The sequence below is a fragment of the Phragmites australis genome, chromosome 18, assembly GCF_958298935.1.
Source record: "Phragmites australis chromosome 18, lpPhrAust1.1, whole genome shotgun sequence".
Lineage (NCBI taxonomy): Eukaryota > Viridiplantae > Streptophyta > Magnoliopsida > Poales > Poaceae > Phragmites > Phragmites australis.
The window spans coordinates 24,697,538-24,769,266 of NC_084938.1; the positions used below are offsets into that span (position 1 = coordinate 24,697,538).

Sequence of the window (71,729 nt, forward strand, 5' to 3'; positions counted from 1 at the left end):
AAGACATCTAAGTCACCAAAATACTTAAAATGACCATTCGAGATAATTAAGCATAAGATTATAGAGTGATTAATGCTAATAGGCCTAGAGAGAGTTGTTGCTAGGTGTTACTGTCTAGAGAGTTGATCAAGAAATGATTCTACCGTATACCTAGAGGTACGTCGATATCTTGAAGTCTTGGTGACTCATCGACACAGTGAGTCTTGGTGGCTTATTCTTGTTAACCCTCTGCCTTGTATGGAGTGACAACAAGAAGTTTGTATGGGGACACGGAGACCCTGGTCTTAGTGGCTCAAGCTCCAAAATGAAGACGCTAGCAAGTGACCGAAAGAGAGGTTTGGTGTGAGCCTTACCTTTATGGTTTGGTGGCTCAAGAGATGTGACTAGAAAATTCTTAACGACTGAAAGCATATTATTTATGGAGCTCTAATATGGACTAGGGGTGTCATTCACGCCATTGATACCACATAATAAAAAATTCTTTGTGTCGAGTTTGCTCTCTCTGCCTTATTTACGTTTTCGCATTTACATATTTATAATTTACCTTCTTAGAGTAGGTTGTAAACTTTTTAAACGGTAGAGTAGATATACTAGATAAAATTAGAGCATATTTAGATAGAAATTGATATAAGTTTATATTGTGATGTTTTTGAAACTAAATAGTTCTAATATTTTAATTTACCTCTCTTAAAACATCACTGATCCCTACAACAAGAAAACATGGGATTTTTTAAGCCTCACCCCCCGACATAAATAGAAGAACCAATAAGCATCCTTATATTGGCCAACAATTGATATAAAGAAGGTAACGTATAGGAAACTTAGAAGTTACGGTGATAAAGTTTTGAATTTACAACACTACTGCAACTGCAAGAAATATTTACAATAACCTTTCAACAGTAAACCTGAAAGGAGAAATATTAACAATACCGTTTGCAAGAAATATTTACAATCCTTATATTCAGCTCACGAAGCAGCTAAACTTGAAAGGAGAATCGATAAAAAAAAAAACTGAAAAGACGACATACACATGGCAGCCGAAAACAAGAAGCCCAAGACACGCACAAAGCTGGCCCACGATGTGAAACCAGTCAACCCAAAAGAATCAGCCTAATGCGGATCATCTTAGGGCTTCAATGCATTTTATTCTGGCTCCGTCCATCTTCATTGCTTCGGTCATGCGTGACGGCGCGACGGGAGGGGAAGGAGATGCCAGAAGGACCTGGACAGGCTTGTTGTGTATTTTCTATATTTTTAGAGCTCTTTCTGTAAAATATGGTTGTATTATGCTAAAATATTAATATAATCCCTACCCCTTCTCTCTTAAAAAAAGAATCAGCCTAAGGGGAGCCTGAATCATAAAGCAAATTCAACGGCAGAAAATCTGACTGAAATCTCGAATTAAAATAGCTATCTACTGTATAGCAGCTGCGTTAGAGAAAAGAACTTTGAGTACTTGGCAAGGGATGGGCCGAGCATTGGGTCCGGCTTCCGGTTGGGCTAATAGCCAAACCAGCCCACACGAATCAATCAGTTCGAACTCGACCAACACGCCGGGCCGAGGCCCCACGCACGCACGGGAATTTTTATTTTTTTAAATTTTTTTTACAAATATATATCTATTTTAAAAAATTCTAATTTAGACTCTATCACTGTTATAAGGACGATATGTAGCATATTTAAAAATAAAAATATTACGTTCTAATACTCTCAAAATTTAAAATAGTATCGAAATTATCATGATTTTTTTTTAAAATTATGTGGTATATAGAATGTTATCATCTAACTCTCATAAAGTTTTAGACAAAAATACCATTTGTATGATGAGAAAAACAGACAAATTTTAAGGATAAAATTTACCTTTTTTCTCATTGCACAAGTAATTATTTAGATTGAAATTTTTTATAGAGCTAGATGATAGCATTGTCTATATCATATAATTTTTTATAATTATTTTGATAATATTTTGAATTTTGAGAACATTGAAATATAATATTTTTTGATTTTTAAACCTGTCACCTGCTGATATGAGTCTAGATTTGTAATTTTTTAAAATAAGTGAATATATAATTATTTGATTTAAAAATATAAAAATAAAAAAGATCCGCACGTACGCACGCTCGCACGAATCGCGAGGCTTTGCTCCAGCATTTCCCTTGGGGAGCCACCGGGTTTAGCACAAAACCGTGTTCCAGCGTAAAGCCCACCCACGAATTTCTAAACCCCGCGTGCTGCTTCTTCCTCCGCAAGCCACCTCGCTGCTCGCCGCCGGCCACGATGGGGAGCAGGGCGGCCGCGGCGCTGCTACGCAGGGGCAGGGACCAGGCCTCTACTCTGATGATGATCCCTCGCCTGCTCACGAGGAGCGCTCCGGCACCCGCTGTTCCTAGGGTTGGATCCGGCTCCTGCGGCGGCGGATGCCTCCTCCCGTCGCGGCTGGGTTCGACGGGGGCCTTTTCATCCGCTGCACGATTCGCGTCCTTCCACGCCTTCCGCTCACTCGCCCCCAAGGTGCGGGTCTCTCTGCTTTCCTCCCTCCCCTCTCCTTGAGCGGTTCCCTTTCCCGTGTTGATGCCGTCATTTTCGAGTAAGTGCCGATCCTTCCATGATGGGATCGTTTTTGTGAAATGACTCGGCTGCGGCCACTCTGTGAGTAGTTATTCGGCTCCTAGTGGGACGGATTTGTGTCTTGGGCTAACACATGATCATTTTGGGGTGAGAGGTTTATCTGATTGACATAGTGAATTAGCTGTGATGAAGCTTGGCCATGCCTGTGGTCAGACTTTTAGATCGGTAGGAATAGCATATGTGATTAACTTCTGCATGGGGGAATTTTTTGTGAAGAGAAAATGGCGCCTCAATTTGCACTAAATACTCGAAAGATGAAAATGTTGATGAATTTTCTACGCCAATGTGTAGGATGCAATTTTGTTTCATATATGAAATTCACACTTTGTCTGTAGAATCCATTTCTTAAACTTTTAAGGAATATGGTATGCAGTCTAATATAGCATTCATCAGGCTACCTTGGCTTGTTGAATGGAATTATCAAAATTTACCGCTGATTCAAGTGTTTCTTTAATTTTAGACCTTATTGGGCCAATGCACAAGGAAAATGTCAACTTCCGCGGCAGCACTGAATTCAACTGTGGCCAATGGAACAGCAAATTCAGGATTGAAGTTGCTCATTACGAAAGGGCCTCAAGCACAGAAGGCTGTCGGGATATGGCTCTTTGGGTGTGCTGCCTGGGTGTTCAGCTTGGTCATACTCGGAGGAATTACTCGGCTCACACGTTCTGGGCTGTCAATGACTGACTGGAAGTTCACCGGGGAAATACCTCCGATGTCAGAAGAGGCGTGGCTGCTGGAATTTGAGAAATACAAGCAGTCGCCTGAGTACAAGAGGTAAGGATGCAATTGTTGCCATTGGTTTATGCATTGCCATACTGTGGTCTGCTCTTGCTGACATCCAGTGGTGAAACTAGGCAATGATCTGTTGCATGATGCAACCACTTATTTTTCTAGCACATTCAATGTTCATGGTCTCAAATGATTCTAATATCTCAATGAAACAGCAATCTCACAACTTTAGTGCTACTGAACTTGTACTGCACTTCGCCCTAGTTCTTAATAACCCCCCCCCCCCCCCCTATTGATTGAATAATCTGTGAACAAATATTTACAACAGTAATTCTATAAAAATGGATCATACATTTGATGGACCACTGGAAATGGATGATAAGACACATTCTTACTAGCTAATGTTTCTCAAGGATCGCTTAACTGTCATAATATATGGTATTAGAACTGATTTTATAATCTTAACATCATCGTTTTGTGAACAATTTTTTATAATCTTAACACTATGTGCCTTTCATGGAGAGATTCTGTTTTGGATATCATATTTCTGCTAATGCGATATCAGCATTCCATGAACATATCTAGGGTGAACAAAGGAATGAGTCTTGAAGATTTCAAATTTATATACTGGATGGAGTATGCACATAGAATGTGGGGAAGAGCTTTGGGCTTTGTATTTGCGGTTCCTTTTGCATACTTTGTTGCAAAAGGTTATGTTACCCGCCAACTTGGGCTCAGACTGTCGGCTCTTTTTGCACTTGGTGGTGGGCAAGGACTGGTTGGCTGGTGGATGGTGAAAAGTGGTCTTGAGGTATTTCTACAATGTCTTTCATGTTTAACTACTTGGTTTGTTGCTTGGAGCTTCACCAGTTTTTTTTTTTTTAAAAAAAATTTAGGAACCAACATCTGAGTATGTTCAACCCAGGGTTAGCCCTTACAGGTTGGCAACTCATCTGACATCTGCATTTGTTATATACTGCGGTATATTGTGGACTGCTTTGTCAGTAGTGATGCCAAATCCTCCGACTGGATCAATGAATTGGGTAAATGGTGCAGCAAAAATTAGAAAGTTGGCAATTCCTGTCAGTGCTGTGGTAGGCATTACTGCCATATCTGGTGCATTTGTTGCAGGCAATGATGCAGTATGTCTTACATTCTCTTTCTTTCCTATCATGAAAACTATGCATAGCTATGCATTTTGCCCTATTCATCTAATTATTTCTGATTGCTATAACCAGGGGCATGCTTACAATTCATTCCCAAAGATGGGTGACACTTGGATTCCAGAAGATGTTTTTAGTATGGAGCCTTTCATACGCAATTTTTTTGAGAATACATCTACCGTGCAGGTAATTTTTTCCCCTAGTGATAAGTTCGTGTTCTCATAAACAAAAAGGAGTCCAGCTCCAAAAAAATCATGTTTTATTGAATGTTTCATTCCTAAATCTTAATGGGTTTGCAGATTGATTCCCTTAGCTTCTTAATCTTTAAACCATCCATTCCGGCTAGAACTGTAAATATCACCAAAGTTTGCAGCTTAGAATATGCTTTTGTTCATGCAAAGAACTTACTGAAGCATGTCAAAGTTTTTCATCCAGTCTTGTGAATTAACAAGCTCTTTTGATTCTTGTAGCTCAATCACCGAATTCTTGCAACAACCACTTTATTGTCTGTGGGTGGATTATGGTTGGCTGCAAGGAAAATAGACATGCATCCAGCTGTCAAATCTCTGATCGGGAGTACGCTTGGGATGGCTGCCCTTCAGGTAATGAATTCAGCTCTTTGGGTTTATTTGATATTGATATTTCACTACCGATGCACTTCTTGCACATAACTGACGTAAAAAGTTACCACTGTGCATAACCTAATCTGTTTACCAGATGCAGTTAATGCATCACATGAACGAGTACATTTTCTGAGGCACACGAAAGAGTACAATTAACACCTTATGAACTATTCAGTGGGCGACTTTGGATCTATACTACTATACAATATCTCAATAATGTTACATGTTCTTATTCAGGTTACGTTGGGAATATCTACACTCTTGATGTATGTTCCTACCTCTTTGGGCTCAGCTCACCAAGCTGGAGCATTGACTCTGTTGTCTTTGATGATCCTTCTCACTCACACTCTAAGAAGGCCATCACCATCTCTTCTTAAATCACTTGCAACTGCTGTGAAATCATCCTGATATTTCGCCATGAAATTTTCCATCAGACAATGGTCGGCTGAAATTCCTTCCCCTTCTAACTTGCATTGGTGCCTTTGTTTCTTTGCACTACCTAACTACCAAAGCCTTGGCACGCCTTGCCCAGAAGTATTCTATTCTTGTACACGCCATACTCCAAGTTTCCTGGTGCTAAATATTACAAACCTTTTCTGGACATTTTGGATGTGCTGCATTTTTGGCACCTTTGTTCAGAGCTGTGTGCTCTGATAGTTGACATCTATTGAAGCTGCTTGGTATGCAATGAAAAATTGTACACAGGACTTGGTTCATTCTGTTCTTATCTACCAGCCCAAGGTTCTTTGCTCAAATGATTCATGACTCATGAGCCAAGAGTTTTGGTGGTCCACCCCAAGAGAATTCTCAACATGTGTGGGCTCATTACGTTTCCATTCCGAAGGCCTTGCAATCATGTACTGTTTTATGAACATGGTATCGCCGTCCTATTGTGCTTGGACAAGTGTTCTGTAAAAACTTAGCATGTTACCCGGCCATCGGTTTGCTCCGGGACCACTCGAATAAATCCGCAATTTTTCTCGTTGGAGGTAATCTGTGAAGTGGGACTGTTTGGATCGGAGGATTACCAAGAAATATTGAGGATTTGCTGTACTTTGAGCGAAGTTTTATGTGGGATTACTATGTTTTGTAAGTTTCGCAATACATCCGGTTGTAATGTTTATTCATTTTGTCTGGGGTACTGTTTTCGTAAGCAATGCGTTGGGCGTGGCCGCGTTGGCGATTACGGTGAAGGCAGAGGAGTTAAGCAGCAAAGCAGGATTGCGAACGGAACGGGAGTGTGTCAGGTTGAGATACAGGAGGATCGTCACCGTTCGAACCATGGACGGACCACAGACATCATCCTCCTGGTACGAATGATGCCCACCCTACTGCCAGATGGCGATCACCTCTCATGCGGTGCCATTGTTCGAGACGGTGCACACGTATCCTAAGGGTGAAGGTCAGCCAGAAGACGACGAAGATCTATATCTGTCTGTCTATTCTTTGACTGACAGATGACCCGTCAACAATATCGCAAAATTTTATACGGGCTAGCACACTGTCATATGTAGATTTTTGAATGAATGGTCAGTTCATTTCTTGAGTTTTGGCAATATATTCGCAAGTGACGGTACAAATTTTCTGTAGGGGTTTTAGGTCGGGGCTATTTATTAAACATGGATAAATTCTTCTTCGCGAAAGATAGAAAGAATAAGGTGAAATTCATGAAATATGGTCGAAACTTCTAGGTACATTAGGGCAAAGAAGATTATACATCCGGGTTTTTCATGCCTCTCCCTGAATGCGCAGGGCTTTATTTATGATTATAGAGATTATGCTGCTTGCCGAAAAAATTCATATATTCCAAATAACTCAATATTTCTTAGTAGTATGACATATAGGGGTACAAGTGGGTACCTAGGTAGTTTAGGTTACCACTTAGTTCATGAGCTGTATGATCAACGGGAATAGCTGCAACTTACCTGGAGTTTTCACCTGCGGTTTTGTGAACGTTTATTTGACCAAAACGCCTAAAGCTGGCATGTCACGCAGCCCATGCGCCGATTGGGGAGGGAGTGTTGAATTTTTGGATTTAGGTGCTAGAGTTCGTAGAGAAGGAAATGGAGAACTTTTTGGATTTATTTTACATTTTAGACCTTCAGCTTTTATGTATTACAACGTTACACAACTCAACAGGGAGGATGTCATGGGGGTGAAATGATGCCAGAAATGCTCTCACGTGGGCTTTGCATTGCGTAGGTAGGTGCCACATTTGCTCTGGATTTCTGCCGCTTGCTGAGCTATTCATTTCGTAATTCATTTGTGATAGCTCAGGGATAGATAGAGCAAAAACATAGAAATGAAAATACATTTTTTTTTGTTTTGCTACACAAAAGTTGCTCGATTAGTTATATTTCTCTAAAATTAGAAGATTGATCGCGATCAACTTTACAAAACCTCTTTAGCCTCCCTCCTCACGAGGGATTGTCACGTCAATCAAATTGTTCGACTGAAGGGCGGAGGACCCTCAAGCTCCAAGGGCTCTTTTGATTAACAGGATTGGGTTAATTCAACAAATGTATTAAACGGTAGCTCGAAAATGCACAATAGGCGTTTCTAAAATTGCCGGTGGTGATCTTTCTACCATTACTTCGCCCCACTATTCTATTTAGTCTTTCTCCTACTTAAGCTTTCTCTTCTCTCCTATCCCACTCCATAATATTTGTTCTGCCGGCATATCCTCCGGGCGGAGTCGGTTCCCTCTTCCAATGCCACGTCTTATCGATTTATTCATGAACAAAACTACATAATGTTGGACATAATGTAATCAATGGCAACAAGTTTTTCATAATTTAAATACACAGCATAACTTAATTTCGAAATTAAGATGTGATTAAGGACTAATTAGTAATTTAGCCTTTGATTGGGAGACTAAATATAAAATAATTAGGTCCCAGATCAGATTAGCGTCATATAAAGAGAGGGTTGGTCTTCTAATTGCTAATCATGCCATTAAGTGCCGAGCCAAAACCCTAGTAGCCCCTCTCTCTCTAAATCCAATCCGGAGAGCGCTTTTGACTGCCTGAAGGCCGGCCAAAGGGTCGGATGACTACAAGGGATTTTGAGGTGCTGATCGGAGGGGATTTCCATCAAATCAAGGATGACGCCTCCAAATACAGGTTCTAAACCCCAATTTCCGCACTAATTAGTGATTGTGTTCATGTGATTAGTGGAGATTGTGCAACTCAGATTAGTTATTAGGTAACACATAATACCCTTTCTTCTTAGCAGAAACACCACAGGATACCTAGGCTCATGAATTCGTGACAGTAAAAATCATATGGTAGTTCGTTCGGATCCTGTTTATTTAGGCCGCAGGTCGTGCACAACGGTCACCCGTTAGCCTCGCCCTCTCATCCAGCCCAGTCCGGCGTATTTCTCTCTCTATATATATCTATCTCTCTCTATATATATGAAGTATATTTTCTACTCTCGGAGTGTGTACTCTCACATACATATCTTATAATATAAGGAGTATCTCATGTGATAAATGATATATATATAGAGTATATGAGTATATAAGATCATCCAAGTGGTACTTATATTTTTTTAGTGGTTTGTACTTATTATTTTGAGTATATTATATTTTATGTACAAATATGAAGGTATTATCAAAATCTATTAAAATATAGACTTCTTTTCAATTTTTCATGTAATTCATATTAGAGTATCTTAGAATGAGTATATAAGTATACTCATAGTTAAACATGGCTAAATGGGCCGTTCGTGCCGGCCCGGCATGGGCCTGACTCGGCACGGCCCGGCTACGACACGGCCCAAACGGCCCATCTACAGTAACGGTTCGTGCCGTGCTGGCCCGCGTGCCTTCCTCTCGGCCCACGGCACGGCCCGTCGGTGACCGTGCCGTGCCGGGCCGGCCCGGGCACGATTTCGGCCCGACGGGCCGAAATAGATAAAAAAATATAAAAAAATGAAAAAAAAAATATAAAAATAGATAAAAATATAAAAAATAGATAAAAAAATATTTAAAAATAGCTAAAAAATTAAAAATATAAATAAAAAAATAGAAAATAGTGCCGGGCCGTGCCGGCCCGGGCTGGGCCGTGCCCGTGCCGCGCGCTCGGCCCAGGCACGGCCCGTGGCGTTGTGCCGTGCTGGCCCGGCCCGTCGGTAATCGGGCCGTGCCTACAGTGCCGTGCCTCGGGCCGGCCCAGTAGGCACGGCCCATTTGGACGTCTTTACTCATAGTGATAAAAGAGTATACACAATTTATTTATATGGTATATTATAATAGAAAATATGTACTTATGAGATTACAGACTAGTATATATATATATATATATATATATATATATATATATATATATATATATATATATATATATATATATATATATATATATATATGACACATCGCACACGACGCATACAACAACCACCACCGAGGTGTGGAGGGTCGCCTCCCCGCAACCATCCTATCCTTGCTGCTCCGATCAGGTAATCGAGTGGATGCATGCGCTCTCGTGATGTTCGTGTTGCGTTCTTGCATGCATGCAGGCGAGGATTGAAAGGCTTGGCTGATTCTTGGAGCTGAAAGCCGGCCTGAAATGTTCGTGAATGTGTTGTCAGCGCCGCGCATGGATCGGCGGGAGGGCAGGACGAAGCGCGCGCGGGAGGACGGGGCGGCGGTGGGGAGCGGGAGGCAAACGGCGGACACGGCGGAGGTGGCGTTCGAGGAGGAGGCGGCGCTGGCGGACGGCGGAGGCGGCGGGGAGGAGGCGCTGTGGCAGCGGCCGCCCGGGGTGTTCGAGTTCCCGTGGCAGAAGTGCCGCGGCGGGCTCGGCGTCGTGACCGGCGGCGGCGGGTGGGAGCTCCGGGACGTGTTCTTCCGCTCTTTCGTGGACGGCCGCGCGGCGGCGATCGGGTTGCCCGGGGACCGCCTCTCCCCGCCGCCGAGCAAGCGGACGCTGTTCGACGACGTGGACTCCTGGCTCGCCGCCGCCGGCGACGGCGAGGTGGACCCGCTCTGGCTTTCCGTGCTCGAGGGGCCCAACCCTGCCGCATGACGCCAACGCCGAGTCGCCAGGTGCCGTGGGGCCCATCTGGCGGCGTCACAGGGGTCCGCGTCAGCAGCGCTGGGAAGCATGGTTGCCTGGGGGACAGAGATATGTTGAAATTGGTGGAAAAGTTTTAATGTTTTGTGCTCTTGGGTCGCTCCTGGGCTGCCTGTTTTGAGCCCTGGTCGGGTTTTAGCCCAGGCCCACCATGGGTGCGTTTTAAGCGGCGTCTAGGGTTGGAAGAGAGATAGGGCTGGCTGGCTGCGATGTATTCGAGGGCGGAGAGGCCGGCGGCGGCGAGAGCAATCCTCTGCCGAGATCTCTGGTGGCTCGGCTGGTCTTCAGGAGCGCCGGGGTCTCGGTTTGTTGGGCGGCCGCAAGTATCTCGCCGAGGAGATATGCATCGGTCCTTCGCACTGAAGATAAGGCAGCTATATCTTTCCCTTCCTTTCTCTGTGTGCAGAACACGAATCTGAAAATTTTCCTCTTCCCATGTGAACTCTCTCTGGATTTGCATCGGGAAGATTAGAGCCCGAGTTCCTCGGGTGATATCTTTGGTGCGGTATTTTGGGAGAGAAAGGGTTGGTGGCCGGAGCTGTAGCGTCTAGGCTCGACCGTATTGCGGTGGCTGTACGGTGAAGGGCTTTGTATCTCCGATCTCCTCTCACCGCCCGCGACGGTGGGTGATAGGTTTTCTGGGTCAGTGGCTTCCAAGCCGTGCCTAGCCCACTTTCATTTTGATTTCAATCAATTTTCGTTGTGAGTACTCCTCCACTCCTCTGATAGCATGCTCTGTGATGATGGAATGGGTTTAGATTGGGCTATTAGATGAGTACAATAGCTGGAAAACTTGTGGTCTGGATACTGATATGGTGTTTCTGCTATTGCAAACCTTTGGACATGATTCTGTTGTTGCCTGAAATGAACATAGCTGGATACATGTGAATGGACACGGTTGTATACTGAATACAATCTGATACGCATATATATTTTGCATTTCTGTCATTTGTTCTGACGATGCAATGGGCAATTCTATTCTGTATAGTCTAGACCTGTCATCCTCCTGTGTGATTTCATACTTCTGGGTGGCTAAATAGTTCTATTTGGCTAGTGAATCATGTCCATCAATTCAGATCAGTCATTGTCCAGAACTTTTTCAATTTAGTTGTCCAAGTTCTTTGGCTAGTTGAGATCTCATTAATAGCCCAATCTATGATAATATTAGAAGAACAATTTGGGAGCAAGACTTCAAAGTCTTGGAGCCAATTATTGCATAAATCTGAGAGCAATACTATCTATTTCACTTCTTTGCAGCAATTACTTGTTGGGTTTCACTCTCATATGCCTTATTTTGGTATCCAGCTTTTACACCAGAGTGAGATGTTTGCTACAATTATTTTTACCTTTATCAGTAGCTTTTCATTGTGTATGAATTGCTATCTTGCTCGGTATCATATATATATATATATATGGGATAAGACTTATGCTCATCCTTTGGTACTATTCTTTACATCAAGATATACTAGAAACAGAAAAGAATGGATACAATTTCAGTTCAAGGAGACATAATCGTTTTTGTTGTTTCCTCGCTTTCTGTAAAACATTTTCAATTTTCAAATTTAGTTTCGTAGGGTTTAATTTACAGAAAAGAATGGATCCAATTTCAAATTTTTGTTGGGGTTTAATTTACAGTCCCCAATGACGACGAAGAAGGTTCTAAGCACGTTTGATGAAATTACCTCTTCTTCAGTTTTGGAAATTCTTAGCGGATAACCAGGAAACTCAGTCTACAGAAATCATGTGCATGAAGCATAGGAAAAAAATCTAGCTATATTTGTTGGCAAGAGCTTCACGCAGCGCAGCTGTGCAGGCAAGCTGGATCGAGATGTGTGCTTGGCTCAGTCGGATGAGTAACCGTTCTGTCACCTTTTTTTTAATAACGGGCTCAGTTTTAGCTGATTATAAGGAACTGTTCTGACCTACCACCGTGACTGGTAAAAATTCGCTTGAAACTCAGACTTTCAAATTCGGTTCCATCGACAAATTTTCACCGGCATAGGATAGGGGATTCGTTTCCTTCGGCTCAATCACATTGAATGTAGTACAAACAAGGCGCAAATGAGTTGGATTTGAGTGTGACAGGTATATATCTAGGTATGTAATCTATATCTACATCTATAATCATCAATACTAATATTAATATAAAAAGCATCGATTATAGATAATTCGAAGGATCACCACCGTACAACTTTGTTAGGTACCCCACCCGACGAGCCCTACGCTGTCACGTGTCAATCGGCGAGCGACCAAGACAAGGCTTCTGCGGCCAGTCCTCTGGTTGAAAACAAAACCCCGTGACCACCCCTGGTCGCAAGACATAATAGATACTTATATAACTAGTCAAATTATATTTAATATCACTTACTCAAGCGTTTTCCTTCCTAAGTCACTATCTTTCGGTGAGTAAGATTATGGGCAGTTGTGGTAGTGCAGTGACCGGTCTTGTAGCATTTAATGCTACAGGATGACCTTGTAGACGAGCGTGATGGAGCTTGGTGATGAGACGGGCATGCAAGGTGATCAGAGCAGGGCGTGCATGCCTATCCTTCATCACGATGAGTTAGGAATAGTTAACTTCGTCAGGTATAGGTCTACCACAGAGTTTGGCATGATCTGTTTGTATGTGTGCATTTTCTCCTGTTATATAAAGGGGAGGTTCCGACTTGTAGGACACAAAAAACACATTATGTAACAAGTTCATCTAATCATTAAGAAAATACATATGACGTAGGGCTATTATCCCACGGGAGGCCTGAAACTGGATAAAATCTTTGTGTTTTTGAGTCCATTAGATTCTACCTCAAGAAACGTAGATCAACGCGTCCATCGATAGTTATACCTCGGATTCATTATCAGAGATTATCTCTCGACAGTTGACGCGCTAGGTAGGGGGCGTTTTTCGTATTTTCTTCACATTTGAAGACTATGGTTGGACTACCCATGTTTGGATCCATGATGGCTGTAGAGTCCCATTTTGAGCACCCCGACCGTCGCTAGGTTTTTATCATGGGGTACGATCCAGACAAGCCCGGTGAGGCTCTAAGCATGGGACATCGAGGTGGAGTTTGAGGATTCCGAGACTAAATGAGAAGTTTGTATGGCAGCCCATGCAACGAGGGCAAGGGGAGGGGGCTAACAGAGATGCCCATGTTGTAGGAACCGAAGGTGAGCCCTAGGCCGTAGGCCAAGAGGGAAACCAGCCCGGCAACAAGTATGGAGGTGGTTCTATATTGGCCTATTAACTGCAACGCCACCCGAAGGAGTGCCCGCCTGAGGTCGAGATCTTGGTGGTGGCATCTTCAAGGCCGTCATGCCACATGCGAAACATGAGCGCCGGGGCTCCCCTCTCACGATGTCTCACCACTCCGCGGTCAACGGCTCAACTACGAGGCCATGACCCTTGCATAGAACCTGCAAACTGCGCGAGTACTTGAGAGTTCACCGGTAGCGTCATGGCTGCGCGATATTACCATCTTGGTAGAGACAATCCAGCACCAGACCGTGGCAATCACCAACCCATCCACCACAAGGAGTAGTTGAGGTGGTGGTCGGCAGGGTTCACAATGGACTCCACGGCAGGAGGGAACGTGTTCTCCCTTAGTAGCAGGGAGTACGAGGAGACCCGCACCATGTTGAGACAGTCTACCCGTTGACATGCGCGACTCGCTTAGCCATCGCGACCTTCGCAATGTAATCCGTGGCCAGAGGGCTACCGAAATTAGGAGGAACACGCCCAACGAGAGTAGAAAAAGGGCAAGTGGCCCCGTCACTCGCCTTCCCTTCGCAGGGAGACGTCGGACTCCTCAGTCCCCTCACTAGGACCGCGAGACCATCGACTCTCTCCTCGGTCGCGTGAAGCTACCCATCAACGTGCAATTCCCCATTACGGAACGGGGTGCAATGCTTTTTCCTCCAGGCTGCGGGAGGTACGCTGGCCAGATAAGTTCTGATCGGTTCCATCCAAAAAGTACGACGACTCAACCAACCCGAAGGAGTTTTTGTAGATCTACACTACCATGGTACAAGCCACGGGTGGTGATGCGAAGGTCATGGCGAACTATTTCCTGATCACCCTGACCAGTTCACCTCGGTCCTGGTTCATGAACCTCCTCTACGGGCCAATTCATGCATGGCAGACTTATCGATCAATTCGTCGCTAACTTCTTGAGAACCTACACCCAACCAGGGGTCGAAGATGACCTGTACCAAGTCAGTCAGTGACAGGGTGAGTCGCTACGAGACTACATTCGGTGTTTCACTGACTGTTGGAATACTGTTCCAAAGATCACGGCCTTGAATTCTGCATGGACCGGGCTTGGCACATGTTCGAGGATCGGGCAAAAGCTTAGGTTTGGTGCGACCTTGAATTTTGTTTTACTTCAATTTTTAGGGTAAGGTGAGCTTGGATTTTGCCACACTAAAGCTGGCTTGGGCTGAGTCAGAAGAAAAAACTGATGGATCAATTTGCAGATGCATTTTAAGAAGTCACGTACGACTTATAGTCTAAAATAATTTATTTGATAGAGAGTCAGGTGTGGGGTTATTTATCATCTAGGATTTTGAGGCAAGACATGGTTGAGAGTTTGTATATTGGGAAAAAAATTTGTGAATTCTTAAAGAAAAAAGATCAAAGGAAAAAATCCCCAAATTTGCGAAAAGAAATTCTAGATCACTTATTATAGCGGGGCCAAATTGTAACCGTTTAGATTCGTACCGTTGCGCTTATAACTATATTTCAATGTATGCATTAGATTCATATATAAATCACCACTATATTTTATGCATTAGAGTTAAAAAAAATATAGTTGCGCTTTCAAAACTAGCCGCATTATGGCAATCAAGCTAGTTCAGAGAACTGAGATGAGCACTAGCCCCAATGGCTAAATTCTCAGTTTTAGCGCATTTGGCCAGTCAAGGTGTGTGATACCGTTAAATGTTCCTTTACAAATTTAGTTGGTGTACTTTTTAAAAAAATAATTAAAATATTTATCTCTACTATATAAAACACGAGTTAATTCCCGTCACCTTTTTCACTACTCTCGTCTCATCTAATAAAACTTTCTAAAATTCGAATAATTTATCCACTTTTATCATCTATCGCCGTCTTTCAATCTCACTACCTTGTTACCGGCTACAAATACGAGACTCGTTTTACTAATAAAAATAAATAAATAAATAGAAGAAAAATTAGTAGATAATCTCCTCTCTTTTAATCACAACTGAAATCAAATTATGACATCGCTTCTGACGTATTTATTCAACATCGTTGCACATCTACATCTCCCTACCTTAATTTATACTTAAAATTACCACATCTAATATTTATATTTTCATTACAAAATGCATAGACACTTAGCTAGTAAAATAAAAAATGGAAGTATGTAGCCTGTATGTGTCTTCACGCGACACGCAAGCCACACACACTCCTAAATGGTAAGTGTAAATAAACTAGAACTAGTAAGGTGGCTCATACTAATAGTATGTCTAGTATCACTGTAATATTTTATTACAATAATATTTAGTTTATTGTATTTTACATGAATTTTTTATTTAGGCATTTGATTTTATAGAATTTAATTTTTGAAGATTATATTTGATATGGATCCTTCTTTTTTTCTATTCTAACATCAATTTTAATTATTATTTATTTTATTTTATTTGGACTCTCCATTTAGATATTTTGCTTCTGTATAAAATTGAACTGCTGTTTTTTTTCATAATTTTAATTCTGAATTTAGCTATCTATAATCCTATCTGATATGTACTCTTTGTTTAATCTAGACGATTAGATGTTCCTAATAAATAGTGATATTTTTTTTAATTAATATGATAATTTTGTAACCTTAAGGACGAACCTGATGACTCTTTTCCTTTAAATATTAATATAATAGATTAATCCGACCGTGACACAAAGAAAAGGCTCGCAAAGGGACATTTTTAAATAATATTATTTTATTAGAAAGTTATAAAAATAATAGTGTCGGCAAGTCTCTTGTCGTTGGCAATGGATCAGAGATCTGTCAGCACGCGAGGAGTGAGTTTAGGGTCTGTCGATATTTCATGTATCGATATGTATTATATTCCTCAGATAATATTCAAAGAAAAAATTATAATTTTTTTATATAATCTTGGATAAATATGATATTTATATAAAATTGTATCTCTCGATAAGATCTATAACTTTATAGTTAAATTTTTTTATATTTGAATCGGTTTAGATGTAAAATAAGGTAGTCAGAAGTTATAGATATAGTTTTTCAGATCTAAAATTTATAACCACTTTTTAAACATCTGAACGGATTCAAATATAAAAATATTTAACTATAAAGTTATATATCTTATCTAAAACTAATTTTCATATAAAGATCTCCATACAAGATCAATAAAATTTTTATAAGAATTATCTACGGGCATAAGAACTGTCGGCGCCGATATGCGTCTTGTCACACTGCCACGTAGCGTGTGGCTAAGTATATATTCTTACAATTTTTCAAAAAAATACTATGATTGAAAAAAGATTCTCGCAAAGGTGGCTCCTTTCTTCCCGTTCCCCCGCATCGGCGACGCCACCGAAGAAACCACCTCCCCCCCCCCCCCCCCCACACCTCAATCGGTCAGTCCCCCACCTCCGAAACCCTAGCAATGGAGCCCAAATCCACCACCCCTCCGCCTCCCCCAGTCCTGGGAGCGCCCGTCGCGTACCCTCCGGCTGCCGCGTACCCCGGCCCCGGCGCCGTCGCCTATCCGGCGGCCGCGCTCTACCCCTCTCCGCCGCCCCCTCCCCCAGCCGCCGCGCACCAGCAGCAGGGCGCCGCGACGCAGCAGCAGCTGCAGATGTTCTGGGCGGAGCAGTACCGCGAGATTGAAGCAACCACCGACTTCAAGAACCACAACCTGCCCCTCGCCCGCATCAAGAAGATCATGAAGGCCGACGAGGACGTCCGCATGATCGCCGCCGAGGCGCCCGTCGTCTTCGCCCGGGCCTGCGAGATGTTCATCCTCGAGCTCACCCACCGCGGCTGGGCGCACGCTGAGGAGAACAAGCGCCGCACGCTCCAGAAGTCCGACATCGCCGCTGCCGTCGCGCGCACCGAGGTCTTCGACTTCCTCGTCGACATCGTGCCCCGCGACGAGGCCAAGGACGCCGAGGCCGCCATCGGCGTCGGTGCGGGGATCCCCCACCCTGCCGCCGGCATGCCCGCCACCGATCCCATGGCGTACTACTACGTCCAGCCGCAGTAACCCATTTCCATCTCTCTTACTAGCTTCGAGCCTTTCGACTTTTAGTAAATTATTGAGAGTGTGCTGTTGTTCCCCTTGTTATGTTGTTGCCGCCGAATAACTTGGCGTGATGATCATCTGATGTGCCTCCTCTTTATTATACTCGATTTCAGATATGAAAGAGGTGGTTGTAATTGAGAGAGGGAAGCCGTATGATGGTGATGATTCTGCGTAACAGATACTCCTGCCACAATTATTAATTATGTGGTACTCCTCTGATTATTGTTATGCGCGATCTTGTCCAGCTTCGTTTGTAGTTTCCATTTTCACTGTGCTTGTTTGAGCTATGTTTGTACTTTCCATTTTCTATGTGTTGTTCAGTCATTTGGTTGTTTGTTTGCTATCCTGTTTGTCCTTGAAATTGTTTCAAGCAAGTGTTGTTTGCCAAGTATCCAGAATATGGATGTATTGTTCCTGCGTATGGACAAATGACCCCTCCATTTGTGATAGCTGATGTTATTGAAGTTTCCTGGCATTTCCTGTTGATTTATAGGTGTTGCTTAGTGTTCATGTTTATTCTCTTCAAGTTTTTACCTTTCTGATTCTTCAGCATCTGGGGTGAAATGGGTTATTTCTGATCTGAGCAAACGATTATTGCTCCCTGATAATTATTTGGATAATTCCTCCTTGTCTAGCCACTTTGTAAAACATTTTCATGTAGGATATTCCAAGCGCTGCATATCCAAGGTTTCCTTTGGCTCGACATCCAGTGAACTGCAATACTGGACTTGGTGTGTGTTGAAATGGGTAGATCATTTTTTTGCTTAACTTGGCTTTATAATTTCTGGGCATCTTAAGCGAAGTATATTTGCTGCAAACACACGCATTGGAGCTTTATGGAGTAATCATGATTTGACATGGTATCTCTCGCACTTTCAGATATGGAAATCTAATTTGACTGTACATTGAATCTGTTTGAACGATTACCAGAGCACTGAAATTGTAATTCCAAAATTCTTGTTACAGGTAAACTCGTGTTTGCCTTTAATTCAGGTAAGCGGATGTTGCTGCTCCATAATTTTGATGTGTATGATGGAGTAATAGCTTGCAGCAGATTTTGATGTACTACTAATGGAGCATGACAAAAATATCTGGATGTCATCAATTTCTGCTTCTAAAAGAAAACTGTAATCACGTGGGAGGAGGCACTGGGTGCTCAGGGCTCATCGAAACCTGAATTTTGGTGAAATCTGAATAACAGAGCAATTTTGCAAGGAAGTTCACTAATGGTAGTTGAAGAACTAAACAAAACTTTTCCTTCTGAAAATACATATAACTTTTCATGCTAAAGCCCAACAAGGACCTCGAGCATTATGTCAGAATATCAATGGAAGCTGCAGCTACCGTCAAGAATACAAAGAATGCGCCCTTAAAACATTTCAGGGCAGGGGAAAATCAACGATGTTAATCCTGTTGCATCTCACTCAGTTTATCCTAGCATTGGAGCACAAGCCGTGATCTGTCCTATGCAGCGACGAACACTAGCATTCCACCTTCTTCCGCTTTCTCAGAATCAGCTCAAGAAACCGGCGACCCTGCAAAGCAAGCAGAACTACGTCGTGAACAATATTTCGATCATGGAACGTTCAATTCCATCATGACAAGTAAAAATTTATTTCTCTCTAATTGTGTTTTTCTTTTGCATCCTTGTTTGCAGTGGAAAGGAAATTATCATGAGTTTCCCTTTAAGATTTGATGAAAACTTGATCCAAAGGAAGTTTAAAGGAAGATACAAACCACAAGAAATCGAGTAGATTCTGAACTCACGCAAAACATAGCCTCCATCCTAGGCGCAGAGGATGAACTTGCCGGAGGGCAATGCGGCGGCAGCGACGGCGAGCAGGCAGGCGGTGACGATGTTCTGGTGGCACCACTGGAGCGGCCGCCACGCCCCTGCTCCCTCGACACTGGCGCACTTGGCCCTCGTCACCCCGTACTGCGGCTCCTTGGACAGGTCGAACGCGGCGCCCTTCATGCGGAGCTCCTGCACAACGCGCGCGAGAGCCCGCGCTTCGCCGCGGTCCCGGCGCAGGCGCGCCGAGGCCCGCCAGTAGGCACACACCCGGAGCTGGACGGCCGCGGCGAGCGCGAGGGAGGCAGCCAGCGACAGCGACGACGGCGCCCACCACCTCCTGCAGGTGGCGCTCGTGGGCGCCTCCGAGCCGGCGGCGGTGGCCACGGACGCCGCGAAGAGGAGCGCCAGGGAGAGGCCGTGGAAGGCAAGGAAGGCCGCGCAGAGGAAGAAGGCGTCCCGGCGGGCCGCGTCCATGCGCGCCTCCAGCGCGCACGCGCGGCGCCCCAGGCGGGACTCCTCCCGCTGCCACAGCTTCAGCAGGAGCAGGTGCCCCGCGCTCGCCGCGATCTCCCCCAGCGGGTGACCCCCACCTGCCTCCGCCTTGTCAAGAAACGGCGTCGCCACCGCATCTCCTCCGACGGCTTCGCCCCCGTCGACGGAGACCGGGATCTCCACGATGTGTGCGTCGTTCTTGCCCCGCTCCGCCATCACAAGGCCTCTTCTTCTCGGACTGCTTTCTTGGTTTCTTGTCCAAGAACGGATCTTTGGTGGAGGAAACCGGGAAAGAGACGATCTTTTTGGGAAAGATCTGAGTTGATTGTGAGATTGGAGTCGGGAAAGGGAAGCAGAGACGGAAGGAGGGGAGTGGAAGTGTGATGATCCGCGTGGGTTGGGTTCTCGGCGCGCGGCTTAAGGCAATAGGGATTGCGCTGCGTCCAACGGTCGAGTGATCGAGCGCTCTGCAGATGCAAGCAACGGTCAGATTTTGGGTGGGCATTGTATTTTCGTAGTATGGCAGGGGGCTTTTCGACTAATTACGGCGGATTTGATGCTTTCAGATCTTATGAAGCCCATTTTGCAGGCTTTGTGTCTATCTCCGGCCCACGAGGCCTTATTATTGCAGGCCTAAAATAAGCTGGGCCATTTACCCTCTTCACCGCCGACCTGAGAGCAAGCACAGCGTATGGCATGGAAATCCATGCTACGAATCTCACGTCAGAACCGATGCTAAGCTCTTAGAGCAGTTTTTTTTAAAATAAGAGAATCTATGTTAAATAGCAGTTTTTAGTTTTTAATTTTTTGAATGAAATCTGTGGGAGTGATTCTCTGAAAGAAATTAGAAGCTGTGAAATTGAAAAAAACAGCTTCCTCTGATTCACTTTCCGCACAGAATCACTTCCTCCATATAATTTATTCTAGAGAATTACTTTCAGTTATAAAATCACTTTTTCAAAAAATCACTTTAAAAAAATTTAAATTAGTACTCTAACAAACAGTTCCTAAAAGATATATGGATACAGGGAATTGTTTTTCTGACATATATGCCACGTTGGGGAGCGTCGATGCCCAAAGGGCAAGGGTTTCAAGCATCGGTGAAAACTCACCCTGTGGGTGGCCTGAGGCCCGAGGACCTAAGGTCTTCCGTAGCGTGTGTTCGAAGTGAAGCTTTAAGCGAAGAGAGTTTAGGAACCAGTGCACACACTGCAGTCAGTAATGTCCACACCAAAAAAAGCTGGAGCGGCGTAACTAGGCGTGCTGATTCTAATTAATTAAAAAAATCAATTATTTGTCAGCTAAGAGGACGTATGGGAGAAATCGGTGAGGTCAAGGATAGTTACGGGAAAACGAAACAATACTTTATTTTCACACAGGTCTCACATTTATAGGTAGCACCAAAATCTAACACCGTAAGAAAACATTACGTCAAGCTTCACTATAATATGACAGTATATATTTTTTTAAGCTTCACTCGCTAAGAAAACAAATTAAAATATGTCTTAATTTATATATATGAGTGACTAACATAATTGTTGATTTGGTATGTCGAATTTTAGATTGTTTAAATTTGGTTTGAGCATTTTGATTATTGACTAACCGGAGTTAGAGTTAGAAATGTGTTTGCTTGTCTCATGGTGTATATGTGACAGATACAAATTGGCGATCGACAGCGGGTGATCGGGGCATGAAATGGAGGTGAAGACGATATGTTTACGAAGTCAAACGAAAGAGATGTCGGTACATGTGACAAGACAGCCCGATGGATCGGGAGCGGGAGAGACTTGTCAGTGGTCAGGATCACAAGACGGAGTACACGTGTTGACATCAGAGCGTTGGCTTAAGGAGTAAGCAAGTGACGAGTTATGTTTTGAGAAACGTGCAGAGGGTTTCACGGTTGGGTCTCAAAACCGTGGGAGGACTGGAGGAGTATGTGGCATAATTACGAAGCTTGCATCGTGACGAAGCTAAGTCGTGAAGGCGCTGCGGCCGTTCGATGAACAAAGCAAGAAATAGACCAAAATACCCTTGGTGGTAGGTAGAAGTATATTACAAGATATGAGTATCTTGGTAACAAACTAGAAAACTTATGGGTCAAGTTTTTAGGCCTATAAATAGAGAGGTAGGGTTATGAGAGAATTTAAACCAGCCACTTGAGCCTCTTATGCCATCCATCTGAAAGCCCAGTGCTAGTATTTTAGAGTAGATGAGGATGAGTGCTTAGCTTATGTAATAATTGAGAGTTTTTTAGAGAGAAATTTTTGTAATCCGCTTAAAATAGAACTGATCTCTTTGAGTAATGAGTTTACGTTTTTACATATGCTTGAATTCCCCTCATTCTAGTCTCTTTTTTTGTTCCCTTGTAAGTTTGCAAGTTTTCCTTTTTTGGTTGTGATTTTCTTGTTGATTTTCAGTTTTGCCTTTGAGCTGCGATTTTTCAACCATAGAAAGTTATTTTTCTTATTGCTAGAAACATAAACGTTCATATACTCATATATTTGAGAGGATCTTAAATCTTCTTATTTTTAGACTATCAACTTGGAGAGTTGCTTCTTTCGGTGACTGTCTTTTTGTTTTGTTCTTCATTCAAGTTTCAAGCTTTTGTGCCCAAAGACACATGTAATGATATTGAATAGAGCATATGATTCATATTTCATCTGTGGAGTCATGTTGCCCTGGAACTTTCTTTCTCACTTTCTCTCTAAAGTTTATGCTTGAGTTTGTGCGTTTTTTAGAGCATTGGGTGAACAAGGAGTAGACCATCTATTTCGCAAGAAATCTGTAAGGCGCTTATTCACCTCCTCTAGTCGTTGTTTTCGGTCCTACAATTAGTATTAGGGCTGGTTTGATCACTTATTGACCTTAACCGGTCCTACAAGTTGGAAAATTTCGTTCTTTGATGATCGAGATTTTCGTACTGGAAGGTGCGTATGGAGGCTTCTCGCCTAAGGCAAGGAAGTGCAATATAGGAGATTGTGGACTCTAACTATATGATTCTTGTTGATCATTCTTCTCTGGCCTAGATTGAACAATATGAGGCCAACAACAAGGCTCGCGATATATTGTTCACTAGCCTGAGTCATAATGAATTCGACAGAGTTCAGCGCCTCCGTACTACTCGCGAGATCTTGTCGACTCTTAGTGTCTTTCATGAGGACACTAACTAGATCAAGGCCAGACGCCAGAGCACGTACAACTAGGAATATCAGATGTTTGTACAAAAACTTGGAGAGTCTTTGGATGCTATGTTTGCTCGTTTTGATATAATTGTTAGCAACCTTAGATCCACTTGTGGTTTGCCCTATTCTGATAATGAGAGAGCGATCAAGCTTCTTTATACTCTTAAATGTACCATATGTGTCGGTGAATCAGGAACTAGGGGTCCTCGAGTCCCGAGGCCAGATCAGCAATTTGCCACGTGGCGCCCTCCCGCGGGGATCATCTCTGCGAGGTACAAGAAGACTAAGTCCCGGGAGGGGGTGCTCGGGGCCATGAATAGTGGTCCCCGAGTTCCCGATGATCCGAGAAGACTGAGTGCCGGGAAGAAAGTGCTCGGGGCCATGAACAGTGACGCCCCGAGCACTCAAGTCCCCCGACGACCAGAAAAACCGAGTACCGGGAAGGGGGTGCTCGGGGCTGCGAACAGCGGCCCCCGAGCGCCCGAGTACCCCGAGGACCCAATGGAGTTAGTTCCGGGAGAGAGTGCTCGGGGCCGTGAACAGCGGTCCCCAAGCACTCGGTTCCCCGAGGACCTGAACAGTCAGTCCGGGAGAGAGTGCTCGGGGCCGCGAATAGTGGCCCCCGAGCACTCGGTTTCCCGAGGACCAAGAAAGGGCATATCCGGGAGAGAGTGCTCGGGGATGTGAACAGTGACCCTCGAGCACTTGGTTCCCTAACGGCCTAAGAAGTCCTTCGCCGGTGGCCCCCACAGAGGTCCAACGGTGAGGTGTCAGCCAGTGAAAGGCCCGATGCCGCATTTAAGAGGGCGCGTGGCCTGTCACTTCCAACTGCTCCAGCCACGTTCGGTGTCAGTCCCTACCACATTCTGGCAGGAGGGCGTGGGGACATTTAATGCACGGGTCCCATCCCGCGTCATCCGGCGCGCCTCGGGATAGCATCGCGAGGCCCAAGGCGCCCTGCCTGCCGCCCTGCTGTGTCAATCGTACAATACCGGGGGGCACGGTCACTTCGCTCAGCAGCCCACGATGGTTGCTTTTCCATTTATGGCACCTTGGAACTCGTGCCCTCCGTTTAGGGGCATGCTACCGCCGGTGAGTATTTAAGAGGAGCTGGTGGACACGGAAAAGAGGCCGAATCGAGACACATCTGAAGTCCGAACGAAGATCGAAGACAGAAGAACACCCCAGTACAAGCACAGAAGCTGAGATCACCGAAGAACAAGGAGCCCGAAGTTCTAGGATAGACAAACATTCTTGTAACCAGCAACATCCCTGAGAGACATTCTCAGTACATTTATAGCATCTACACAGGAGTAGGGTATTATGCTCAGTGCGGTCCGAACCTGTCTAAAAACCTCCAGAGCATTTACTGCATTCTGCATCCGATCATTCCCTTCCACCTGCCATCGCATTTACGCCCATTTATTTCACCCGCAAAACAGATTCAGAATCATCCCCCCGGCCGAACCTCAAAGGGGGTCCCTCCGGATCCCTGCTTTAGGAGTTCACCCTCGAACAATATGGGAAGTCAAGATCTCGAACATTGAAGAGTTACCAAGTTGCGACACGTTAACTTGTGATGAACTCTTCATCAAGCCCAAGTCCTTCGAGATAGCCAAGACGGCTCGGATCGGTCTCGGAACCCCTTATCTTAGAACATGGCGTTGGTTTCCAGACCTAGTGGTGGCAATCAGACTGGAGCTAATTTTTCTTGTGCTAATACTTCACAGAGTGGATTTGCTTTATCTTCTTTGGTTTCTATTACAGAGGAGCAGGTGGACACACTGGATGATAAGGACCTTGCACTCATTGTGAAGAAGTTCACTCGCTTCTACAACAACATAAGAGACTGGAGGTGAAGGGATTCTCGTGCTTGTTTTGAGTGTAGTAAAACCACTCACTTCAAGGCAGTGTGCCCCAAGCTCAAGAAGAAAGAGAACAGCAACCACGACTACAACAAACACAAGAAGAAGAACAAGAAGCCTTTCTTCAAAAAGAACCACGACAAGATGGCCAAAAAGGCGGCCAAGATGACTTCTAGGGTGTCCCTGGCGCTTCTCAGCGACATCGACATCTCTTCAAGCGAGGAGAAGAGCTCGAAGGAGGAGGAACCGCAAGTGAAGAGAAAGAAGAAGGCTAAGGACTTTGTTGGCCTCTGCTTCATGGCGGACGGCAACAACGACAATGACCTCGAGCTTGATCCCTCCAAGGTATTACCTTTCTATGACCAACTTTCTATTCAAGTCGATACCTTAGAATGATGCTCTTGTTAGCCAGGATATGGTACTTAAGAAAGTTGTGCATGAGTTGAAGGAGCTTAGGTCTAAGTATGAATCTGTTTTTTCTGAGCTTGAGTGGCTTAGGTCTAGGGCAAAAGTTGAGGATGAGTATTGTGAGAGTTGCTTGGTTGTCATGAGTGTGTTTGCCGAGCTTCAAACTGTGCATGCTCAAGTTGCCAGTTGGCTTGAGATTGCCAAGAAGAAGCTACTTGAGGAGGAGTCTAGACCTTCCTTTGATTTCAAAGGATGCTGAAGTGAAAAACAAATGCATAAAGGAGCTAGAATCTAGATTAGAGAGTGTTGAGAGTTCTACGGATGTGCATCCTAAGTGTCCCACCTGCATGATCCTTCAGGATAAGCTCAGCTGGGTTAGAGGGCAAGTTGAAAAGCTCATGGCTGAGAATGAGAACATTCTTTCTCTTGTAAAGAAGTGCTAAGAAGGCAAGGGTAAAATGAATTTGATCTTAGCTAAGACCAAGATGTCTGTTGATAAAGCTTGGTTAGCTTTGGGTTTGAACTTTGAGAGAGTTGTTTACACCAGTTCTGGCAAAACTGTATTCACCCCACCCACTACCCTAGAGTCAGAGAAAGCCAAGATCAATGCTGCACAATCCATGCCAGAAAAGAACAAGCCTACACCTTAACCTGCAAAGAAGAAACACACACCCACGAGAGCTCCACACCCTAATATGGGGGCACCTGCAAAGAAGAAACTATGAGCAGGGAGTTTGAGATGTCGATGATGGGCGAGCTCAACTTCTTCCTTGGACTTCAAATCAAGCAATGCAAGTAGGGTACATTCGTCCATCAAACGAAATACACCAAAGAGTTGCTGAAGAAGTTTGACATGAGCGACGCGAAGCCCTTAGCAACACCGATGGCTATCTTGACTGTGCTTGATCCGGATGAAGATGGTGAAGCGGTGGACCACCGGGAGTTCAAGAGCATGATTGGCTCCCTCCTGTACCTGATAGTGATAAGACCGGACATCCACTTCACTACCTGCCTCTGCACGCGCTTACAAGCTTCACCAAGGACGTCTCACCGCCAAGCAATGAAACACATTCTGAGGTACCTTAAGCACACTCTCGAGTATGGACTTTGGTTTTCTGCTGCCTCTTCGCTTTCTCTTTGAGGTTTTTTTTATACAGATTTTGCTGGTTGTAGAATTGACAGGAAGAGTAACTCAGGTACTTATCATTTTTTGGGTACTTCTGTTGTGTGTTGGTATTCTCGCAAGCAGTATAGCGTTGCTTACAAATTTTATAGATGGTTGGTACCTTGAGGGATTTTGGGTAGATTTCAAGAGTGTGCCACTTTCGTGTGACAACACCAGTGCCATAAGCCAAGCCAATAATTCAGTCCATCACTCTAGAACCAAACACATAGATGTGAGATTCTACTTTCTGAGAGACAGTAATGAGAAAAGGGGACATAGACTTAAAATACATTGATACCTAACACTAGTTAGCCGACATCTTCACGAAACCTCTAGATGCTACTAGATTTGCCTATTTGAGGGGAGAGCTTGGTGTGTGTCATTCCTATAGCATTGTGTGAGAGGGAGCTGCCTTTATATATACTCTATCTTACTTTTGTTGCATTTGTATTGCATCACATCATATAAGATAATCATAGTAGTTGAGCTTTGACTTGTATGTATTTAATATTTTTTATTGCTAGACTTGAATTTGGACTACGTTGAGTAGTTGTGCGAAGCAAGCTTTTAATCTTAGGCTCCTCTTGATGTTTTGATATGAAACATTTCAAGTAAGCTTGCTTTTCTTAATATGAAATTTGGTAATTTTATGAATCATATAGACTATAAAATGCTACATTATTGATCACCATGTCCTTAATTACCTTGTCTTAGTTAATGCTTGCGTTAAGGCTAGTTTAATGAATATCTTGCTCTATGCTTCTTGGTTCATGTCAGTGGATTGGGGAACAATGCATTGTGTTTTCTGTCTTTGTCAAATGTTTAGCTCATGAGAGAACCTTTAGGTAACATGTGTTCTTTGTGTCACAAAGACACTACTTGACTTGATCATGTGAAAACTTTATTCTTTGTGAAAATGTAAATAATCTTGTGAAATCAAGTATCTTGTGCTAAAATATGATCCAATAAGGTTGCGTTGAAGCCTCAAGGTGTTTGCCATATCCAGTCGCACGACACTTTACTTGGATAAGAGTCAACTTAAAGATAAAAACGAAAGAAATGTGCCTAATTGCTCAATTTTGATTTAAATCACTTGATCTAACTAAGTCTTGGTTTCATATGTGAGCGTTGGCAAAGCCCTTTGATATTTCTAGCTTTTGCAAATGCTTTGTGGTATACTTGTGAAAGCTCATTAGGATTACATGTTCATGCATTGCATAATGTTTTGTCATTGATATTTGCATTGCCAAAGGGGGAGAAATGAATGGAAAGGGAGATACAGGAAAATTTTGCACAAAATCAAAGAAATATCTTGCATAAATGAAAAATGTGTATTCATCAAGGGGAAGCATTTGGTTTTGTGTTTCTGAGTTGTTATTGCTCTTTTGAGGTTTTTAGATTGTCTTTGCTTGTCTTAGGCCTTATGCAACCTTTCTTATGCCAAGTGACATGTTTTTACTCTTTCTTTAGTTTTTGGTCACTTGGATGAGCATGTCTTCTTCAAACCAAAATCTTTATGCTTTGAGGTGTTGTTAATGCACTCATCGAGGGGTTGATTGAGAAACCAAGTTGAAATGTACCTTGGTTTATATGTGATGAGTGACTTACAAGGTTGTTGATTTGGTTTGTCGAGTTTTGGATTGCTTGAGCTTGGTTTGAGCCTTTTGATTATGGACTAACTGGAGTTGGAGTTGAGAAATATGTTTGCTTGTCTCATGATGTGCAGGTGACAGATACAACTTGGCGGTCGACGACAGATAATCGGGGCTAAGCAGGTGCTTGGTGTCGGATGATCAAGGAGGCCGGATGGAATCAAAGGTGATCATAGCTGTACACATGGAGGTCAAGTAAAGCATGAAATGTAGGATGAAGACGACATGTTTACAAAGTCAAGCGAAAGAAATGCCAGTGCAAGTGATAAGACGGCCCGAGGGATCAGAAGCGGGAGAGACATGTCGGCAGTCAGGATCACAAAACAGAGTACACATGTCGATATCAGAGCGCTTGCTTAAGATGTAAGCAAGTCGCGAATCATACTTTGAGAAGCGTACAGAGGGTTTCACAGTTGGACCTCAATACCATGGGAGGACTGGAGGAATATGTGTCACCATCACGAAGCTTGTGTCAAGGCGAAGCTAACTCGTGAAGGTGTCACGGCCGATCGATGGACGGAGCAAGAAATAGACCAAAATGCCCTCGGTTGTAGGTAGGAGTGTACTACAAGAGATGGATATTTTGGTAACAAATTAGAAAACTTAGGGGTCAAGTTTCATAGGCCTATAAATAGAGGGGTAGGGCTATGAGAGAGTTTGAACCAGCAACTTGAGCCCCTTGTGCCACCCATTTGAGAGCCTAGTGCTAGGGTTTTAGAGTAGAGGAGGATGAGTGCTTAGCTTATGTAATAGGTGAGAGTATTTTAGAGAGAAATCCTTGTAATCCGTCTAAAATAGGGTTGGCCTCTTTGAGTAATGAAGTTTATATTTTTGCATATGCTTGAATTCTCCTCCTTCTAGTCTCTCTCTATTGAATCTCTTGCAAGTTTGCAAGTTTTCCTTTTTCGGTTGTGATTTTTGTATTGATTTTCGTTTTTGCCTTTGAGCTACGATTTTCAACCTTGTGAAGTTGTTGTTCTTATTGCTAGAGACATAAACGTTCATATACTCATGTATTTTATAGGGTCTTAAATCCCTTTGTCTCTAGACCATCAACTTGGAGAGTTGCTTCTTTCGGTGATTGTCTTTTTGCTTTGTTCTTTGTTCAAGCTTTTGTGCTCAAAGATATATGGAATGGTCTTAATAGAACCTATGATTCATATTCCATCCGTGGAGTCATGTTTCCTTGGAACTTTCTTCCTCGCTTTGTCTCTCTAAAGTTTATGCTTTTGTTGTGTGTTTTTATGAGCGTTGGGTGAACAAGGAGTAGGTCATCTATTTCGTAAGAAATTTGTAAGGCACCTATTCACCCCCCTCTAGTTGCCGTTCTCGGTCCTACTCTCCCAACTCTCGTTCCAAATAGCCATGTGATTTTTATAATCAACTGGCATCGATGCAAAAAGATGCATTGTCACGTGCCCAATTTGTAATGGGAATAGACAGATTTTAGGGGAGGAGAAACATAGATTCCTAGGTAGGGAGCAAGAATAGAATTGAGGGTGGAGCAAAACTGGAAGGGAGAGATGAGGTTCAGGTCTAGAGTGCATATGTCATGTTTATCTCACCCTCCTCTCAGATCTAAATAGTACAAGCCAAAACTTGGGGCCTACGGATACTCATTTGGTCCATAGCGACGCCGGGTACTTGACGTTGGGCTTTTGCACCCGTGGCTCGGCTTGCTTCGCCTCTAGCCTAGTCCTGCCTTCAGTGACTTCTTTCTCCGGTGCTTGACTTGTTGCTACTGTAGTCGTAGCAGTAGTAGTAGGCGCTGTGACATTCCCCCTTTCTTCAGACACGGCTTGAACCCAAGCTAGTTCTTCAGGGAAAATGATGCTTGAGCTCAGTGAGACTTTCCCAAGTCACCATGGAAGCTGGTTGTGCGGTCCGCTGGACAAGGACTTCTCTATTGCCTTTGCTCCCTTCTGATGAAGCCATCGATGGAGGATGAAAGCTGGTTCAAGAGTTGTTGTGTCGTCCTGATGCAGTGCTGGTAACATGCTCTGCACTGATGTGGATGGATGCAGTGCTTGCTTCAATTGGGACACATGGATGACATTGTGTATTTGACTAAACTCCGACAGCTTGAGTTTGTAGGCCACCTTGCCTACTCGGTGTTCCATCTGAAAGGGGCCATAAAAATGAAAAGACAGTTTATGGTTAGCACAGTTAGCCACTGAGGATTGGATAAGGTTGCAGCTTCAGGTACACCCAATCGCTGATTGCAAAAGATCTCTCCGAGCACTTTTTATCATCCTGCTCTTTCATCCTCTGTCGAGCTCGCTCTAGATGTTGTTTTAGCAAATCAATTTTCTATTGGCGCTCTTTGATCCATTTTGCCAAATCTGGCATAGCACAAACTAAGGAATCCATAATTCCAAAATGATGAGGGCCATGGCCATAGAGAGCCTCAAATGGTGTACATCCAAGAGATGAATGAAGGGATGTGTTGTACCAAAATTTAGCGAGTAATAACCAAGAGCTCCATTTGCTTGGAAAAATCCAGCAAAGACAAAACAAGAGCAAAGAGCAACGCTTGCTTGAGATTATGAAATGTTGCTTCTTCAGATTCTGTCCATGCAAACACCACATGCTTCTTTAACAAAGCTATGAGTGGGCGGCTCAGAATACCAAAGTTGCGCACAAATTTACGGTAATAGCCCATCAACCCGAGGAAACCGCACACTTCTTCGACATTTTGCGGTGTAGGCCAACGTTGGACGGCTTCAACATTCTTCTTGTTTATGGTGACACCATCAACACTGATGGTATGGCCCATATATGTGAGCTACATTTGTGCAAACACACACTTGGAACGCTTGATCCGTAATTTGTGCTGGTCAAGAATCTGAAATACTTGATGCTGAATTTTTGTATGCTCCTCCAAGGTCGTGTTGTAGATCAAGATATCGTCAATAAATACTAGCACCCCTCTGCGTAACAGCGGACTAAGAATGGTGTTCATGGTACTCTGAAATGTGGTGGGCGCCTCGGTCAAACCATATAACATGACCCGGAATTCATAGTGACCACTATGAGTCTTGAACACCGTCTTGGCTTCATCTACTGGGATCATACGGATTTTGTGATATCCAGCACATAAATCCAAACTAGTGAACCAACTAGCACCCGCTAACTCATCCAAGAGATCATCGATGATTGGGAGGGGATAGCGGTTCTTAACGGTGATGGCATTCAAGTGTCGATAATCTACGCAAAATCTTCACGTGCCATCTTTCTTGTGGGCCAATAGAACGGGTGACGAGAATGTACTGCTGTTGCGTTGTATTACTCCTTACTCTAGCATCTCCTTGATTTGTTTCTCAATTTCATCCTTCTGTGCCGAGTTGTAGTGATAAGGTCTCAAGTTCACTGGTTTGGCACCAGTAATCAATGGAATAGCATTCTCAAACTCTCGGCGCAATGGGAGCCCCTTTGGTTCTTGAAACAGGTGATCAAACTCATATAGTAGCTGAGCTAGCCCTAGTGGTAAGATAGTAGGGGTTGTTTGAGTTTCAGCCATACAGAGTTGCACTAAGGCATGGATTGCTCCTCTCTGACACAAACCCTTAAGTTTAGCAGCAAAAACAAGTGTACAATATGTGACTTGTTGTCTAACTCCTTGGAGAGAAATCCATTTCCCCTCATGCTCGAATGCCAAGGTTTTGTGGTGCCAATGCACACTCATTGGGATGTGCTGCTTGAGCCAGTCCATCCCCAAAATAATGTCGTAACATGCCAGTGGTAATACCTTCATATTAGTTGTGAATGAATGGCCATGTATCCACCAAGAATAATTGTGTAGCTCCTTGGTGCATTGCAAAATGCCACCATTTGCAATACGAACTCGGACTGATGGAATTGGAGTGTAAGAGCCAGGCAATTGCTAAGCAAAAGATTCGTTGATAAAACTGTTAGGACTGTCGGAGTCCAATAGCATTAGCACATCCAAATTCTGAATTTTACTCTGAAGGTGTATGGTACTCGGAGCTTCAGTTCCATTGGCAGCCTCTCGATAAAAAGACAGCAGATCTTCTCACTCCTGCATATCATGCGGGTGAGAACTCTGGCCAAAACCTAAAATTCCTTCTTCTTGACATGATAGATACTGCAAGAGCTCTTCCATTTCATGGAGTTGTACTGTGGGTGCACACTTGTGGTTAGGAGATCATTTCTCACGACACTGATAGTGAAAGTGCATCTAGCCCCTATGTGTGGTTTTGGTAATTAATGACAATACATATGGACTAACAATGTTGTTGAGATTGTTAGTAGGTTGTTCAATAGGTGATGCATGGAGAAGAGACATGCATGAACTCTAGGTGAATAGGAAGATTGAAAGTACATCAAGATGAATGAGCTCTAGGTGATGCTCGGATGTGATGCATAGAGGAGAAATATGCATCTAGATAAATGAGCTTTTAGTGATGCTCATAAGAAGAAGAAGAAGCTCAATAAGATTAGCAATAAGCTTGAAGGCTAAGTTACTTGTGGAGATCAAGTAACTAAAGGTATGACTTGTTAATAGAGTTTTATGGACTAACCCATGTACTTTGTGCTTGAGAGTGAGTTGGGATTAGGATCCATAAAAAGGCATAAGTTGAATTGAAATCATATATGCCAAGAGTGAAGAACAAGAGTAGACTCCATATATGAAAAAGTGAATTCTTTGAAGATGTCGAATACAAAATGGTTTTATATGGCAAGACGGTGAAGGGCAAGCAAGACTCGGCTGCGATGGACCATCCGTGGTGAAGGGCAAGCAAATGGCTTGGCGCCGAAGGACCAAGGCGGTGGTGAAGAGCGAGTGAAGGCTTTACGCCGATGGACCGTGCGAGGCCATGTGAAGCTATGGATGATTCACATCAATCATATGAAGAATCAAGAAGAGATGGAGTGAAGAATATATGGAAGTTGGCAACCCTCAAGGTTTGAAAGAAAGAAGCGGTACTTGAAAGTTTTTCAAAAGCTCAAAGTGGTTCAAACGAGTTTTATCTTTGAATTTGAGTATAGGTATGCCGCACTATTAAGAGGGATGCAATGTGAGCTAATTGTCGTGTCTCAGTGCTCAAGAGTTCCCAACCAAACCCAAAGTGAGAGTTTGTTGTTAAGAGTCCGGAGCGGAAAGTGCGGAAGTGTCCAAAATAGGTTTTGGAGTGTTCCTAATTTGATCCTTTGTGTTTTAGGTCATGAATTTAGTTGGGATGTGTAGCCCTCTGAATAAGCTTTCCATAGAGTCCAAAATCGTCGAAATCGGACTCCGGGATCAAAAGTTATCGCCGTTTTTCGGAGGTCAGCTGTGCTGTACTCGGAGACTCCGGTGAAGACCGGATTCTCCGGTACCTGGAGTGGCCGGAGACTCCGGTGTAGGCCGGATATTCCGGTAAGTTCCAGAAAAGAGCCCAACGGCTAGTTTTTTGAAGTGGGCTATTTATACCCCACTCACCCCATCCTTTGGGGCTGCTGCAAGGGCACGAAAAGAACATCCTCTAGAGCCAAAAGAACTCCCTCCCACTCCATTCTAGTGTGTGATTTGAGAAGAAAAGTGAGTTGGGTTGAGAGATTGGAAGATTGAGTGCAAGTGAGCTAAATCCATTCTTGAGCACTTGAGTTCTTGACAAGAAGTTCTCGAAGCGTTTGTTACTCTTGGAGGTGAAGCCTCCTAGCCGGCTAGGTGTCGCCGGTGAGCTCCCGTGCTTGTGGTGAGCCGCGGGAAAGTTTGTGAAGGGCTCGATTTCGCCTCCGCAAGGGAAGAAATCAAGAGTGGATCGAGGAAAGCGGTTGAAAGAGACCCGGCTCGTTGGAGCTTCCTCAACGGAGACGTAGGATTCACGGTGGTGAATCCGAACTTCGGGAAACAAATCTTTGTGTCTCCTCTCTTGTTTCCTTTCATTTATGTTCTTGCTCAAATCTTTGTGCATATTGCTCGATCTACTTGTTTGTGTGTATTTGAGTGTAGGTTCTTCGTGGATCTACTTGGAATCATCTCCGGGAACACACGACATCACTTGGTTTGAGCTAAAACTCTCTACACATCCATTTCATTCAGTTTCGGGCTCTGTTCTGTACAGAACCCGGAGAATCCGGCCTTTACCGGAGTTTCCGGACCTGTACACACCGGAGTATCCGGACTACACCGGAGTCTCCGGTGAACAGTAATTCCAGGCATATGAACAGTATTTTCAGCCTTTTTCAATTTAAGTTTTATTGCATATCTCTTACTAGAATTGAGTAATTTTTGTCACCTTAGGATTGTAATTTCCACACTTATTTAGGGTGATTGTGCACTAGTTGAGCCTAGCATATTTAGGTTTTTCTCTTGTGAAAAACTCGTTAGTTTATATTCCGCTGCAAGTTTAGGCCAACGGTAGAAAGGGTTGAATTTTTGTAAAAACGCCTATTCACCCCCCCTCTAGGCGACATCATTGTCCTTTCAATTGGTATCAGAGCCAAGTCTCTCTTTTCGGGCTTTACCGCCTAGAGAGGAAAGATGTCGACTAGTGGATTAGTGCACGTAGAGCCACTCCTTTTAGATGGTTCTAATTATTTTGATTGGAGTACTCGCATGCTTAATATTTTTAGGGCCATGGGTCCTCAAATAGAGCGAGTTATAGATGTGAGCATTTCTCCTCCTAATGATAAACTCATATCACCCGAAGAGGAAGAGAAATGCATACATCTTAATGCTCAAGCTACTAATGCCTTATTTGATGATTTGAGCATAGATGTTATTGAATCGATCTTGCCGCTTGAGGACGCTCATCTCATTTGGACTACTCTTAAAGAAAGATATGACAAGCCCAAATGTGATGAAGAAGAACTTCTTCCAAAGACGTCATTTGTGGAATGCTCTACTTCATCATCACACCATGAAGAGCACCAAATGATTTTCTCTTTTGTCCAAGAGGATGTCACTCCGTCATCCACTTCATCAACATTTAATAATGAGCAAGGTAATGAAATGGTGAGTGTGATAAGTGAGTGCCCAATCTCTCATTTGGACTTTAACAACACTTGCAATGAAATTTTCATATCTAGTAATGTTGTTAAACCTTGTATATCATCTATTGCTAAAATTCCTATTTATCATGATGATATAATTCTTGGTCATCATAGCGATGCATCTATTTCCACTAGTACTTGTGAGATTAACTTTTTGAAGGAAATAGAAGTCTATGAGAGACAAAGCCCAGGTGGAGAAGCATCCACCTCTTCAAGATGCTCATCCCTTTACACCGATTCTCCATTATGCCTTATGGCAAAAGGTAAAAAGAGAGCGGTAAGCAAGGTTAATAATGCTAATGCTAGTTCTAGTGCTAGTGATAGTGATGAGCTTGGATTTGATCTTTTGAGCAAAAAGAATATGCCTAGAATGATCAAGCTCTTGCGTATAATAGAAGGCCATGAGGAAAGCCTCGAGAGGCAAGAGGAATTCCTCATTGAGAAAATAGAAGAGCTTAAGACCTTAAATGTGAAATATGAAAAACTTCAAGAATCCTATAGTTCTTTATCTAATCTTTATGGGGATCTTAAAGTTAAGCATATTTCTTTGATTGATAAATTAGATGCTATGCCTCTAGTGGATTTAGAAAAATCATGTCCTAATTGCAATGTTTTATCTAAGGACAAATCCACTATTTCTCCTATTGATAGTGCTTGTGCTACTAACTCTAATTCTTATGTAGCATCTTTGGAGAAAGAAAATATTGAGCTAAAGGCTCAAGTTGAAAAGCTTACTAGCAAGCATGTGGCTTTGCAAGAAAATCATGATGAGCTTGTGTGCTCTCATAAAAATCTTGTGGACTCACATGCCATGCTAGAAATAGCTCATGAGGTAATCATCACAACGGTAAAATCCTATAAACCTCATGTGGACATTAGCACACATTCTTTGTCTAATGTAGATTTAACATGTGCTAATTCTAGCAATTCATTTAATGTCAATTCTATGTCCAATGATGAATTATCTATTAATTTTTGTTGCTCTAAAGCTAATATTTTCTCTAGTGTTACTTGTAATATTGATAGCAAAGGGAAAAGTGAGAAGCATAAATATTATGGACTTGAAGCAAAACCCAATAAGAAGATATCTCATATCAAGTGCTTCAAGTGCTCAAGCATGGGACACTATGCCTCTATGTGTTCCAACAAGGTTGATGATAAGACCACACTTCCAAAGAAGAAAACAAGAAGAAGCAAGAGGAAGTGTTATGGATGCAATAAGAAGAGACATGAAATTGCATCATGCCCCTACATGAAGAATGAAGGTCTTATGTCATCAAGGAAGAGGCTCACCGGCAAGGAAGCAAGCAAGAAGCAAGATGAGAAGGCATCTTGCAAGGACAAGCACCGCATTTGCTACACTTGCCGGGCTAAGGGACATATTGGTAAGAATTGTCCCATTGGTAACATTCCTAAGCCTAACTCATTAAATAATGATCAATATTTGCCTAGGAATGTTAAGAGTGGTACTTGTGCTACTAAAGTGATTAGTTCATCATTTGGTAGTAGAAAGGCCATTTGGGTGCCTAAATCTCTTGTGACTAACCTTAAAGGACCCAACATGGTTTGGGTACCACAAAGTGCTTAATTTGCTAAATAGGTACTTGGAGATGTATTGAAGACTTGGCTTACTTGAGAAGAACTATATTGAATATCTCATCTCAAGAATCTTTCAAATTGGGGTTTCTCATGATATTTGGAAAGAAGTGCCAAGAGTGTGGATTATTGCTTTATTTCTATCTTCAATGACATCTCGGTAACAAGTATCTAACTTGAGCTATCTAGCCACTTAGCTTAGCATAAGTGCAAATATTCAATTTTTCATGGTTGTGAGCACTTGAATGTGGCTAGGTAAATTTTGAGCAAAAATTTATACTTTGTGTAATATGATGCTTCTAACGGCTCTTTAGTAGAGCAAGATCTTGTTAATATTGTAGGTAATGGATACTTTGTGATGGCTATGAAAGATGAACTTAATTTACATGATCTCATGGTTGTAAGTTCATTCTTAGCACAAGTATTTCCATTGTAAATTCCTTTTGTGCCTTAAATCAAAATATAGGGTAAACTTCTCTAGATTGTTAAATGAACTAGTGCATGTTACAAGTAATTCAAGCACTTGGATGCACATATATATGGGGAGCTCATCCTATGTTTTGTGCTTTGAGACTAATATTTCTTCAAGTAAAATTTGTGTTTAGTCTCTTGGTAAAATGGAGGGCATTGGAGACTTGGCTAATTATTTGAAGATTTATCTAATTGATTAAAGAGTCAAGTTTTATGGAATTATGTTTATTATTACCCAATGTCACTCTATGAAGGTAACTCTCTATCACAATGCCTTAAATTCATATTCTTGTTCATTGTGTTAGATTTATTGTCCTACACCTTTTGTGGAAGTTTCTAGCTCTTTGCATGTGTAGGTTATGTATCTATGCTTGTTTAGAGCTTATGCTTATGCTAGCATGTGTAGACTTTAGTGCAATCTTGTCATGACTATTTCTATATATCCATACATGTCTTGATTGCTTGCTAAGTGTGCTATGAATTTGTTTCTAAGTGCATTTAGCTTTTTCTTACCAACTAGTATGTGTAGGTCATATATCTAGTATGTGTAGGATGCATTGCACTTTCATGTGTTGATTGTGGTTTTGGAGCCTTATTTGATCTTATTCGTCTTATTGAATTCTATTTGGCTCTCTTTTGGAGATATTAATGGATTATCACATTATGGGGGAGTATTATGCTTTATGCATCTTAAATACCCATAATTTATGAACATTTGAGCAATACCATTTAGAATTGATATTATTGTTTATTTAGCATCTATGTGGTATGTCAAGCTCATATAAAGCTCATTTTTGCAACAATCCATTAATTGATCCACTTTTGGTTTAAATTGAAACTTGAGAGTCATGGTGCTTATCTAGTGATCTTTTCAATCTCAAGATTTAATTTGAATCATTTCTCATTCGGATCAAATCAACAATTGTTTTCATTGTCCGGAGTCTCCGGTGTTCACCGGATACTCCGGTAGTTGGTGTTTTTAGTCCGGAGTCTCCGAGGTAGACTCCGGCAGAGAGTCTCGGTTAAGCATTTATTTTTGTTGAAAAAGACCGGAGTCTCCGGTGTTCACCGGATACTCCGGTAGGAGAAAATATTTTTACCGGAATCTCCGAGGGAGACTCCGCCAGAGAGTCTCGGTTAATATTTATTCCTTTGATAAAAAGGACCGGAGTCTCCGGTGTTCACCGGATACTCCGGTATCTGGAGAACCTGGAGAGTCCGGCAAAGATTTCGAGTCTTTTCTGTGTGGCGACTGAGTGCCACCCGGAGTCTCCGGTGTTCACCGGATACTCCGGGTCAGTTCAACAGAACTGTATCAACTATTGTTTTTATTTGTGTTTTCTTGTAATAGTTGACTTTGTAAAGAATGTGTTTGAAGCATGTGTTTAATTTCTAAAATCCTTCTTTCATGCTTCTTGAAAGAAAGTTGATCCATGCCTTGTTGTAATTACCGACTTGTGATATCTCCATATACCATTATCTTCTTACAATTGGTAATAATACAAGTGGTAATCCTTGTTGATCATCTTTGTTTCAATTCTTGTTTTCAAGTGACTTCCTTTTATGTGAAAGATTTCATTTATCTCCTATGTTAGGAATATTGGTTTCTTCAAGGAAACTTTCCTTTTTGGAGTCTTTGGAAACTTGCTATCTCAATGCTTATATCATTTTCTATATACTTGCTTGAGATAAGTTTTTGAGCATGAATGCAATTCTATTCTTTATATGCTCAAATCTTGCTTAGTTCACTTGTTGAACTTTGAGAGCGATCATTTGTTGATCTTTGTCTTAGATGTAATTTGGACAATCTTTTAATTTTGTGCCTTTCATTTGGTATTCTCAAGTCTTATATGCTATTTTTGTCCAAATTATATCTTATTGGATCTTGAAAGTGACGAGCATGCTTGTTTGACTTAAATGTTAATATCTATAGCATGTTTGCTTTCTTTGATCCTACATTTAGAGTAAGTCTCTCTCAAATGCTTTTATTGTCTAAAATGTGCATAAAGCTTTCATTTGACTTCAATTGGTATATACCTTCATGTGGTATATATTTTCAATTGGTTTCTATCTATTGGTATGAACTTCAATTATTATCATATCCATGTCATATCAATATGCACATATCTATGAGAGAGCATGCTCTTTGTGATGAGTTCACTAACCTCTTCGGACCCAATGAGTTTGGGGATCAAATTGTACTTGAATGAGTTTTTAGGAACAATAAAGATGCATTGGATGCTTGGATTAATCATAATGAAGGTCCTTTCAAGTAGAAGCTCATTTCAATTGAAATTCATGAAGATGATTTTGTCCTTTCAATTGGATTTTTCATGAAGAAGGTCTTTATCTTTCAATTGGTATCTACAAAGAAAACCATCTCCTTCAATTTCAATTGGAATCAAGAGAAGGACCATATCAAAGTGAGCAATTCAATATCATTCCAAGTAATTTGTTCTTGATTTATGCATTTCATTTCAAAGATTCAATCTTGTGTAGATTGCATCATATCATAAAAATGTCTTGCAAAAATGTGTTTTTCTTGCAAGTGCTTAAAACCTCTTTATTGCAAATATGAACAATTTGAAGTAGCAAATTTTTGTGGGAACTCTATAATGATGTTTATGATTCATCCAATCCCAAATATGCAAAAGATTTCATATCAAATGCTTGAGTTGCTTCTATATGCAATATTGATGAAAATTGCAAAATCTTTGGCTTGAAGTTTTTAGTCCGCTTTAAATTGCTCTTTTGGACATATATGCTCGTGTGATGTTGATACTTTGTGATAAACGAGAAATTCATTATATTGTCAACAATTTTGCTATGTTCAACTTAGAGCCTAATCCATTGCATTTGTGTTTGGATATTTATTTCGGACTCATGCTTGATTTGCCTTCAATTGAATTAGTTTCAATTGGAATTGGTATCTCTTTCAATTGTTTCAATTGGTATGCTTTGAATTTTCAATTGATATCTCTTATAGGTATTCAATTGATATCCTTTGGAATTTTAATTGGCATCTTTTTCAATTGGTATCTCTTGTAGGTATCTAATTGATATCTTTTGAAGTTTTAATTGGAATTTCCTTTTTAAAATCTCTTTTGGCATCTCTTTGAACCCATTTGGCCTATTGTGTAGCTTGTTCTCCTCACAAAGCTCGTAATTGGATAAGTGTATTTGGTTTAACTCAAATTATGAAAATACACATATCATGAGGAGTTTACACTATACATGGTCTTGCACTAGCTTTCGATGATTCCTTTTGTGGGATAGAGCTAATGTGCTTCGAATGATTTTTAGGAAAAATTTCTCTTTTAGCAAGTCCTACTTAATTCTTACCAATTTGATGTCAATTGAGGGAGAATTCGTTTCGATGATTCCATTTTGGCATTGATGTCAATTGGGGGAGAATTTGGACTAGATGTTATATTTTGTAAGAGGGCTTTGCTTATGGAGGATAATTTGCTTATATGGGGAAGATGTCAATTAGGGAAGAATTTGAATGGTTGCCTTTGAGAAATAAGGTGAAAGGTCTGCTTTGCATGAGCATATTCATCTTCATACATACTTTGTCATGCTTGCTTGATATGTATAAAGAAAACTCCGTCCAAAATTTGAGAAAGACAATATATGCAATGATATTCAAAATTCATTCACGCGTGCATAGATTGTGGGGGAGTTTACTATATACATATATTGGTTTTTAACTAACATCAAAACCTTTGTGGTGTTTGATGCTAGTAAAACTAGTTTTGGCAATATCAAATATCTGTATGATATTTGGTATTTCCAAAACTTGTTCTTTGTATACATTCATCTTCGGACTCTATGTATACTTAGAACTTTAAATTTCGTCAAATATAATCATCTAGTGAGATTGTCATCAATTACCAAAATGGGGGAGATTGAAAGTGCATCTAGCCCCTATGTGTGGTTTTGGTAATTAATGACAATACATATGGACTAACAATGTTGTTGAGATTGTTAGTAGGTTGTTCAATAGGTGATGCATGGAGAAGAGACATGCATGAACTCTAGGTGAATAGGAAGATTGAAAGTACATCAAGATGAATGAGCTCTAGGTGATGCTCGGATGTGATGCATAGAGGAGAAATATGCATCTAGATAAATGAGCTTTTAGTGATGCTCATAAGAAGAAGAAGAAGCTCAATAAGATTAGCAATAAGCTTGAAGGCTAAGTTACTTGTGGAGATCAAGTAACTAAAGGTATGACTTGTTAATAGAGTTTTATGGACTAACCCATGTACTTTGTGCTTGAGAGTGAGTTGGGATTAGGATCCATAAAAAGGCATAAGTTGAATTGAAATCATATATGCCAAGAGTGAAGAACAAGAGTAGACTCCATATATGAAAAAGTGAATTCTTTGAAGATGTCGAATACAAAATGGTTTTATATGGCAAGACGGTGAAGGGCAAGCAAGACTCGGCTGCGATGGACCATCCGTGGTGAAGGGCAAGCAAATGGCTTGGCGCCGAAGGACCAAGGCGGTGGTGAAGAGCGAGTGAAGGCTTTACGCCGATGGACCGTGCGAGGCCATGTGAAGCTATGGATGATTCACATCAATCATATGAAGAATCAAGAAGAGATGGAGTGAAGAATATATGGAAGTTGGCAACCCTCAAGGTTTGAAAGAAAGAAGCGGTACTTGAAAGTTTTTCAAAAGCTCAAAGTGGTTCAAACGAGTTTTATCTTTGAATTTGAGTATAGGTATGCCGCACTATTAAGAGGGATGCAATGTGAGCTAATTGTCGTGTCTCAGTGCTCAAGAGTTCCCAACCAAACCCAAAGTGAGAGTTTGTTGTTAAGAGTCCGGAGCGGAAAGTGCGGAAGTGTCCAAAATAGGTTTTGGAGTGTTCCTAATTTGATCCTTTGTGTTTTAGGTCATGAATTTAGTTGGGATGTGTAGCCCTCTGAATAAGCTTTCCATAGAGTCCAAAATCGTCGAAATCGGACTCCGGGATCAAAAGTTATCGCCGTTTTTCGGAGGTCAGCTGTGCTGTACTCGGAGACTCCGGTGAAGACCGGATTCTCCGGTACCTGGAGTGGCCGGAGACTCCGGTGTAGGCCGGATATTCCGGTAAGTTCCAGAAAAGAGCCCAACGGCTAGTTTTTTGAAGTGGGCTATTTATACCCCACTCACCCCATCCTTTGGGGCTGCTGCAAGGGCACGAAAAGAACATCCTCTAGAGCCAAAAGAACTCCCTCCCACTCCATTCTAGTGTGTGATTTGAGAAGAAAAGTGAGTTGGGTTGAGAGATTGGAAGATTGAGTGCAAGTGAGCTAAATCCATTCTTGAGCACTTGAGTTCTTGACAAGAAGTTCTCGAAGCGTTTGTTACTCTTGGAGGTGAAGCCTCCTAGCCGGCTAGGTGTCGCCGGTGAGCTCCCGTGCTTGTGGTGAGCCGCGGGAAAGTTTGTGAAGGGCTCGATTTCGCCTCCGCAAGGGAAGAAATCAAGAGTGGATCGAGGAAAGCGGTTGAAAGAGACCCGGCTCGTTGGAGCTTCCTCAACGGAGACGTAGGATTCACGGTGGTGAATCCGAACTTCGGGAAACAAATCTTTGTGTCTCCTCTCTTGTTTCCTTTCATTTATGTTCTTGCTCAAATCTTTGTGCATATTGCTCGATCTACTTGTTTGTGTGTATTTGAGTGTAGGTTCTTCGTGGATCTACTTGGAATCATCTCCGGGAACACACGACATCACTTGGTTTGAGCTAAAACTCTCTACACATCCATTTCATTCAGTTTCGGGCTCTGTTCTGTACAGAACCCGGAGAATCCGGCCTTTACCGGAGTTTCCGGACCTGTACACACCGGAGTATCCGGACTACACCGGAGTCTCCGGTGAACAGTAATTCCAGGCATATGAACAGTATTTTCAGCCTTTTTCAATTTAAGTTTTATTGCATATCTCTTACTAGAATTGAGTAATTTTTGTCACCTTAGGATTGTAATTTCCACACTTATTTAGGGTGATTGTGCACTAGTTGAGCCTAGCATATTTAGGTTTTTCTCTTGTGAAAAACTCGTTAGTTTATATTCCGCTGCAAGTTTAGGCCAACGGTAGAAAGGGTTGAATTTTTGTAAAAACGCCTATTCACCCCCCCTCTAGGCGACATCATTGTCCTTTCAGATAGCACAGGTTGTGTGCGCGGCAATAGGCACGCAATGCTGCCAAGCGATCCTCCTATGATTCACCACACATCTTTGCCTCATCCACCCCATGCTTGTCATCAGACAACGCCACGCCATGTGCGCGTCCACCTTGTTGAAGAGGTAATGGCAAGGCCAAGCGCGGAGGTGCTCGAGGCCTTGTCAAATAGTCCTAACGCCGAGAGTCGCGCCAACATCCCACCTCCAATAGATCCTCTTGTAAGCAAGCCAAAGAAACAACAGTATTGAGGTCCTTGGGACGATGTAGAATAATTGCAAGACGAATTTCATCCTTTAAACCATCTAAAAATTGAGTCACAAAGAACATGGGTTCCCAAGATGCGTGATGGATCATGAGGTTATGCATCAGTTCATTGAACTTTTCTATGTACTCTGTGACACTACTGAGTTGTTTAAGGTGGGAAAACTGACATGCTAGTTGAGGAAACTCATGCTGCCCAAATTTCTCAAACAACAGGTTGACATGTTTGGATAATTAGTCGATTGCCACCACAAGCCCCCCCCCCCCTCCCGACCAAGTGCATAGTGGTGACATTAGTCCATAATTCAGACTGAATGTTGTACACCCGAAAATAAGATTCACAACAGAAACACCAAGCTCAAGGATTTGAACCATTGAAGAGGGGAAAATTAAGTTTTGAAAGAGGTGTGTACTGATGTCCCCCAATGCCTCGATGCAAGGAATGTGTTCAACTATAATTCAGGAGTGAGAGGTCTGGCAAGGCTGACATACCCTTGACCAGGTGGTTCGAGGAAAATTTACCCCCCCCCCCCAAATCCATCCTTGGTGCATAGTTTCAAGGTGACGGCCGTCTGGCCTGTGGTCGTCCTGACCGTTCGATGCTTTATAGTCTGTCCCCAGCTTGTGCAATGGCGACACCACGATCAGTGGGGTTCGGGTGTCTGACCGGATTGCTCACCATCTTCCTGACCTGCTCTCGTAGATCATCCACCTCACCCTTGATGCCCTTGGTCACCTTCTCCATCTCCGTCTTCCATACTGGGAACTCCTTCACAGCGGGTCTGATCTCATCTAGGAGATCCACCTTCTTCAAGATCGTGGCATTAGACGCGCGCAACTCCGCTAGCACCTTCATCATCTCTGCGACCTACTGCTCGGTCCCCATCGCCCTCTTCTGTTCGCGAGTTTGGTACTGGGGCCGCTTCAAGTAATATGGTACCTTCACTAGGATTGAAATCGACTCTGATGCCAGGTATGTCACGTGCCCAATTTGTAACGGGAATAGACATATTTTAGGGGATGAGAAGCATAGATTCCTAGGTAGGGAGCAAGAATGGAATTGGGGGTGGAGCAAAACTGGAAGGGAGAGATGAGATTCAGGTCCAGAATACAGATGCCATACCTATCTCACCCTCCTCTCCGATCTAAATAGTACAAGCCAAAACTTTGGACCAACAAATACTCATTTGGTCCACAGCAACGCTAGGAACTTGACATTGGGCTTTTACACCCGTGGCTCAGCCTGCTTCGCCTTTGGCCCAATCCTGCCTTCAGTGACTTGTTGCCACTGTAGTCGTAGAAGTAGCAGTAGGTGCCGTGACATGCATTGATGCAGGGAATCGTTTTACTAGCATCGTATGCCACAAGGGAAAACTGGGTTTCAAGCGTCGGAGAAAACCCACGCTGTGGGTGACCAAGATTCGAGAGTGATCCCATGCAAACGCCTCCACGGCGTGACATTATCGTGGAAGCATTGAACGCACAACCGCCGAGACGGGCACACACAGGCGATTCGATTCCGTGTGACACTGCCGGGAGGATAAGGAGCCACGTCTCGGATTCCATCCCGTTCTTGACGTCGGCGCTGCCGAGCGTCCTCACGCTTTTCGACGTCTCCCCTAGACTCCGCCCAGGCCGCCAGCATGGAGGAGACCCGGCGCACGTGCGAGTCGCCGCCGCTCGCCGGGGAGGCCAAGTTCTACGCCACGTCGCTGGAGACCCTAGTCGTGCGCGCCATGGCGGCGCTCGGCACCCGCTACGTCAGGGCAGTGACCTCCACGCTGCCCCGCACCGAAGCGCCGCTGCAGCTGCACACCGTCCACGCAGTGCGGCCGGTCGACAGCTCCAGCTTCGTGGCGTGCCACGACAAGGCCTACCCTTATACCGTGTACCGATGCCACGGCACCGGCCCGGCCAGGGCGTACATGTTGGAGATGGAGGGCGGCGGCGGTGGCGTGGTCACCGTCTGCCACACCGACACGTCCCTGTGGAACCCGGAGCACGTCTCCTTCAAGCTCATGGGCACCAAACTTGGCGACGCGCCGGTCTGCCGCCTCATGCCGTACGGGCACATAGTATGGGCCAAGAACGAGAAGCGCTCGCTAGTATAAGGAGCGCCGTTCTGCCGTCGGCAATTGTGATCGATGCAATATCTGTGCTGTTGTTCATGCCACCTAGTCTGCTTTGTTACGTTCATCAACAAAGATGAATGATTATTTTCAGCCTTTGTTGCTTTGTTACCAGCTGGCTTGCTTTCTCCAGCTTCAGCTACTAAAAACCTTATTTATAGCTTTCTTTCCTATTCCTATCAAAGTCAGTTCTTTCCTTGATTCTTTCTTTTGGTGCATGAACTTTTTTTTAACTTTCAAAAAATGAGACGAGTGATTTTAGAATATTTTTTTACTTTGGGATAAATAAGAAAAGGTGCAGATCTCAACAAGTTACTCGTGAATAAGCGAAAACGCATTTTGAGGATCGCAATTTCCTGTACAGTGCCAGTAGTGATTCCCTAATTAGGCACCAATACTTGAATGAAGCCTATTTCCCAGGCTAGTTGTTGCCCATGTAGAATAGCCAAAAGTAATAAAGTGCTATTGTAACCAATCAGCTTCAGTCAGATGGGTTCACAAGCTGATGATGTACTGAAGCATTATGCAAGAAATCATCTCACTCTGAAGAAAGAAGATAGAGAACACAAAGATCACATAAAGGCCGGGGCAACGCTCATTGTTCAAAAACATGTAGCGAATATGCCATTTCCACTCAGATTACAGTTTGTCCCAACACACAGAGGAGTAAATGTATCATTGCTCCTAAACCCTTATAAAGCTGTGTTCCAATATCTAGATTCATTGTAGCAGTCACAACTGAGAACAATTGGAACCGAAAAAGGGTACTGCATCTACTAGGGGATATTCCACTCCATCTACTTGGAACAGAAAATATCTCTAGGTGATCAAAATCACCACAAATGGTAAATCGTGCATCCCAGGGTGAACCACTCACGCACACTTGCGTAGTGCAAATCTGAAGTACGTTGAATACATCAATCGATCTTTACAGATGAGAAGAGGTAGTGCACGAAGGCAAATGATGTCAAAAAGCCAATGGTTCCGGTTGCTAGCATGATTGCAAATGCCATGAGAAATGAGTAACCGATGTAAAGCATTGCAGAGACAGGCCCGCTCAGGCTTCTGAGGTCAAAGACCAAGTAGTTGATGGAGTAGAGGAACACGTAGAGAGCAACAGAACCGGAGGCGAAGAAAGCCTTCCACCACCACCTCCAGTCCTCCACACAGAGATTCATGTATGTCAGGACAACAGATACCTCGGCGCAGACAACAACAAGCAGCAGCAGGACAATCAGCAGGAAGCCAAACACGTAGTAGAACCTTCCAAGCCAGATGGTCGACAGAATGAAGAAGAGCTCAATAAACAGGGTTCCAAATGGCAGTGTCCCTGCACCAAGGACAAGAAGCCACGATGGATACTTCCGTGCAGGGATCTCTCTAGGTATCTGATTGGTTCGAACAGGGAATTCTATTTGCTCTGCTCTTGTACCAAGAAAGCCACCAACATGAGTCAATGGCACGGAAATGCAGAACCATAGAGCCAGAAGGGTGAAAAATAGTGAGATAGGTAAAGCTCCAGTGCTCTTGCTTCCCCACAACACAAAGTTTAAGACGGTTAGGACCATGAACATGATACCAGGGAAAAAGCAGGCGGATGCCCAGGACACTGATCTCCACCCTTCAGATGTGCCCTTAATAGTCCTCCAGAATCGAACACTGACATATCCAGCTGCAATACCAAGGAAAAGATAGAGAAGAATCATCCCGGTAAGAAGCATTCCTCTTGAGGCTGGAGACATGAACCCAAGTGTAGCAAAAACAATTGTTACAATTGCCATGCCCAAAATCTGAATCCCATCACCAATCATTACGCATAACATCTTGGAGCAAGTTGGCTCTCTGAATACATCTCCGACTACAAGCTTCCACCCAGATAGCTCCTCATTCATCTGTGCTTGTGCTTCCTTGTCGAGCTCTTCATACCTGGTCAGGTCCCTCCTGACGGTTCTGAGGAATATAACAAAGACAATTCCAGCCAAGAACAAGATCACCATGAGGGAGTTCATTATAGAGAACCAGTGGACCTTAGCGCCAGCCTCCATCTTCAGATAAGCATCCCACCTAGATGGCCACCTGATGTTGCTCTTCACAAACTCAACATCATAAGTGAATGTAATCCTCTCCTGTTGCCTGATCACTTGAGACTTCTGAAGCTCCACAGGGCAGCCCACTGGGTCAATGCTGTCGTACATGTTAAGCTTTGAGAAAGACTCAGCATTGTGTTTCACACTGCAGGGCACAACCTCAAACCCAACAATCTGATACCCAGACATCCCCTTCTTGTCTAACTCTGAGATGACACCGGATCCTTCTTCTCCAGTGCCAATGATTTCCACATTGCTGCCCTCGTACTCATGGACCAAGACCTTAAACTTTAAATGGTTGATGATATAATCCTCTGAGCTACCTGCTGGAGTGTAACCAACAGGGAAGCCAGTCCACTGTACTGTAACACCATTCTGCTCAGTGAAACGCATGACGGGCAGATTGTCAAGCATCATGTTGACCTGGTAAAGATCACGGGTGCGCTGCTTAAGGAGCTTTGCATCATTCTCATTAAGCCCTTTTGTGGTGCAGAGGAAGAGGGACTCATTAACATTCACATGGAACCTGTAGGGCGAGTTTTCAATCTGGTCACCCATCAGAAGCTCACCCAGATTCTCGGCGCTCTTCTTGATGCCACCCTGGGGATGGCAGTATGGCAGGCTGTAGTAGCTGAAAGGCATCTCTGTCTCGATGGACGTGAGTGAGTTCACCTTGGCAAATATAGGCTCACCCTGGGAGTATGTGTGCATGTAGCTGCCAGGCAAATAGAATGCATTGCCTGGCAACACAGCCAGTAACAACGCCACCCATAACAACGGAGCCATAAAGCAGGAACTGTGCAACGCCCCAGCCATCTGAAGCACAAATTGTCCAACACCTAGAACATGTGTGAGCTAACCTGTAACGAACAAGAACTAACATTATATTGATCAAACAACAAGAACAAAGCTTTTGTCCCAAGCAAGTTGAGGTAGGCTAGAGATGAAACCCACAAGATCCAACTAAAAAGATGATGAGAAAACAATAATAATAAAAAAAGGTTCTAATAATAGTAAAAAAAAATAGCAAAAGTAATAATGATATAAGGAGATTAATGCATAAGTTATGGTTCTAGCACGTGGATTGCTAACTTCCACGTACTTCTATCCATGAATAGTTTCTTAGGAATATTTTATTCCTTCAAATATCTCTTTATAGACTCCTCACATGTTATGTTTGATCGACCCCTGCCTCTCTTCACATTATCAGCGCGCCTTAGTATCCCGCTATGCACAGGTGACACTGGAAGCCTCCATTGGATAAATTTCCTATTCATGATTCCGTAAGAGACTTTTTTTGGACTGACATATCTTGAAGTTATAATGCGATTGCATAAACCTAGTCATTTTCTAGAGCAAGATTTTGGAAAATCTCTCTGCTCTGTCTAATAAAAGATGCTGATCAGACTACACTGCTGAACTTCAAGTTGAAAAACAATAACAGCAACAACTAACTCTGTGCACATTCTATATTTGCAGCAGAAGCCAATTAAGCCCATTAAAAGACAGTAATATGATAATAACAAAGTAGCACGGCAATTTCGATGCGCAAGAATATCATGAATTCTGTAGTAACATATCCAACAGGCATACACAATTAGGCACTTTAACAGGCGCAGAACATTGAGAATTTTCCTATGAAACCCTGTATCAAGAATTAACTATGTACACGACCTAACCTCTAAACGAACAGGTACACTATTACTTTATTCCTTATTGTTCCCAACACGCCAAAAATTTGGAACTATCACAGAAATTGAGACACTCTGAAAACCAATAAGCAAGCAGGTAGAGCCCCATATGTAGTGAGCACCCTAGAACAACCGAGCGAGGACAACTTGATACAGGAGTAACCGTCACTCTGAAATCCGAACTAAACTTCCGGTATAATTCTTCCAACAACCTAGCCACCTAGCAATATCACAAGATACCGACCAGCACGAGCCCTGCACACCTGAAGGCTCAACCCTCTCCGCAGGAATCCGCACCAGCACCCCCCGCGCCACGAACGAACGAAGCAGCGCTACCCAATCAGGCCAGGAGACCGAGGATCTACCTAAACGAACCCAGAGATCTACAGCAAGCAACCGCGCGCACGAGAACCAAACCCCAACGTTAAATTGCAACAGCGCGCTGCTCCCCATACCCGAGCCCGAAAGGGAGAGAAGCGGGTAGAGACGTCGGGAAGGTTCTAGAATGGAAGGCGCGAGGGGAGGAAGGTACCTGGGACCTGGGCGCACCGGACGGGAGGAAGCGGGGCCGGTGGGGTGGATGGATCGGGAGAGAGCAGCGAAGTGAGGGAGAGAGGACAGGACGTGGCGTGGGCGGGGGAGGGGAGGGCAGGGGAGGGGAGACGCAGCGAAAGCGTTGGGTACTTGGGTGTGGTGGGGTGGGCGCATCCGAATCTTTCTCGGCGTTGGGCTTTGGCCCGCTTGGTGGTGGATCTGATTCTCGCGTGGTTTCGCGAAGTGGGGAAATGCGGGATGTGCCACGTGTTTTTTATAAGTACCTGTCTATATTAAACGGGAAAAATGTAAAAACCCCTAAAAATCACTTAGATTTTGACTTTTCTCTAAAAGTTATTTTGTTGAAAAAAACCCTCTAAATGTTTTATTTTGTTGCAAAAACACCCTAAAAATCACAAAAAATTAAACAAAATTACAAAAAATTCTAAAAAAACTAGAGACAATTCTAAGACCTTTTGTGAATTTTTTTCAAAAATAGTATCCTTTGCATTATATTTCATGGAGAGTAAGTTTAAAAAAAAACGTGTAGCTCATTTATTAATTCGAGTTAAATGCATAGTTAATTATTTACTAATCCAAAAATCATGAAACAAAATTTTTTTAGTCTTCTTACATGATCCTCTATCTTCTAAAAATACATAAAATTTTGAAATAGTTATTGTAACATGCAGGATTGAGTAAATGTGTTACAGATAGATTAATTCATAACTAATCCATAACACTCCTAAAATTAGTGAAACCACTTTTATTAGTTTACTTAAACAATTATTTGTGTAGAAAAAATAATGGTAGACATGAAAAAATTAAAATAACATGAGTTAATAAATGAGCTGCACATTTTTCTTTTTTTTCCAAACTTCCTCTCCATGAGATATGATGCAAAGGATATTATTTTTGAAAATAAATTTCACATAAGGTCTTAGAATTGTCTCTAGTTTTTGTTTTGAATTTTTTTGTGATTTTTTTATTTTTTTGAATTTGGGGGGGGGGTGTTGCAACAAAATAACTTTTGGGGGAAGGTCAAAATCCAAGTGACTTGGGGGGAGGGGGGTTTGCATTTTTCCCATATTAAATAGAAAGGTAAACCTACATCAACAGTATAATTACACGCACATATGGAAAGGGTATGGAGAAGAGAACCGTCCATACCAACTTACACAGAGGATCCTATAACGAAAGGAAATTACAAACAAGTCTTTAGAGACATCTGTGTTTGTCAGGAACACCCCCATCGCCAAATTCTGCCAACCTCAAGGCATCCGTCGGAGGAAGATGGCGATAGCATGCTTCACACCCGGATAAACAACAGCACCATCACCACAAAAGCTTTGAAAGGAGCCACAACATATCTCATCTCTAGAAACAGGATTGAAAAAAAAAACCTTACTCAAGCATTGCCCAGAGATACGCCCCATGCGAACCTGGTCCTGAAACTACCCACACCGCCGAAGGGCAGCATAGAAGAAGGGCAGCTTCAATCACCATAGTACCATAGCCCTAGCAGTCACCGCTCCTCTCCCTTTGCTCCACGTCGTCGTCCAGACCGACGACAAAACTGGCACTACCCACTACAGAAACTAAAGTCAATAGCCTAGAAACGACATTTGCCCTCGCCAGCAACAATGCCGATGAGCCAAAAACAACCAGCACCACTGGCATAACACCAGTGATCTGGTAAATCATACACATACTCATACCCATACACAGACATATCCTATACACGTACGCATATGCATACACAACACAAACACATACACAAAACAAACTTCCACAATGCAGAAGCAGAAGTCGGTGCTCGATCCAGTGGCCCAAGCTGAAAGCCGACGGCCGGGCAAGGTGGACGAGGACCACAGCAGCACCAGCGGTGGCAGCTGCACTGGAGGGGCACAAGGACGCAGCAGACAAGAAGCCGAGCATCAGCACCCCACCATGCCTGAGGCTGCAAGTCCCGAGCAAGAATGGTGCCATCGATGCCTTGGCTGCCTCCGACACACTTGTGGCCAACAACCTGACACGCATCGACAAGCTCCACCCAAGCTCGACGCACCTCCACATGGCGACGCAGCCGAAGGCTCCACCGGAACCCACAAGCCTACTAGCTAGTCTACAGGGTTCGCAGAATGTCAATCCACCGGATTCCCACCCCCTCCCCCCCCCCCCGGTGCCAGAGGAGGAGATTTGATGAGATCGATGCCGGCTTCCCAGAAATTGCTCTTGGTTTGCCTCTTTTTTTACTATAGATGAGGAATAGTCTTTCTCAAAAATTCCAACCCTTCGTTGGTGGAATATTTTGAGGGTATGTGCCACGGGTTTTGCTACTTAGGGACGACGAGATGTCAGATCAAAACTGGGTAATCTCTGTATCGAACTGTCAAGACGTGTGCCGACTAGACAATGAGGGGAGGGAGAGCGACTCGAGCAAGGTGACCCAGTACACGCGTGACCGGACCAGAGTGGGTCAACTAGGCGTGAGTTGGCATGAGTCGGCCGATGGCCAGCTGTGACCGGTAATTTTATAAACTGGATGACTTGGAGGACAACCAACTAGAACATACTTCTATTTCTATTGTTCCTAATGCAATTCCGCTCTGCGCCTCCTACCTTTCTTCCTCTCTCTCTATTCCTCTATCCTGCTTTACGCCTACAATTGTTAAATCGGAGTGTTAGCGCATTGCCGGATTGGCAATCGTATATGCTAACACGACCCAACACGCACACTAAATCGGAGTGTTAGCGCATTGCCGGATCGGCCTTCCAATACTTTTTTTTTAACAGTGCGACCCCATCTACACGACCTTCATTGGAGGTCTAGCCTTCCAGTACTATGTAAGTCGAATAGAGTTTTCTTGACACTCCCCTTTGTTACAAAGGAGGCAATAAAAGTAGGAAGAGAAAATAACTTCAAGATTCCACGTATAAAGAAAGGAATCCTAGAAAGATAAGAGCACCTTCTTCCTTTGCAGATCAATTGCGAGTCATCGTTGGTAGCTGAGGCTATGGCCCAACTCGCTGAATAATTTGTAAGAGAGAGTATTGCAAGCTTTTTTGATTGATGAGAAAATGTACTAATGGTATGCATGGAACCCTTCATTTTGCCAAGAGTCCATGTTTAGGCGCATACAGGTTCCATGTTTTAGAAGAATTTAGGCATGCAAATTTTGTGGATGACCTTGGCGATCTCTTGCTGCCAAAACAATCTAGAAAACGTTTTTCATCGAAACCATCTAGCAAACACCATCCATCGGGCTCAAGCGAGTGTTCAACGACTTCGGGTTCCAACGACACTTCAAATCTCACGCGGCAATGATCTACTAGAGTATCATGGTAGAGGGAGATGAGCTTGAAAGATAGAGGGGAAAACTATATGAACAAATTTAACTTCATGCACTTTCGTTCATTTGTTGTGAGATCTTGTTTTCTTGATATTTCATGTTGCCTAAGAATTCAGGCATACAAATTTTGTACATATCCATAGCGATCTCTTGCTGCCAACTGGTAGCTCGTCAAAATCATCCAGCAAACAACATCCATCGGACTCAAGCTAATCTTCAACAACTTCGTGTTCAAGCGAATCTTCAACCGAATCGATTCTCGCTTCAGCACTCTCCCATGAAAATGACGACAAATCTTTCTCCGGAGACGACGACTGTGTCAACCTCATGCGGCAACGACCTGCCAGAGTATCATGGTAGAGGAAGATAGCATGAAGGACAGAAGGAAAATCTATAGGAACAAATTTAACTTTACATACCTTCGCTCATTTGTTTTGAGCTCTCATCTTCCTGATGATCCATACTGCTGAAGGAATAATGCAAGGAGGAAGCCGCATCATCCCGCATGAGTATATGAAGAGGCAGGCTTGGAATCACAATAGACGCATGCGTAGATCACGAAGAGGCGGGATTGGAAAAGAAGAGGGCATTAACTGTATACATGCATGCAGCTTTGGAAAAGAAGAGGTGATTAAGGGTGTGTTTGGTTGCCCGAACGTCCTCAGCCTGGCTCGTATGGCTCATGCAGGCTGAGTTGAGACAGACTGAGAAGATGTAGTAGGGTCTGTTTGGTTGGCTGTATGTGCTCAGTCTGGTTGAGAAGAGATTATGTTTGGTTGCTCGTATGAGTATATGTTACATAAGATTGAAATAAAAAACAAGTATTAATATGATATTTATTTAACATAAATACACTTTATAGTACTTAATTTATCATATTAAATTTTAATCTAATTTAAAAGATATTAATATGAGCTAATATTCACTAATTATTCATCATTAACATTAATCTGCTGCATCCCGCCGGCCAGACCCAGGAGAAACGGCCGAATCCGGCGTTTCCCGCCGGCCTGGCTGTGCGGATGCATTTGCACCGGCGGATGCAGCACTTCCGACCGATGCAGGCATCCAAACAAAGGAGCAGAGCGGACGACTGCATCCGCCGATGCATGCACGAGCGGAGCACGGAATCCAAACACACCCTAACTGCACTGGAGTACCAGGGATAAAAGAGTCCAAATCCTCCCTTAGTTCACTCGACGTCAAGTATTTGCATGCACCTCCCAAAATACTCCAACGTCAAGTATTTCCAAACTGGAGGGAGTAACTACAGTCGACTCGAACAGGCCAGAAAAAGGAATCCATGCCCAAGAACAAGGGACCTCAACAGAACAGCCCAAGCCCAAAATCTACCTTTCACGAGCGACGAACACAATCAGGACCCACTTGAGTTCCTCGATCCAGAGTCCACGATCCAGGCTACAGCAGAAGCTCCTCCACGGTTGCACCTTGTGAATTGCAAGCAACTCAGCACATGCTGCGACACTGCAACACATTTGCAGAGTGAAAAAAATAAAATAAAAGCACCGCAACTTCGAGTAGCCAGTAGGATCGCTTCAAGATCCCCTTGCCAAAAAGATAAATATCGGATGAATGGAACGCTGCTCCTAGCTAACATGAACCTAGATTCTTTTTTCAGAACCTCCTGCTGTATATTTTTAATAATGGAATAGAATCCTAGCTTCAGCCTCCGTGGACACATCAGTCCAACAATTATCACAAAGTTTCAACTATAAAGTCGATATATATCATCACACAGCCGTGATGTAAAAAGCATGGCAAGACATAGCATAAAGAAGCGTGAAAAAGTTTGGATGAGAGAAATTATTAGCAAATCCTAGTACTAAATTTTTATCCATTTAAGACGGAAATATGCATAGCTGTCTGTCTTCAAAGTACGACATACCTTCATGTCTGTCTTGTTCACTCTGTCACAGTAGTGTCAAGAATCAGAGCTAATAGTTCCTCTATATAAATATTTATATAATAACTTTTCGTTTAGAAATAGTAGATGTATTTGTTTGAAAAAGTCAAATTTTATGTACTTTAACTAACATTTAATTAAATATAAGAATATTTAGTGTATAAAAATTATATAACTAAGTTTATAATTCAAAATAATTTCATATTATATTTGTTTTGTAGTTATAAATGATATATCTTGTGAGAAAATCTTAATTAAAATTTAACTTCTAAAATCGAACCTAAAATAAATACACCTACTATTTTTAAACGGATGGAGTATTTAATTAGTGTTTTATCAAAGATTATATCATTTCTACTTAACTATAAAACCCAGCATAAAATAGGAGATGTTGCGCTATACAGGGAGTAGCTGCTAAGTAGTTGCCATGCTACTGTGCTTTACCGGAGCGCCATTAGGATGGTTACACCTATCCTACCGCGCTATTATTGGAGCCTCCGCATAAGTGACCATGTGAACAGTGCCACTTGCCGGCCGCCACCGACGATGCGGCGGTTCGCGTCGCGTGTACAGCAGATGTAAAAGGCAATGTGACAAATTTAGGCCCATTTTGATAGGATTTTTCTAGTTTTTTTAGAAAAAAAACATAAGCTATTCAAAGGGTTGGCTTTTGGTCTTGGTTTCTGATGATTTTTGGTTAGTTGAGGAAGCGGTTGTGGTTGAAATGAACTGAGTCTGAGAAGCATGCTGAGAGGAGATTTTTTGGCTTTTGTTATGCCAAGAACTAATTTTTTTAAAAAAAATCAACAAATAAAATTCAACAGTCACAACTACTTCATCAGATAAAGCTTTTCTCTACTACTTAAAATGTTTGTTAATTTTCTTCCGTCGTGCGTGGTCTGCCCCTCCCTTTCCCTCCCGTGCGCACCGTCCTGGACCATAATCGCGTCCTCGGCCTGCTTGCCCATGTTTGCATCGCACCTCGCTCACGCCCTTCTCTCTCTACCGCTCTGACCCCACCTATCATACAACCTCTCGTAATCCCCTCCCTTCTTCTCTCTGCTAGTGCCTGAACTTGAATCCCATCGATTCCACGCAAATACAAAAGTAAGTAATCACTGTGGAAGGAAATCCAAGACCCTGAAGGGATGCCAGATCAATTCTCATGAAGACTGTGCGCTCAGTCGTTGGAAACCAACGCTCAATCAGCGGCCTCCACCCCAAAGCTCCAATCAGACGCCCGCTCCTTTGGCCTATAAAAGGCACACAGGACCTCTCCCCAAGCACTTCATCTCCCTCAGTAGGAGTTCCCTCGCATTCTCGCTGCCCAATAGTCACCTGAGAGGTCCCAGTCATGCTCGCATCGTCACCGCACTTGATCTTCACCTCTGGAGCCGCTCTATCATCGCCAAAAGGCCCCAGGGCATCGCAAGCTTGTGAGAAGGCTCCTTGTGGCGATCTCATCGACTATCGACCATTGGAGCATCGTTGCCGGCACGCACCAACGCTTGTCACCGCCCTCCTCTACCGCCAGCCCTCTACACGAAACCCCGACGCCCACACATCCTACAAATGCGTTCACCGTCACCTGAGGTTGCTCCTCCGTCGCTCGCTGTTGAAGCCCAAGCGCGGCGACGAGGTCTCCGCCCACGCCGACAAGCGCGCCGCCACGGGAATCGCCGCCGTCGTCTTCAAGTCATTGGAGCAAAGGTAGGACCCCTCCCCACTATTGGATCTCGCATTTGCGACTGAGATTAGACGCCTCGTATCGTTTCAGGAATCGATCTCGTCCGTCTAATCCAGATCGAGCACTCATGATTTAATGAAGCCATCGCGTCGGCTTGGCCATGTCAACGCGCCATGTAGACACATTTGTCCTACGTGACGGCACAGTCAGCACCATCCTGCCTCATCTGCATGCCACGTTAGCGTCGTAATTTCTTTTTCTTTTCAAATCTCCTTGATGATGTCAATCTTGCGCAATAAAACCTTTTTCAAGTAGGGAAAACTAATTCCCATAAATTCCAAAATAGGTTTTAATTAGATTTTTTTAAAAAGTTTTAATAAATTAGAAAATTAGGTTTTAAATCCTTTCCTCGGTAAAATAAATAAAATAAAATGTTTTAATTCTGTTAAGTTATTATATAGGTTTTATTTAATAAAAATTAATGTTTTCATTTAGAATAAATGTTTTAGAAAATCTAAAATAATTTTTTTAATGTGAAAATAGGTTTTCTAAAATGGTTTTAATTCTAGAAATTCATAAATAATTATAAAAAAATCATAAAATTAGTTTTTATTTAGTAAAATAATTTGAAATAATCTGATTAAATTATTTTTAGTGCTTTTTAATTCCGAAAATTTCTTTTTAATTCCTAAAAAATTCAAAAAATTCCTAAAAAAATATCATGAGCCTCTAGAAAATCTCGGTAAATTTCGTACCCCTTCTTTCACCCTTTCCAAGCCATAGCTCCACCATCGCAACTCCGATCTAATCTTTTCTTCACTAATAATTTACCAAAAAAGTGAAACATGAAGATTTTTACATTGAAGAAAATATGAAGTTCAGTCTGTGTGTGCGATCTGGATTATTTTTCTACATTGATGGAACCTATGTATTAATCAAATTTGTGTTATTAAATTGATTGTTATTTTATTGCAATGCACATGTTTCATCCGTCAACTATTTTATCTTATAATTTTTTACTCTTATTATAACGTACGAGTATGCAATTAATTTTCTAAACACTCTAAAAACCACATGCTATCCAAATGGAACCTTACGCCCGTCCGCTAAAAACTCTAAAAACCACACGCTATCTAAATGGGACCTTACGTCCGCCCGCCGACGCAGGCTACAGGTTCTACTCCCTCTCCCGTCCGGCGCCGAGCCACCGGTGGAGGTATTTAATCCTCCGCGCGCCACGGACCAAGCGCGGACAGTGCGTGGCACGGGATTCAACGCGCGTGCCATTCCCTGGGCCGCGCCCGGCGGTGTGCGTATTGATCATGCATGCCAACTGCACGTAGTAAATGGCTCTACATTCCTACTGCTCCCTCTCTGACGACGTCTTTAACCTCGTCGAGTGATCAACCGCGCATGCAGGCTTCCCTGCTTCGGAGAATGAAGAGCGTCCAAGCGATTCTACTCCTGTCCTATGTTACCTTTTGCATGGATTCACTCGGATCTGCGGCCCGGCACCATGCTTTCAATTCGCAAGCAGAACGAACGTAGTGTACAGTGAACAGAGTTGTAGCGTTAATGGTAATCCGTCAGGGAGGAGATAGGATAAGAACGCCGCGGCTGTGAGAGTGAGCAACGGAGTGGAGGACGGAGGGCAGGCCCGTTTCTAAGATTTCAAGGGCCCTAACGCGAGACAAAGAGAGGGCCCTTATGCTTAGATATGTAAAAAGTCACTTTATTTAAAAAGTTTTCCTATTGATCAATTGTAACGCCCAATGTTTTGCTATATAATAAAAATTACAAAAAATTTGAAACAAACTCGAACAAATTTGATCAAATATGGGATAAGTATCCCAAATAGGTATTAATCTAATTTTTTGGATTTTTGAAAACTTGCACAAAATGATTCATACTGCATTTTGGAGTTTTCTAGAATTTTTTAGTTCTTTAATTGCTTATTCAAATTTGAACTCTTCTAATTCCTAGAAATATTCAGACCATCCTAAACTCTTAAACCCTATTGGGCTGTAACCTCTCTCTCTCTCTTACCAGTCTGGCCTAGCTACCCCCTCCCCTTCCTTTTTCCTTTCTTTTCCTTAACAGGTCAAATCCCTCGTTTCCTCCTTCCATCCCATTCTATCCAGGCCCAAACCCTGACATCTCTCTCTCCCTTCTCCTTTCCACCCCGCACCAGCCCACCCTAACCCATCTCCTCACACCCCCTCACACTGTCACTGACGCGTGGGCCCGCTGTACAATCTTCTTCCTCCAACCGCACCTCGAGTCTCCATGGCGCCTCTACCGTGTTGTTGTCTCCTTTTTCCCGAACCCTCGCTGTCTTGTCCCATCGCCACATCAGCGTCAGCCACAAAGCTCCACGTGCTCCCATTGAAGTCGTAGCTCCGTCTCATCGGCACGCCGCACACCACTATGCCTTTTTGACCCCAGAGCTCACTGCCTTGAGCGCTGCCATTGTGTACCATCAACCTCCTCTCTCGTCACTTCTCCTCCGTTGTAGCCATGTCGCAACTAGCATCACAAGCATGGCCAAGCACCCGTAAGCCCCGTCGTCCCATCGCTTCACCCTCTGTAGAGAAAATGGCCCTATTAGAGTATGATTATGATTTTGATGATTAATGACAATATAGTCAATGTGACTAACATGTTTATCAAGAATATATGTTAGTAGGTCTCATGAATGTAATATATGAAGAAGCCACCGCAGCCGGAACAAAATTTGGTCGAATTGAAGAAGTCTTAGGAAGATTTGCCTCATCGGATGGTCTGGTGCTCTAGGTGTTGAACTCACCGGAGCATATTTGACAAAAGGGGGGAGAGGCTTGAAGACCTCACCGAAAGGTCCGGTGATTAGCAAGTGTGCTCACCGGAGCAATTCTTCTAGAGAAGAGTGTCGTGCTGAAGAATGAAAGCTAAGCCTTACCAGATAATCCGATGATTAAAGCATGATAACACTGGAGTGTTTCTGTTTAGAAGACTGAATGGAACAACACACCAAAAAGTCTGGTGATCAGAGGAAGATACACACCGGATTATTTCCATCAGAGAAGTTTGCAGCCGTGGAAGATCGAAGATCAACACGCTAGAAGGTCTAGTGATGAAGCAAGGCTACACCGAAAAATACACCAGATAATAAATAGTGCAAAGAGGCAGAACGAAGTTCAAGACATCGGATAGTCCGGTGATGAAGTGATGTTTACCGAATGCTTTCACTGGAGCAATTTACATAGAGAAGAAAAAAAGGCTCGGATGGCTCAAGATAACTCACCGGATAGTCCGGTGATGGAGATAAAGTATACACCGAAGTGTCTGGTATTTACAGAGGCTTAAGTGGGGTTCCGACGACTAGTCTGTGAGAGTATACTCACCGGATGATCCGGTATTAGTACTATTATTCTCACTAGATCATCCGATGTGAACAACTTTTCTGAGTCGTTGGGTTAATGGCTAATGCGTGGGTTTGAGGTTATAAATACCCCTTCACTCAGTTATTTGAAGGTGTGGCATGCTGCTGGAGTCTAGAGAAAGCTCATACACATTTGAGAAGACATCCAAACCACAAAAATACTTAAAGTGATTATCTAAGGCAATTAAGCACAATATTAGAGAGTGTTTAGTGCTTATAGGCCTAGAGTGCTAAAGCTTGGAGAAGATATTAAGGAGTGATCCTAGCTCGTACCGAGTAGTATGTCGGTGCCTTGGAGTCTTGGTGACTCGTCGGCATCTTGGGCCTTAGTGGCTCAAACTTATTGACCCTCCGACTTGGTGTGGAGCGGCGACGAGAAGCGTATATGAGGACACAGAGACCCTTGCCTTAATGGCTCAAGCTCCGAAGTGATCACGACGGCAAGAGACCGAAAGAGAGGCTAGTGGTGAGATCTTGCCTTGGTGGCTTGGTGGCTAATCCGGGTGGAGACCTTGTCTTTGTGACTTGGTGGCTCAATAGCTATGATCGGGTGCCGACCGGGAGTATATCCTTTATAGAGCTCTAACGTGGACTAAAAGTGTCATTCATACCATCCATACCACGAGATAAACATCCTTGTGCCGACTTTGCTCTCTCTACCTTATTTATATTTTTGCATTTACATTCTTGCAATTTACCTTCTTAGACAGGTTGCAAGTACTTTGTTCGGTAGAGTAGACACACTAGTTAAACCTAGAGCACATATAGATAGAATTTGATATAGATTTATCTTATGTAGTTTTTAGAGCCGAATAGATTTTAAGTGTTCTAATTCACCCTCCTACTCGCTCGAGCCAACGGTAAGCTCCACCTGCCCCTCCTTTACTTCCTTGGTACCTCTCTCCCTCGCTAGGCCCCCACATGCCTACCACCACGCCACCAATTCCTTGCCACCGTTCTGGGCCTTAATTCGTGTTTTGATAATTAATGACAATATGTAATTTATGGACTAACATGTTTAAATGAGTTATAAAAAGGTTAATTCTAAAAATGTTATGAAGCTAGAAGAGGCATGTGTAGAAGATATGCAAATGGCTAACTCAAGGCAAAGGTATAAAATGTAGGACATTTTCTTTTGTTGGTCAAAGGTGATTAGAGAAGAAAATTGACCAGATTAATAGGATAAGTGTTGTACAATTAAGAGAGGTTGATGTGCGTTTACTTGAGATATCAGAAGTGTCACAATTGCTCAAACTTGCATTTCATCTAGAATGACAATTTAGTTTGAGAAGAACCAAAGAAAACAAAATCTTTCGATGCTATGTGTTATGGTCTAACCGCCAAAAGTGGCCGATCAGACCACTGTATAGAAAAGATGTTTTCTGTTGAGTTTCATGTGTGGCGGTCAGATTACCGGGCATGGCTGGTTTGACCACTGTATAATCTTGGTTCAGTAGAAGTTTAGCCCTGGTCTGATCTTGTGTATGTCCCATTCTAACCGTTAAGGAACAGGGGGATTTGGACCCTCTGCTCGGGTTGCGGTCTGATCGTCAAGGCCACACTGACTACCTGGGAACAGAGAGTTTTAGTACTCTATTCTTGGCTCATGGTTTGACTGAGACACTGGGTGGTCTAACCGCTAGACATGTGTCAAAGTAATCATCACACTTTAGTAGCCGCTAGATGACATACGATCTAACCGCCAGAATCGCAGAGCTGTTAAATCAATAGCAATGACCACATTTTCAATGGTGGGCTATAAATAGACGTTGGACTGGTTCAAGGGGTACTCTAGCACTTCTCTACAATACATTTGAGCACTTGCCCTCCTTCTCTCCCTCTTTTGACTTAGTGGTTGCATATTCGAGAGTGTGAGAGCATCTAGTGCACAACTTTGAAGAGTTTGAGCATTAAAGCACTAATGATCTTTCAAGCAAACGTCATCGACTTGTTACTCTTGGAGGTTGCCACCTTCTAGACGGCTTGAAGGTGGTTGCACTGTTGAGCCCTTCAAAGAAGCTTATGAAGGAATGACGATGGTGTTTATGAGAGGCTTTGAGCATGCCTTGCCGAAGAGGTAAAGTGTTACTTTAGTTGAATCGAGGTATTGAGTAGTTCATTGCTCTATTCCGACTTAAAATCAAGTTGCTCGGTGTGAGCCCTTTCTCATAAGAGAAATGAATACTTGATAGAGAAGCGGTTAGAAGTTTGAACTCACCCCAACGTAGATTAGAGGTGATTGGCAAATCACCAATATCACAGGATAAACTTTAAGTGTCATCTCTCGAGCTATTTACTTTATTGTTGAGCTATTTACTTTCATTCAATTTACCTTATGCAATTTATCTTTCTAGAATATAAATTGTTGCATGTCACCCTTGCAAATCTTGACATAGCTCTTAGTTATTTCATATTGCTATAGTGTTCTTTTATTTGTTACCGCAAGTTTTCTTGATCGCTAAGCAATTAGTTTTAAAAACTACCTCTTCGCCCCCTCTAGTCGGTATCGTAGATCCTACAACCCCTCCATCACTTCGGCCATAGCTCATTGATCCTCCCAAGCTAGCATGTCATCACCCCCGATGGTCGTAGCTCCATTCTGGCGAGATCTATGGTGGAGATCTGCCATGGACTCCCTGTTCCGACGCCCCCTCCCATCTCTAGCGTCCACGTGGGTAGACACATAAGCACAACCACTGATGTGGTGCACACTTTAACCCAGTTAGCTATGCCACCTCAACTTCAACCCTGTGAGATTGAGGATGTCAACTAGAGGGGGTGAATAGGCGGTTCTGAAAACTATATATCAATTTAACCGATAAAGATACATAATTAAAATGATCAGTTACAACACATATAAAACCTCCAAACTCTATGTCTCAAAAGTGACCAATTCTATGTCTATGTCAAGGTTTGCAACCTAGGGTGATATGTAAGCAATTATGATTCTAGGAATATAAATTGCACAAGGTAAATTGCATAAAAGTAAATAGCACGAGAAATGGCACCCTAAGTTTATCTCGTGGTATCGGTGATTTACCGATCACACCTAATCCACATTGAGGTGGGTTCAAGCCTTTAACCTTTTCTCTATCAAGTATGCAATTCTCACCGTGAGAAGAGCCTCTCCACAAGCAACTTGATCTTGAGCAGATTAATCCAATGAACCACTCACTACCTCGATTCCACTAGAGTTGCACTTTACCTCTCTAGCAAGACGTGCACAAAGCCTCTTACAATCACCATTGTGGATCATTCACAAGCTTCTTTAAAGGGCTCAACAGCGCAACCACCTCCAAGCCATCTAGGAGGCGGCAACCTCCAAGAGTGACAAGACAAGACGAACTCGACTCTCACCAAGTGCCTAAAGTCCAATCACTAATGCAAATGCGCTTGATTCTTACCTCACAACCCTCTCTATGTGCAACACATGCACAAATATGTGGGGAGGACATTTCTTAGCTCAAGAATGCTCAATGGAGGCAGCAGCTCTTGCCTAAACCATTGGACACGCGGTATTTATAGGAAACAATCCAAAATATAGACGTTGTCCAAATTCTGACTTCTCTGCGCATTTGGCAGTCAGACCATAGTACAACTGGCGATTAGATTGCCACTGGACAAACAGCTCTAAAACTAGTCGTTACTGACTTTTCAGTCCTCTAGTGGTCAGACTGGCACTCTTGGGGGTCAGACCTAGAGCCTCGAACAAAAGTCCAAAACACTATGTTCTCTGGTGGTCAAACTGGCAACACCTGGTGGTCAGACCGGCCACCTTGGCGATCAAACCGCCACCCGTTCCAAAGAGATGAAAGTTCTCTACAAGTTTCAGGAGTCAGACTGCCCATCTTGGCGATCAGACCGCCACTCCCTAACCAGCACAACTGACACTCAGAGAAAAGGGGATAACTTTCTAACCCAATGTCCAATTTAGGTGATCTTGGACTGTATGGAAAGCTTATTTAGAGGGCTACAAATTCCAACTGATTGCTTGATGTCAAATACATTAGATCAAACCTAAAACATAGTCCAATGATCACCACAATGAAAACTAGAAGAACCTTAAACTTTTGCAAAAAAATTTGCAATCTAAACGTTCCATGCGACCAAGGGTTAATGTATTCACTATGTCAACTTGCAAACCACATTTACAAACTATAGCATCCTACCAAAGAGAGTATACATATGCAAGATTGAGTTTATCAACACATGGTAAAACTCAAGCAATCGTCAAAACCCTTCTTAATAGTATGATATTTATGGTATCAATCTGGTCATTTCTCTTCTCTAATCACCATTGACCAGCAAAAGAAAATACCCTATATTTTATATTTTTGCCTTAAGCTAGCCATCCCATTGGACTTGACAAACACAGCATTCGAGTCCCGATGTTTCTTCTAGGCAATCAAGTGATCTTCATCTCTCAAGCATATAGCACATGGGTTAGTCCATAAAACTCAATTGACAATTCCATATCTTTAGTTACTTGATCTTCACAAGTAACTTTAGTCTTCATGCTTATTATCAATATTCTTAAGACCACCCTAAAACTCTGGGTCTCTTCCTCTCTAGCTTCTTCTTCATCACATCAGCATCACTTAGAGCTCAATTGACGTCGATGCATATCTTTTGATCTCATGACATTCCTCAGTAAATCCATACTTTATCACTTATGCATCTCCTATAGAATAACCTATAAATAATTCTCAATATAATTGTTAGTCCATAGGTATTATTATTATTTACCCGAGCATTACCTAGAGCTCATTCATCTTGATACATTTCTCTTGATCACATGACATTTCTCAATGAATCCATGCTCAATCTTCCATACATCACCTATAAAAATAACCTACTAACAATTCTTAATACAATTGTTAGCCTATAGGTATTATCATTAATTATCAAAACCACACTTAGAGGCTAGATGCAACTTCAAACCCACCGAAGCCAGTGCACAGTGGACCATTCTCTGTAGTCCACCATGGGTTCGTAGCCCATAGATTGAGCTCATGGACCCATCTATCGAGCCCATGCACCCAGCCCACAAACCCCGCATAATCAATCCATGGCACAATAACCCTAGTTGACCGGACCCATTGACCGCTTACTAAGTCAACGTTGATTATTTATTGGGTCTCACCTGTCAGCCAATGTACCATTTTCCAATTTCCAAAAATATTTAATAATTCCATAAATTCATTTTTTTTTTAGAGAATATTCTAAAGAATTTTAGAATATTCTCTCCCTTCTCATTTTCCTGAATTAACTTTCCACCAATTTTTTGGGAGCCATTTCTCCTCCATTTCAATTCTGATTTTGATGATTTTTTCACTAAAAATCATCTAAATTCAAGATCTATCCATCCATACCATTTTTATAATTTTTGGATTTTATTTGTATTTCTATTAGTCTTATTTGAAGTTGAGTCATACATCATCCTTCTTGCCACCACTGTTGCACCAATTTGTCATGGACCATCCCTCTAAACTTGGGGACACCAAAACCATGCTTTTCCGAACCCTAAACCCCAACAATACTCATTGTTTCTACATCGAGTGTACGAAGACTCGCTTTCAGTCGATTGATATCAGATCTCCATTTTGGGTTCCATTGTGCATCTTATATCAGTCTCTCGATCAATAGTTAATACGCATATTTCCAACATATTGATATCACAGGCATACATCGATTATATTACAATACCATAAATAGAGTCTTACATCACATAGTTCAATACAAACCATGACCGACATGCCTTATTGAAAGAAAGAACTAAAGGTAGCCCAATGCCTACAGGGAACTTGGGTGCGTACGTAGCCATAGTCTTCACTTATTCTTCTTCACTGTCATTGTTGAAGTCATACTTTGGCTCTTCATCTGAATCAACAAGAAAGAGTGAGTACTTAAGGTATGCAGCAAGTCCTATTACTACTTAAAGGGGTAGATAGATGCTTATGGGTGTTATCCAAGGATATAGGTATATGGCTTTGTTTTCATGAAAAGTTTGTTTTTATATAAGGGCTGGTTTTGCAAGGCATGTTTAGAAAGGTTTTCATAAACCAATGTTGTCAAATTTAATGGTTGTTGGTCTTGGGGGAGATATGATCTATTCCGCCAGTTCCCAATTTTTATAAATGGTGTACACCCTGTCCTATCCAACTCACGGCATGTAGCCAACACTTTTTAAGACACGCGCATACTGCCCACTCACGCATCAAGAAAAGTCACACTTGAAACTAACCATTATGTGGTCGAAGCTTCGCGCATCCATGACTGTGGACACGCCTATTCAGATAAGTTTGCACTCTGCAGCTGTTATGCACTTTACTTACAAGAGAAAGGTCGTTGGATGGAGATCACATAGTTGTGCTTCATTGAGTGTAAAAGAGTTCGCGATGAATATCACCATTATTTCAACTGTAAAGCCAATAATATTATGGCATGGGGAGAGCAACGATCAGACATAACTACAGAAATAGTGATAATTGGAACCGACAGTCATTAGTCGATGATGATACTCCGCAGTATCACTAACGGTTCGGAAACTGGTAGAGATACACTTATCACTGTCAGTTCGTGTTACGAATCGACAGTGATACTTGGTCCTAAAATTTGTGATTTTTTGGGACAAAAAAAAAATCAAAAATCAAAAAATTCAATTGGCCCAACCCTCACGGTCGTGTGCCGCAACTCACAAGTCACAAGATTTTTCATGCGAAATACGCATGCATGTAGTTTATGGGAGTCAAACCCATGACCTCACCCCTTGCGTGTAATTTACTTACCATCCCACCTCACAATTGTAGCTGACAACTGTGAGGAACCGTCCAAATAATATTCTAATTTATCACCAGGAGGATCATTTTTCATAATCACAACCTTGATGATTAACCAAAATATCATCCCGGTAGTCCCGACAGGTGTTTTGTGCCCAAGGATCGGAACACATGCCTTCCAACATATTCATCACAACACAGTTTAATAAAGAGCAAGTAATTATCATTTATATTACAAGTCTTTGAATATGCAGCTATTTCCACAATTTACATCAAAAGTAAACAACAACTACGCAGCGGAAGAAAACTATACAACAAAAGGATATGGAGCCACATGCCCTTAGGCTCCATACCAAAACACTGAGTTCGGAGTAGAGTGTGCTACTCCTGCCCGTCACCCTGATCGGCAGGCATAAAGTAGCCGAACACTGCCACTTCCTCACCGACCTGTGAACCTGCAACAACTTAAGGGCAGCACCCTGAGTACGAAGGTACTCGCAAGTCTTACACAGTATGGGTATATATATTCCCGACTTCAAGGATCATGCATTAAGCTGGTAGCAAGAAATAAACATGGTTAAGTTAATTAAGCGGTAAGCATCGTAGACATAGGTGTGATCAACTAACTTAACCAACTTATATGAAACTACCCTGCCATAACCAACAACTCAGCATATGTAATAGTAACAACAAGTATATCAATGTGAACAAGTGCCAACTCAAACCACCCACCACCAACCACCATACCCAGACCAAAATCACATGCCCAACCATCAACCTCATGCCATCATCCACAAACCACAACGAGAACTCTACGACCGGTGCAGATAAGCGATAGACATGCTCATAACCAAGAGCGCGGTAGTTCGAACTGTTTATATACCCTGTAGGGGGATACTCCTGGACCCACACGACACGTGGACCATACGGCTTGTGCCACCCGCTAAAGTGCACACAAGGGGTACCCATGACAACCTTTCCCAACCAACCCCAACCGTGTGTGACATGCAACGCTCGGCGTGGCGGTACCAGAACTACTCCCGAAGCAAACTAGTACCGCTTACAAGCCCGTCCGCTCACACCGTCGTTGTTCAGGCCCCACAAAGCTACAGCTGCGAAGGTATTCGGATCGTCTTACCATTAGATCGGCATGTGGTGAGTAAGGTAAGTGCTAAAGCCCACTACACCGATGATCAATGCTTAACCGGTGCAAGCAGTCTACGGTGCCCGGTGTTCCTCTACCGTCCTACCCAGGGGAACTCCACATCCGGACAGGCTAAACACCCTCCTAGCACCGCTCACACCTCGACTCATACTCACCACTCAACCAACCACCACATCTCAACCACCTCAACATCAAGTATTTTTAACCATAAACATAACTGTAAGACAGGAGCAATCCTAAGCTCGCGAACAACGGAGTACGCTACCGTTCGTCTTCTACCGATGACCTAATGCATTGGTAAGCATATAAGTTGAGCTTACACCTACACACAACATCATATCTAGGCTACAAGGAACATACACGAACAGGTGACCAAGGTAGAAGAAATGCAACGGCTTAGGTTCTACCCAAGGGTACCCGACGACACATGCATACATACATAAGCATATTTAACATTTTAGATTTCAAGTTAAACCGGTGCAATATGATAGATGCTTGCTTGGCTGTTCAGGTGGCTACCCAAAATTTTCTTCAATCTCCTAGAACACCGGCTCGACGTTCTCTAAAAAGAATAACGCATGCAATGCCATGAGTATGGATGAAATACAACAATGCATACCACAGGGAGCAAACAATGAAATGCCATGAAAATATACTCTAAAATATAGGAAAACATTTTTACCAGCCATAACAAATCATAATAAGATTAGAAAATTTGGTTTCATCCATTTTGTACTTGTAAAGAATTAATGGTGAATTAATGAAGCTTAAGCCTAATTAATTAGCCTCAAAAAGTTAATTAATTATTTTTAGGATGGAGATATTTTTAACAGGTATAGGATGTTACAATGAAACCAACAAAATTGGTTTCATAATTTTTGGAGTTTGTATGAATTAATTATTAATTTTACAAGTTATCAGCACAGGAGAAAAATTCTCTGATAAACAGTGCACCCGGATACTCTGGTCTAGGCCGGATACTTCGGGGTACCGGAGTCTCTGAATGACCCTCCGACAGTGCCTCTCTATTATTTCTGGCTAGGACTAACCCGGAGACTCCGGACTAGTCCGGAAACTCCAGTTTCGGCCCAGAAAACGCCCGTTTTGAGCCGAAAAATGCCCGGTTTGATTTGCGATCTTCTCCAATCCAAAAGGGAATATGTTTGAACTAGTTCAAGGGTTCTAGAACTCAATTAACAACCTAGAAACTCCATTCCTAACTCAAATTCATCCAATTCCTCAAATTAGGTCTAAAACATCCAAAAATACCCAAACTTCATCACCTAGCTCCAAATTAGGATTTCGACCAACCAAATGCGTATCTAAGCCATGGGAAGCCTAGAGGACTTACCCAAGGTGCTTTGCCGAGGTTTGGGACCGTCGGGAGAAGGAGAAAATGGTGGGAAATCGAAGAACTCTGGTGTTCTTCACTTTTCAACCCTAACACCAAAAGACATCCAAATCGGCTCAAATCCTTCGGGAATGAGCAAACAAATTGGAAGAATGGAATGCTTGTGAGCTTGTGGTCGCAATGGTACTATATGCATACCTTGATTTGGCTCCTAGAGCGTGGATTTGATTGAGAAAGGGAAAGAGTGCTTGAGAGAGGAGAGAGGGGGTTGCTCCCTTGCTTTGGCTGGTTGGGAGAGGAGAGAGGCAGGGAGTGGGAGTGAGGGAGCAGGTGGGGCTGCTGCCCAAGTGGAGGGAGAGATGGTGGGGCCGGGTGGGTCCCACATGTTAGAGAGAAAGAGGTCTATTTTAGTTGCGAATTTAATTCTTTTCTCTCCCGAATTTCTTTCTCTCATCCAATTAATTTCAAACAAAGTGCTCTAGTGCTTCAAAATAATTTACCTTGTAAATAATTATAACGTTAATGATGCATAATTAAGCTTAATCACGCTATTATGAAATTTGACAACAATTATGGTGTAATTTATTCTTTTTATTTTTCTTACCTAAATCTTTGGATGATTACTTGGGCAGTTAGATGGATTCAGATTAAAAGGTTGTCAATTATAAAGTTGTAGATCTGATTAAAAGCTACAATATTCATACATACGTATGTACGTACATACATTTCATCTAACTCCGTATCAATATATTATAAATTTTCAAATCTCTCACCATGAACATGCAAACGGATACATGTTTTCCACGACTTTATCATGAACCAACTTAAACACTGCATATATCATTTCACCATGTGATTATTACCATTATAGTTCATTGAAAGGACATTGGTGTTGCCTAGATAGGGGTGAATAGGTTTTCCTCCAAAATTAGAACTTCACAACGGATTATACAGAATCCAAAACTTCCGGATTTAATATGTAACTTTCGGGTTTAGCTCAGAACCTAAAGACGCTAGGTTCAATTAGTGCTCTACACCCTAAAGGAAGTGTGATGGATTAAAAACCTAGGGTGATAGACACACATAACAATTTGAAGCAAGATATGCAAGAGGGTTCAAGAATTGATATCAGAAATATAGAAACAAGCATGCAATTCAATTCTATACAAGATATTAAAAAAGAGATAGAACGAATTACAAGAAAGGATATAGCAACTAAGTACAAAAGTAAAGGAGACACGAAGACACTTGATTTGTTACCGAAGTTCGAACACCTCCATTTTAGGTTCATACGTCTCTTTTGAGGGGCTCAGTCACACTTGAGATGTGTCTCTTTCAACCATTTTCCTCACCAACACTTGAGCTTAGACTTTCACTCTTGATTTCTTCCCTTGCGGAAGCAAAATCCAAGCCTTTACAAATTTCCTGTGGCACACCACAACCTTGGATGTTCATCGGCACCGCCTAGCCACCTAAGAGCTTCTAGCTCCAATAGTAACAAACTCTCAAACCTGCGCACGATCAGCACCAGGTGCTCAAACACACGGAACATATGCTACAATCCATGGGCTACCAAAGCACCACACCCTCTCACACATCTCTCTCTACTCACTAAGCCACCAAAGCTTTATTCTCATCAAATCTTGTTAGAGAGGGAGAGGGAGCACTCAAAGGTGGAACGCGAAGTTCAAAACATTCACACCACCAGCACAAAGCCAGCTAAGTAACCTCCTCCACACTAGGAGAACAAGGGGTATTTTTATACCCCCACTCTCAAAAACTAGCCGTTGGGCAGATTTTGCACAACCCGGAACTTCCAAATTGTACCTGAAAGTTTCGGGTCTCAAGAATCCCAACGGTCAGAAACTATCTGTTACATAGCATTCTGGCCTAACCTGAAACTTCCGGATTAACACAACCTCAGCAACCGAGAACCCCAACCCGAACTCCATTTGGAGGTTCCAGTGCAGGATATTAGAATTGGGAGGTTCAAGATCAATCCGAGACATTCGGGTAAAGCTAAAAGGCCCAAATTGA

General features: G+C 42.8%; 4 protein-coding genes and 1 pseudogene across 9 annotated transcripts; 3 read left to right on the top strand and 2 right to left on the bottom strand.

Moving 5' to 3' along the window:
- The first annotated feature begins 2,194 nt into the window (after window positions 1–2,194).
- Window positions 2,195–5,747, top strand: LOC133899589 (cytochrome c oxidase assembly protein COX15-like). Its single transcript, XM_062340588.1, has 7 exons — window positions 2,195–2,511; window positions 3,089–3,405; window positions 3,946–4,171; window positions 4,257–4,502; window positions 4,599–4,709; window positions 4,994–5,125; window positions 5,384–5,747. The coding sequence occupies exons 1-7, from the start codon at window positions 2,278–2,280 to the stop codon at window positions 5,552–5,554; spliced, it is 1,437 nt and encodes a 478-aa protein (XP_062196572.1). The 5' UTR covers window positions 2,195–2,277; the 3' UTR covers window positions 5,555–5,747.
- A 10,999-nt stretch (window positions 5,748–16,746) lies between these two features.
- On the top strand, window positions 16,747–18,684 carry LOC133899713 (nuclear transcription factor Y subunit C-6-like). 4 transcript variants are annotated; one of them, XR_009906390.1, is made up of 4 exons: window positions 16,747–17,465; window positions 17,622–17,715; window positions 18,170–18,368; window positions 18,475–18,684. XR_009906390.1 is itself a non-coding variant. In XM_062340757.1 (1 exon), exon 1 carries the CDS (start codon window positions 16,870–16,872, stop codon window positions 17,467–17,469), a length of 600 nt encoding a protein of 199 aa, XP_062196741.1. In that variant the 5' UTR covers window positions 16,747–16,869; the 3' UTR covers window positions 17,470–17,730. The 4 variants fall into 4 exon arrangements, 1 of the variants encoding a protein (XP_062196741.1); XR_009906392.1 differs by having other exon boundaries at window positions 16,747–17,715; XR_009906391.1 differs by lacking the exon at window positions 18,170–18,368.
- Window positions 18,685–18,741: 57 nt separating this feature from the next.
- On the bottom strand, window positions 18,742–20,480 carry LOC133899712 (uncharacterized). Of its 2 annotated transcripts, none has more exons than XM_062340754.1 (2): window positions 19,276–20,480; window positions 18,742–19,043 (listed from the first exon to the last, which is right to left on the bottom strand). In XM_062340754.1, the coding sequence occupies exon 1, from the start codon at window positions 20,009–20,011 to the stop codon at window positions 19,295–19,297; it is 717 nt and encodes a 238-aa protein (XP_062196738.1). In that variant the 5' UTR covers window positions 20,012–20,480; the 3' UTR covers window positions 18,742–19,043; window positions 19,276–19,294. The 2 variants fall into 2 exon arrangements, with proteins under 2 accessions (XP_062196738.1, XP_062196740.1); XM_062340756.1 differs by having other exon boundaries at window positions 19,246–20,480.
- Window positions 20,481–45,006: 24,526 nt separating this feature from the next.
- On the top strand, window positions 45,007–45,733 carry LOC133898625 (BURP domain-containing protein 13-like; annotated as a pseudogene).
- A 565-nt stretch (window positions 45,734–46,298) lies between these two features.
- LOC133899034 (transmembrane 9 superfamily member 12-like) lies at window positions 46,299–50,152 on the bottom strand. Of its 2 annotated transcripts, none has more exons than XM_062339932.1 (2): window positions 50,011–50,152; window positions 46,299–48,647 (listed from the first exon to the last, which is right to left on the bottom strand). In XM_062339932.1, the coding sequence occupies exon 2, from the start codon at window positions 48,601–48,603 to the stop codon at window positions 46,618–46,620; it is 1,986 nt and encodes a 661-aa protein (XP_062195916.1). In that variant the 5' UTR covers window positions 48,604–48,647; window positions 50,011–50,152; the 3' UTR covers window positions 46,299–46,617. The 2 variants fall into 2 exon arrangements, with proteins under 2 accessions (XP_062195916.1, XP_062195917.1); XM_062339933.1 differs by lacking the exon at window positions 50,011–50,152 and adding an exon at window positions 49,742–49,985.
- Between the last annotated feature and the right edge of the window lie 21,577 nt (window positions 50,153–71,729).

What these genes read in the sequence shown, in the direction of transcription:
- LOC133899713 (XM_062340757.1), top strand. Translation starts at nt 16,870, where the DNA reads ATGGAGCCCAAATCCACCACCCCTCCGCCTCCCCCAGTCCTGGGAGCG.
- LOC133899712 (XM_062340754.1), bottom strand. Translation starts at nt 20,011, where the DNA reads ATGGCGGAGCGGGGCAAGAACGACGCACACATCGTGGAGATCCCGGTC.
- LOC133899034 (XM_062339932.1), bottom strand. Translation starts at nt 48,603, where the DNA reads ATGGCTGGGGCGTTGCACAGTTCCTGCTTTATGGCTCCGTTGTTATGG.
- LOC133899589 (XM_062340588.1), top strand. Translation starts at nt 2,278, where the DNA reads ATGGGGAGCAGGGCGGCCGCGGCGCTGCTACGCAGGGGCAGGGACCAG. An exon ending in TCCGCTCACTCGCCCCCAAG is followed by an intron (nt 2,512 to 3,088) that starts GTGCGGGTCTCT and finishes CTTTAATTTTAG; the next exon opens with ACCTTATTGGGCCAATGCAC. An exon ending in CAGTCGCCTGAGTACAAGAG is followed by an intron (nt 3,406 to 3,945) that starts GTAAGGATGCAA and finishes GAACATATCTAG; the next exon opens with GGTGAACAAAGGAATGAGTC.